This window comes from Cornus florida, unplaced genomic scaffold (genome assembly GCF_030987335.1).
Source record: "Cornus florida cultivar Cherokee Brave unplaced genomic scaffold, ASM3098733v1 CherokeeBrave_3.0.0_Hap2_Chr10, whole genome shotgun sequence".
NCBI lineage: Eukaryota > Viridiplantae > Streptophyta > Magnoliopsida > Cornales > Cornaceae > Cornus > Cornus florida.
Genome location: NW_026775580.1, coordinates 54,358,143 through 54,430,231, shown reverse-complemented (window position 1 = coordinate 54,430,231; position 72,089 = coordinate 54,358,143). Strand labels below are relative to the sequence as shown.

Genomic DNA, 72,089 nt, shown 5'->3' with positions numbered 1-72,089 from the left:
TTAAACGGAGGTTCTATGATTACAAGCATATACTGGATGCATAATAGGATTTTGTCTATATCTGATTTCTATTATGTTTATCTCTGGATGTATTTGATATTTAAATAAGTGTGCATCATTTATAGATCATATGCATTATATGCACCGGTATGGGACGGTGGCATATTAGGGATGGATTAGATCAAAACGCTAAGTCCTACCTATTCCTACATACAGAATGGATGAACTATAACAGTTAAATCCTACATGGATGCATGTCTTGTCAACTAAAACAGTTGAACGACATATCGGATGTTTGTTTTATTTTTCTGTATTAGGAAGGATTTATATATATACTTATGGTACCGTGATATGAGCTTGAGTCTCAGGATCATGGTTAGGGTGCGTATATCGCAAGGGATAAGTAACTAGATATTGCTGATGTTCCCTGGTAGGTCTAGGTGCACATGCACACCATAATGTGTGATTTACATGTTACCTTCTATTCAGATTGAATTACACTATAGGCTAGTGAGTGTCCTATAGTGTGTATTTATATCTATATGGACTATTTTAGTTATTGCCGAGCTATCTAGGATGTATCTGCGTATCGGGTTTCTGTATGAATTGTAGTATGATAGAACTTACATGTGGGTCTGACCCACTCTTATTTTTTCAGGAGTTCGTCAGTTTTAGGCTTAAAGCTTGATTGTGCTGAGCAGATACAGTCACTCACTCCTCCAACTATGTAGGACTTCCGTTCTTATTATAGTTTTGGATTTTAGTTCTATACTTTATTTTTCATTTGGGATTATTAGGAATCCACTAGATGGATTCCCGAGTTGTACAAATTGGGAAGTTCAATTATATTAATTTATAATTCTTATTAAGGATTTTCATATTTAGAATTATTTTCAGCCTTTAAATGTATTTCTTAATTCTTTTGTATTCTTGCTTGTTTACATATTAACTGTTTGGTATCCCTCATATCTGTACTCGGACTTGATCACCCGTGGCTCTAGAATCGAGGGGTATCACACCAAATAATCAATTAAATAATTAAAAATACGATTAAAAGAAATAAATAAATACCGAGACTATCCTTTTAAAATTAGGGGTATTACAATTACATTCACAATTTTTGTCTCAACAAAATACCTGTTTAAAGGACAATCGAAGTTTCTTTAACTGTGTAGTTTATTATTGTTCATGTCACTGCATGTAAGTGACCTTGCAAAGTTGACATTCATGTTGCTGTCTAATGTAATATACATAGACACGTTGCAGACAAGTTTCATTAACGTATTCCAACAATTCCCCATATAAATGGAAATTATTTGTTTAAATGCAAAAGATGATTATGTAGACACTAGAGAGAGTATAGTCGGAAAGTGACTGCATCATGATAGGTAGCTTTTGGCCTTAAACCTTCCCTAGTGTATTACTATCTTATTTAGTAGTTAACCAGTGAACGTGATGTCTTGAACTGTTCAGCCGTTGATGTAAACCAAGACAATGCCAAACACACAGTACCCTTCCTCACAGAGTTAGTTCTCATTGTTGTGTTCATTTTGGCCCTGAACAACTCCTAGTGTTCATGAGTGCTCAAAAAAACTTAGACTTTATAGTTCTCATAGAAGCAGCCCACTTCACACTTATATATGTGACTTTTTATTAAGTGTTTCCTACCATACCCCACTTGAATTTTCAAGGTAGAAGAGTGATTAAAATCGTAACTAATCCTAATCTTCGCTGTAGGTAGTACCGTCTCATCATAGAAATGGGTAAAAGATTTATATCTTCCCAGTGCTTTTGGTGAGTCATTCAGAATTTTTGTTATCCTTTTGAACCTAGATCTTGGGATATACAATCAGTTAGGTGGGGTTTCCATTAAGATGACTCGTTAGCTTTCAGCTTTAACCTCATTCCCCTCGATGAACTGTACAATTGCTCTCTAGTACGACTCTCTATTTTATATGTGGCCACACGGTTGTATATAGAAATATTATAATCTGCAGAGATTTTCCTAATTGAGAGCAAATGTATACTTTATGCCCCAAAATTGCTTATTAGCGATATTTTTTTCTTTAGTGGCACAGGTGTAGACTTACTTTGAAATGTCCTACAGGTGAAGTCTATTGACTTTCATATTTGATTTATTTAAAGTTTCTAATTTTGAGTTACATTAAGAACATACAATTACACCTTTAATATTAAAGACATATCCACTCTTGGATTTGAAGTCTTTAATATCCCACATCTAGATTGCATCACTGTTACACATCTAATTTAGTTAGATACCCTGATCTATTCAATATTTGACTTAGGGTGTATATCAACTATTCAATTTATTGTTTTTCAGTTATCCTACCCTATATTGAAAGTGTGCAATTAATCACAGTTATTAAGATGCCTTGCAATTTCAACAAGTGATACACTTTGACTAGTATTTATATTTGAGATTTACATCTATAAAAGTTAGCTAGGTTTTTGTTATCATAACTAGTATTATCTCAATCTCACTCTATTGATAATATACTATGTTATCAGATGTTAAATCTTTCATATAACTAATTAGTATATTATTAATTTTTTAAGGCATATAATGACTTATACATCACATAATTCACATTTATGTCATTGTCTCGGTACTAGCTTTAATCAACTTAAGGACTTATAAGCTTGCACACTTAACTCTTAAGCTGGAACAATGAATTTGTCCCATTAAATATTTTCCTCACCGGAAGCAAGATGCACTACTGTTATAACCAATATTATAAATGATTTTTGGTCCTATCCAAAATCTCTTAGGATTAAGAACCCCCATATTTATAAGTATTTCTTATCTGATGAGGCAATTCATAGCAAATTTCATCAGACAATTCATAGCAAATTTCATATACGTACAATATCCCCCCCCCCCCCCCCCCAAACATTGGGATAATCCTAAAATTTTATTTATGATATATTTCTCATGATTTTTTAACTCTTGAAATACTATATACTAAATACTTCACCTCATCTACCTTTCCAATGTTCGATATATTTGTTTCTCAACAAACATATATAACAGTCTGTAATGCATATGTACTCACTTTATCGCTAGCTTGTTCTTATAACATGTCACAGACGTTACTGTAAATTAATGTTAGAGATATTAATTATAATGTGCTCTAATTAATATTTACCTCTACATCTCTCGTATTTATGAATTAAGTTATTCATATTTAGGTTCATATTAAGTCAGTCATATTAACATGTCATAACATTTCATATGTCACACATCACATAGCTCAATCATTTAAGTAAGTAATTTACTTAGTATTTAAGCTTTGGATACATCACCACATAGTGAACACTCACTTTTCAGTTATCATGACTAGTTAAAAGTGAGTTCTTAGCTACCATTATTAGTTTAGATTAAATGCACTCTTCTCGTTAATCACTTCTAGCATATAGTGAACACTCATTTCTTAGCTATTACCACTAGCTTGAAGTTAAGTTTGCTCAGCTATCATTTCTAGTAGCTCTTAGTTTAGTACACACTTATCTAAGTAGTCTACCTTGGTAACAGAGGAATTTGTTTTGAAGAATATTCTTTGCAAAAAAAAAAAGAAAACTATGATTTTACATGTAGTATTATTCCCTCCTACAAAAACAGATATGATATATAACTTAAATTACTTATAACTAAAATGACTACACACATACTCTTGTTTTTCTACAAAGTTGACAATGGAACTAGCTAACAGATTTTAATCTGCCTCTTCGATGCTGTGTATCTCAATAATCGTTTAACTTATAGCTAGATAACTTTTGCTATATTGCTAACTAGCTTGCATCTCTGTAACATTTTAGCTTTTAGCTAAATTGTACTTTATAGCTGCTAGCTTTAATTAGTTTGTCACTTTTAACTCTGTGTACTAGCTTAGTGTATCGATAACATTTTTCATTAAGCTCTTTTGACTTATCAAAGTTTCATCTCTTATGCAGCCTATTCACTGCTATATGCGTCTCAAACACTAGTATATATCTTTTTTCCTATGACTATTGAGAGTATTGACATAGCTGGATTAGTCAATTTTTGTCTGTTATATTAAATATACAAACCAATCATGAACTCATACAAAATTAATAATATCATACATTAAATAAACTATATTGTAAAATTAAATTACTATGCACACTAAGTAATTTAACTACATAGTTCAATATTATATCACATGATTAATTATATCACATAATTAAAGGAAATAATACTCCCTCCGTCCCACTTTAATTGTCCTCGTTTTGGTGAGTCACGGTTCCCAAAACGAGAACAATTAAAATGGGACGGAGGTAGTAATATTTAGGAGAAGACTTTGCTTCCTTAAAGCTTTGTTGAGCATTCTCCAATAAACATGTTACAAAATCAGTACCAAAAGATTTAAATGTTCTAGCCCTCCTGCTAATTCTAAGCGCATCCTTATTTTTATTGTATAATTTATGTACAAGAAAACGATATGTAATACTGTTATGAGCATAACCTATTAAAGGTTTTATATGACGATCAACTCCACTACATGGTATGATATTGTCCGTTTTGGGGCGAGCCCCCATAGTTTTGTTCCTGGGTTTTATTCCAAAAGGTCTCATACCAATTAAAAATGACACAACTCCATAAAAGTACTTCACTTTTTCCTTACCTAGGCGATGTGGGACTGTGTACTTGTAACTCGCCTAGTGTAATAGTTTGTTAATGCCTCTTGCACTAGCCCATAACACACCCACCCACAAGGTCACCACATTTTAGGTCCCATTTTAACTTTCTTAGGAGTAGGAACTGCAACCTTAGTTAGACACCCCCATACTTTTAAGAATTTATGGGAAGATTTTCGACCTTTGCATAATTTATATGGTGTCACACTAGTTTTCTTTTGAGGTATTTTATTGAAAACATAATTTGCAAAAAGCAAAGCTTTCCCACCACAAATTTTGAGTTAAACCAAACCTTATTAACATAGCATTCGTCATTTCTTTTAAAGTACGGTTTTTGCGTTTAACAACACCATTCTGTTGAGGTGTATATGGAGCGGTAGTTTTATGAATGATACCGTGTTCTGAACAAATATCAGCACATGGTGTTTTGTATTCACCACCTCTATCATTTCTTAACACCTTGATCTTTTTACCAAATTGATTCTCAACCTCATTTTTGTAATGTTTAAACATTAATAAGGTTTCATCGTTCTTTCGTAGCAAATATACATAACAGTATTATGTGTAATCATTGAATGAAGTACATTTTTCCACCTCTAGTTGGCACATGTTTAAGGTAATATAATATGCTACATAATATCATATTAAAAAATTAAAATAATTCAATCAATATTGAATTAATAATCTACTTATATAACATACTTCAATTTCACATAATATTTAACAGATAAATATTTAGCATATTATCATGTAATAATGCTTATAACATTATTTTATTATATCTCAGTTATTAGTATAATATCTACTTGTTTATAGCTTAAATAGAAGCATATAATAAAATTTACACAATGAATAAATTGTCTTAAAATTGTTGAAAAATATATACTTCTTATGATATTTAAGATATAGCTAACCTTATATTAATATGCCATCAGATAATTAATAATATGATAAAAATAATTAATTAAATATGTAACTCGATATTTAATTAAATATTCAAATTAAAGTAATAAAATAATAATTACTAAATAAAGAACCTGGACCGAGACTAGTATTGGATACTATGTCTTTAAGACAATTTACGTCCCACATGGTGCCGACGGACTTTATTACGTTTGTTTCCCGAGATACAACGGTTTACATCTACCAGTAGCAGCCCTTCAAACTCGTGGATACGACGAACCTCCTCTGTGTAATACTCTTTCTAACTCAAAAATGCATCTATACTATATAAATAATGAATTGGGTGAAATCCGAAACAAATGGCTCAAAACAATTTTAATATGGCTCATTCATATTGTTCCTGGGTCTAAGTAGCTTGAACCACTTAACCTATGGCTTGAACCTACACACACTTGGGTTGGGTTCATGTTATAAGAGAGAGAAGAATGGAAAGTGAACCAATTGAAATGACAGCCAAAAGTGGGTATTTATAGAGTAACTGGTGCCTCTTCGTAGTTTGACGTGTCCCTTTATTGGCATCCCACACTTATTCATTTGGGTTGCAATGGTTCAAACATAAGTTTGGGTTGCATCTCTTCCTTTCACAACCCTTTATAGCACCTTTTAAGTGCAATGCATCTCTTAACAATACGGTTAAATATCAATTACATTCACAATTTTTGTCTCAACAAAATACATGTTTAAAGGACAATCGAAGTTTCCTTAAATGTGTAGTTTATTATTGTTCATGTCACTACATGTAAGTGACCTTCAGACCTTGCAGAGTTGACATTCACGTTGCTGTCTAACATAATATACATAGACGCGTTGCAGACAAGTTTCATTCACATATTCCAACAATTTGTCGTGTCTAAATAGAGATTATAGCAGCATAATAGATACAATGTTGCACTAATTATAGAGAATCATGCCACTAATTACCATCAACTCATTGTATCAACTCATACATAGAAAAAAATCTCGTTTATTTGGCAGCAAGGTTCAATTGCAAAAACCTTAGTTATTTTCAAAAGAAACAACTAAAAATGTCATTATTATTATTATTATTATTATTACTCCATCCGTTCCAAATTAAACGTCTTTTTTGGGAATCTAACTTTTTAAGAGGATGGGGTTTTAGTATTTTTTTATTATAGTGGTAATGAATGAATTACCAAAATATTCATAGTGGGTCCATAAGAATATGATTGTTATGCAAGAAGGTTAAATGTTAAAAAATAAAAAATAATAAAAATAATAAAAGAAAAAAATAATAGTATTTTGACTTTTCAAATGAGACATTTATTTTGAAATAGCAAAAAAAGAAGAAGATAGATTTCTTTTTTTTTTAGGACAGGTGGAGTATTATTATTATATTATTATTAGGATAAAGTGCAAAAACCCCATATTATATACAAAAAATTCAAATACTCTCCCTTACATTTTTCAGATTGAGCATATAAAGACAATTCTTCAATTTGGAGACCTAAAGACAAAATAAATAAAATTAAAATAATAAAATAAGGGCATCTTTTTAAAAAAATTATAAAAACCCCAAAAAAGTTATTTTTAAAATTTTAAGATTAGTTTTTTATATATTAAAAAAATGAAATTCTTAAAATTACAACAATAAAAAAAATCAAGACTTTTCTAGACATTCTATCAAATCCAATCACATTCGATCCTCCCAATCGTACTTTTGTTAGGTTGCTCGTCTTCATTTCTTTCAGCCTTTCAATCCTCCCAAGCATTCCCATCAAATCACAGGGTTGCAAGAGATTATTGTATAAAATCAACATTTGAAGATATGAAAAGTCATTTAATACATAATATAGTACATACCTCATGTACTACACAGTACATACCTCATTAATTAACAGGGCCCCTATATATAACCAAAATATTAGGGTTGTTACTTCTTTCTTACATGCCACAAAAATTATTTACTACGTAGAATTCTTGTATGTAAGCCTCTTCTTTTTAGTGATAACAGCATTAGAAACAGAAGAGGTTTTTATACACATTTCGGTTTCTTAATTAATTCTCTCTCTGTCTACTTCCTGCATTCTTTTACAACAAGAAGACACATCCCCCTGTAAAAAAAAATGAATTTTGAAAAAACAAATCAGAGCATGATTAGATACGAGAATTTTGACTTTTTAAAAAGGTAATTAAAAAAATTTTAAGAGTAAAAGAGAAAAAAGAAAAAAAAGTTTAAAAAAAATTTGAAAATTAATAATTTTAGGAGAACATAATATACTAATTTTTATATATACATGTAAAAAAATAAAATAAAAATCATATATACACCTAGGGCGGGCCAGGGGGCATCTGCCCCCTCTGGGCTCACACGGCTTTGCCCCTAGTTCAGCGCTGGTGTATTCACTAGGAGAGCGTCCTCATAGTTAAATTTTTGAAAAAAAATGCATGATTTTAAAGTCTAGCTAGGGTTTGTAGAGAATTTCACAACCTATCGTCAATCAAGAAATTCTGTCCAACTTGTCCGCCTGGGTAGCACTTTCCATCTTTAAAAAGCACATCTCAGCATTTTTCAAATCAAATCCTAAACTCTCCCACGTGAAAGAAAAGAAAGCAAATTCTAGCGATATTTGTGGGATGTCACGTTCAATGGAAGTTTTCGTTGTGTACGATTGCAGAAGATGTTTTGGTACACAACGGAAACTTGGACCGTGTAAGGTCCTCTCAATTATGGATGGAGACTTTAAATTTGAAGTGGACCCCATTACAATGCATCTAAACTGTTCTGTTTCTGATGATTGGTTAAGCTTTCCCTCCTTTGGTTTTGGAAGAATGATATATATATATATATATATATATATATATATATATATATATATATATAAGTAAGCAATTGTTATTGTGATGTGTGTGCAAACATTTGGTTGTATGTAGAAATTCTACATAAATTTACAAAGAACTCACAATTTCAAGGAGTCCATTGAAAGACAAGGCATTGATCTTAGACTCCAAAGTCTGTCTTGTTAATTTTTGATCCAATGCAACTAATGCCGCAGCCACGGCAATGACAGACGGTCGATAGTCCTTGAAATTCACATCTGAATATAAGATCAATATATGTAATTAAATTACAACAAATTATGTTTGTGTTCGGCTGCATGAAATTTGAATTTTAAAATTATGGAATTGGAAAAAATTTTACTCCGTAGTTTAAATTTAATTATTTTTTCTTGATTTCAATTCCAATTCCATATAGCTAACATGGTTGATTATATGAAATTGAAACTTTGAATTAAAGTTGGTGGAATTAAAAAAAATCTTATGCACAAAATTGAATTAGAATTTTTTTCAATTTCAAAACTTCAATTACATGCAACGAAACGTGACCAAAGTGAAATTTGATGGCATCAACCACAAATTACCTCTCATTATAGCCAAAATGAGTTCCACAGTTCTGGACACAATGTTCCTTGGTGGACGGTCCTTGCACAACTTAGTGATGGATGTGATGAAATAATGTACATAAGCATATGGAGTCACTGAACCCATCTTCCATTCCAATGTATTCAACACCAAAAGCTCCATTCTCTGAATCACTTTGCTCTCAAACCGGTTATCTTCTCCCGGAAACTCCGATAGCGCGGGAACTGTACATTCTTCCTCCATCTTTGCCGCCAACGACAGACACGCCACCGACAGCAATCGAATCGCCCAATGTTTCTCGTTCTATATATATATATATATAATGTTACATATTTCAAGTGAAAACTAATATTGTGTATATATAATGTTACATATTTAAAGTGAAAACTAATATTGTGAGTGTGTACGCGTTTACTAAGCATTTCCAAAAAAGTAAAAATAAATAAATAAATGAAAACTTACTTCAATCACACGCTTGGAAAGGAAGCGATCGAAGTAATTAACGGATAAAAAAGCTGTCTGGAAGCGAAAACCAAACAATGCCCGTGTCTGCATATGAATATGAATATACAGATGATTACAAACAGAGTACTTCAAAAGTTACTAAAAAGGGTTAAAAAAAAAAAAAAGTTAGAAAAAATGAAGTGAATTCGAAATTGACTGACTTTGAGAATCCATGTGATTGCATCTAAGCGAGCACATTTAATCCAGTCACCAATCATGTATGAAGATTTGTAGTCTGCACTGATCTCTCTTTCAAGCAACATTTGCACATATTGGTGTTCTTCCTCTGTATTTGATGAAATGTTGTAATTAGTTAAGTTGATGAAGGTGTCTTCATCTACCACTTCTTGACAGGTGAGGCTAGAGAGAGAAGATGTAGAGTGAGAAGAATGCTCCAGTACCATCGTGTAGTGTTTCTCTCTCTAGATCTCAAGATTGAACGGTACGTAGTGAATCAAGGATGTATATTAAGTGCTAAATCCAAGAGTTGGAGAGAGAAAATATGTAAGGTAGGTTGACTGCCATGACTAAACACTGAGGTGTGATGAGTTTAGCGGTTTTGGTGCTGCCACCAGCCACATTTAGCGAGGACTGTCTGAGATGTGTGTGTATGTGTGTGTTTTGCAGTGTGCGTATCTGTGTGTATTCAAGCTAACGTTTATGTAAAGAAATTAGGAATTCCTAAATCCATGGTTTAGTCCTACCACGTCTGTGACGGCTTAGCTTTGACTAAAGAGTACCACAATTTAGTAAACGATGGGTCAATGACTGATTTATTAGCTCTGTTTGGTTGTACAATTGAAAATCTGAAAGGGACAAAAAATAGGGGAGACAGAAGAAGAAGAATTATTACTATTATTATTGAAAGGAATCAGACAGTGTGTTGGAAAATGGTGTTACGTAATTTTTTATTATTATACTATTACATGATATTATTACTGACGAACCTAATTTTTTATTATTCGTAGGGAATAAATTTTCAAATATATTCTTGAATGTGGTGTGATAACCTAGTTATATAGCATGTGATGTTTTAATTTACAAAAAAAATAAATAAAAAATAAAAAAATAACCTTCAAGCAAGGAGAGTAAAATGGAAATATTAAAAAAAAATACATTCAATTTTAAATTACGATAATTATTTTGAGACAAACAAAAATAGAAAAATAGAAAGGTGGATACTTTTTATAGGACGGATGACAAATATAAATAACTTTATGTGTTTTTCTGTGTTTGATTGTTGAAAAATATTTACAAAGAAAAAAAATATAAAAATTTAACAAAAATAACTTATTTTCGACAAGCTATATTTTATACGTCTCACCCAATGGACTTGTCATAGACCTTTGCCAAACACTAAAGAAATATATATATTTTACTTGAAAAAATAAAATTTTTTTGAAGAAAATATTTTACGTTTAAACAAGCGAAACCTAAAACTTTCATTTTTGCTTCAAGCAAAAACACAAACAATTTTGTTTAAAGTGCAACCGGTTGTACCTTTACAAAGAGTCAAAATATACATGTCTTTTGTATGTGTCCTCGCTTTCTAATCTGTCTAAGCGTATTCTTGTTCATCACAGAATAAGGTAATACTTGTTGATTCGCTTCCAACCTTAAGGCCCAAAAGTAAACCAAAAATTATAATTAGAACGAACATGTTTTGACACCAAGATATGTCAATTACATTTTCTGCTTAACATAATTTACCCAAAATTTAAATGTCAAACAAAGTGGTAGAAATTAAATGTTACATTAAGATTTGGTCCAATAATTAAGATATAAAGAAAGAGGAGTGGAGTGGTTGAAAGTTCTTAAAATTTTGATACATCCCAACATAAATTTGGCGATGAATTGTCATACATACTCAATCGTAATAGATTTTGATTCAAAGCACTTTGTTATTCAATAGCAACACCAATTGCCAATATTTCCAATGGACTTTCAAAAAATTATTTTTGTAATAATGCACTCAATATTTGGTGAGAGAGAGATCCAATTGCCTAGTGGAAAGCAAGGTCCAAACGCGACGCTTTTGGAAAGCCTTGGGAATTAACAAATTACGGATTGTAAGGAGTCCCAAAATTTGAAGAGTCCAAAATGATTAATATGGTTTTGGAAAATGATAATGTGACTTTACAAAATGATAATCGCGGCAAATTTAGAAAGAACATTAGAAATGCTCTTATAACAAATCCCAAACTCTAAAATTACACCAAATTACAAGCAACATTTCAGTCGCACGATTGTTACCATGGTGTATTGTTTCTCTCTCTAGATCTCTAGACTGAACGGTAGTAAATAAATGATGTATATTAAGTGCTAAATCCACGACTTGGAGAGAAAAAATATACAAGGTAGGTTGTTTCATGACTAGACACTGAGGTGGTGAGGTGATGAGTTTAGCGGTTTTGGTGCTGCCACCAGCCACAGCGGGGACTCTATGAGATGTGTGTGTTTTGCAGTGTGTAGAAATGTGTATAACGTTTATGTAAAGAAATTAGGCGTTCCTAAATCCCTGGTTTAGCACACCATATACGTCATGTGTGTGACGACTTAGCTTTGACTAAAGAGTACCATGGTTTAGTAAACGATGGGTCAATAACTGATTTATAAACTCTGTTTGGTTGTACAATTGAAAATCTTAAAGGGATAAAAAATAGGGGAGATAGAAGAAGAATTATTGAAAAGAATCAGACTGTGTGTTGGAAAATGGTGTTATGTAATTTTTTATTACTATCCTATTACATTATATTATTGCTCCTTTTGAATAACCTAATTTTTTAAGAGTGTAATTTTTAATATATATATTTTTATTGTATTAATAGGAATGAATTTTCAAATATATCCTTTTACCGCGATTCCATATGACTTTAATTACCTTCATAACTTCAAGCAAGGAGAGTAAAATGGAAATATTCAAAAAATAATATATCTAATTTTGAAGGCAAAGTACAAAAAACTCTCCTCAACTTATAATATTTTCCAGTAAACCCTCTTTATCTATTTTTTTTTACCAAAGAACCCCCTTCGACTTGTAATATTTTTTCAATAAATCTCCCTTGTCTAATTTTTTTCCAAAGAACCCCTCTCAACTATCTGAAGGGGTAAAAGAGTTGATATTTGGACCAAAATGTCATTTTATTTAGATCTTAAATTTCTCAAACTTCAAAAATTTATATCTCACAAATCGTACATTTAAAAATTATAAATAATATATGCATAAAAAACTTATGAAATAAAGATTCCAGAAATATAATATTTGTACGATATACCTTCATAACTTTACATTCAAAAATTCATATCTCACAAACTGTACATTTAAAAATTGTAAATAATATAAGCACGGAAAGCTTATATTAATGATTCAAGAAATATAAAATTTGTACAATAAACCTTCATAAACACAGAGAAATAGGCAATCTAAAAATCTACTCCAACAATCTTAAAAATAAAATACTTGAGATATTTGCAAAAAAATTTCAGAATTATTCATTTACATATGGAGCCGAATATATAAAAGATTTAGTCCCAACAGAGATCGATTTCATGAGATATCATATTTTGCGTCAAAGTATTTTCATTCTTTATAGAGTCATCATTTAAAAATAATAATTAAAAATGAATATTCGGTCTCTATTGGGGCTAATTTTTTGATATGTTATGTTCCATATGAAAATGAATAATTTTAAGAAAAATTCTTGCAAATAACCCGAGTATTTTATATAAAATAAAATAAAATAAGATTGTTATAGTAATTTTTTAGATTATTTATTTCTCTCTGGTTATGAAATTTTATTAAACAAATCTTATATTTCTGGAATCCTTATTTTATAAGCTTTCCGTGCATATATTATTTGTAATATTTGGATGTACGGTTTGTGAGATATGAATTTTTGAAGTTTGGAAAAATTAAGATTTAAATAAAAGAATATTTTGGTCCAAATATCAACTCTTTTATTCCCTTAGATAGTTGAGGGGATTTCTTTGGTAAAAAAATTAGACAAAGGAGATTTATTGGAAAAGATTACAAGTCGAGGGAGTTCTTTGGTAAAAAATTAGACGATTGGGTTTCCTGAAAAATATTACAAGTCAAGATTTTTTTTTTATACTTTGCCTAATTTTGAATTGGGACAATTATTTTGAGACAACTAAAAATAGAAAGGTGGACACTTTTTATAGGACAGATGACAAATATAAATAACTTTGTGTTTTTCTGGTGTTTGGTTGTCGTAAAAAATTTACGAAGAAAAAAAATATTAAAATCTAACAAAAATAACTTATTCATTAATTTTCGGCAAGCTAGTTTACACGTCCAACCCGATGGACTCTACCTAGACCTTTGCCAAACACCGAATAATAAAAATAAAAGAAAATATTTTACTTGAAAAAGAAAAATATTTTCTGAAGAAAATATTTTAGGTCGAAACAAACTGAGCTTAAAAAAACTTTCATTTTTGTTTCAAGCAAACACAAGCAATTCTGTTTAAAGTGCAACCGGTTGTACCTTTAGAGAGAGAGAGAGAGTCAAAATATACATGTCTATAGTATGTGTCCTCGCTCTCTAACCTGTCTGAGTGTATTCTCATTCACCACATAATAAGGTAGTACTTGTTCCGCTTCCTACCTTAAGACTTGAAAGTAAACTAAAAATTACAATTCGATCGTACATGTTTTGACACCAAAATATATCAATTACATTTTCGCTTAACATAATTTACCCAAAATTTAAATATCAAAAAAAGTGGTAGCAATTAAATGTTACATTAAGATTTGGTCCAATAATTAAGATATAAAGAAAGAGAAGACTGGAGTGCTTGAAAGTTCTTAAAATTTGATACGTCCCTCCATAAATATGGAGATGAATTGTTATACATAATCGTAATAGCTATTTAAAAGTTCCAAGCACAGATAAAGTTGAATTCCAAATTCAAAGCACTTTGTTATTCAATAGCAACACCAAACATGCACTTATATCTCAAACTCTTTTCCGTGCACTTTCAGAGAATTGCATCTAGACTCACCCCCAAATTTGATAGATCTTTCACAATTCTTACAAAGTATGTTATACGATTATACCCTAAGTATTGCACCAAATTACAATCAACATTTCAGTCGCACCATTGTTAATAGTGATACGATAGAAATATTTATATATTTCATCATTATAAAATTTAAAATTGAAGAGATGGCAAGCAAATAGTTATAACTCACGCTCATCTAGCTATAGAGGCTTGTTTGGAAGGAATTTCTCTTTAAATCTTTCTTTGAGTGACCTGAGTTTGTTGTTCTAGTATGCTAGTTGCTTTGATTTTTTCTTTTGGTCAAGGGTATGCCCCTAACTGGTTTGTTGATTCTATGGGTCGAGTGATCTGCCAAAGAAATTGTTTTCTTTTCTTTAATAGTTACAATATACCAACAATAATAATAATAATAATAATAAATGTAATGCTATCACCAAAATGAAAGATTTATTAAATGACTTATTTGACATTTCACAAATGATTAAATAAGGAGAGTTCATACATCTTGTCATAATAATGCTCTTATAATAGTATTACTTTTCTTGAAAAACGTTAAAGAGGTTTAACTTTGTGTATTTTTAAGCCCAACGGGTTGGCTCCAGTGGTAAAGCCCTTAGACTTAACGTTTCATAAAATGGGCGTTTGGGATTGCTTCTCTACTACTGAAAAATACTTCCATTCTAAAAAATTGCTGCAATGTGTTTGGTGAAGAAAAAAAGGCTCTTATAGGTGGTAGAGCTTAGGTCTAAAAAGCGCGTTTAAGTGATGTTAGGAATAGTAACTTTTAAAATTATGTTACGGGTAGAGGTCCATATTTTTTTGTAACTAATTTTATTTTAGACAATTTAATCCCTTTATATTTTTTATAAATACAATTTTATCCCTTCTACAAACAAATAGCAAACAATATTTAGGACTCTGTAACACACGAAGATCTTAGTTTATTTTGGGACTTTCTAGCCACCTTCCAATCTCAGTTTATTTTGGACTCTGAATTATATAATTGTTAAATGTTTAATTTTTAATAAATTATGACTTGTAATTTGTTTTTAACGTAACTATAATACATTTATAATATTATCTTAAATAACAAGTAATAAGATTATTAATTGTGGTTAAAGTGTTTAGTTTATTTTATGAAATGTTATCTATATTGCAAAACGTCATATTATTAAACTTCACTATTAGATAACGTATGAGCAAATTTGCTTATTTTATTACTGGAATAAATCAAATATAAATTAATCATCATTAAAATATGTTAATTCATTTATATTTTAGTACTCAATACAAATTCGATATCATAAACAAAATATGTGATATTTAAAAAAAAAAAAAAAAAAAAGAAGCAACAATACAAATTGATCTTTATAAATTATTGAACTTAACGAAATTTTATAATATTTAATATTAGGAAATTAGTATATGTTTAGTGTAAGGGTAATATAATAAAATTAGTAATAAAAGTGTTTTAAGTAATATTATAACCAAATAAATTTAAAAGTGCTTCAAGAATAAAAAGTACTTTATACAATGTGTCACCAAATACTTAATTGCGTTTTACTAACAACACTTTTATAACAACTCTACTATTAAAAACACTTTTAACATTTAAACAGCAATCCCAAACGGACTTGAAATATTAAGTCTTACGTTCGAATTTTCTCGAGCATGATTAATTCCTTAAGGGTTACGATCGCGGATATAGTCTGAACTTTATCCTATTCGTGTGGATGGATTTGCTTTGTAAAAAAAAAAAAAGGAAAAAGAAAGAGGGGAACAAGATTTTAATAAATCATTGATGATAATAACATCTTTGGAAAAAGAAAAACTCCACTAACCAAAAAAAAAAATGATTTTAATATTCAAAAGTCGTGTTATTATCATAGGATCCTTGCAATCTTACCTCCACCTTTTTCTTTTTCTTTTTTTTTTTTTTGGTGGGCCGGGGAGGGGGGCGGGGTTTTCTTCGATTAATTGTACCATATATAGTATTTTAAATAAATCCACGTGACTTTTTATGTTCTCAACCTTGGCAGTTGGGACAATATGCTTGATTCAATTAAAAAGGTCTACTATTTTAATATGCTTGATTCAATTAAAAAGGTCTACTATTTTAATATGCTTTTTATTGCTTTAGTTGATAGAAAACATTGCATTTGATAATGTTATTTTATCAATTAAAAGTCTTTGTAGAATTTTAGTTTAATGCCATCTGATTGGGCACGTTTAAGATTGCAATATCACATTCAGAGAAGTACTTTGATTACAAGCCTAACAAATAAACACATTACACGCAATCGAGGTCAACCAAATAACGTCGAAATATATCAAGCGTGTATAAGTATAACAACTAAAAATCATATATTTATCTTCATAAATATATACTAATAAAGATAAACGAACTGATATTGCAGCATGAAATCTATAAGTAACAATAACTATCTTCCTTCATGTACATGCAATTCCTCTCTCTTGTTCTATATTTTCTTGGCAAGTAGATTTGATTTGTTATTGATTGCTCTCAAATTTGTTTATGGTTACTTCTAGATTTAGATTTGTTTGGTGATTTGTGTTATTGAGATTTGGATGATTAGTTGGTTTATGGCTAGGAAATTTCATTGTTATATTTTAGGGGTGTTTATACCTTTTTGGGACATTTTCGAAAGAATAAAAAGGTAAAACGGGTATTACAATACTAATTTTAAATCAAATTAAAACTTTATGGGTGTCTATACTATGAGATTAGTAGCAGATATATCCCTTGGACATTTTTGAAAGAGTAAAAGGGCGAAACGGGTATTACAACACTAATTTATGTCAAATTTTTGATTGAGAAGTAGTTTTGCACCATATGAAAAGATTAGAGGTATTTTTTATACATATTTTTAAATAGGAGGTAAAAATATTACGTAGACTAAATTTTAAAGGTGTTTTCTATACTTGTCCTATACATATATATATACACACGAAAATGATTTTTTTTGTTCAATAGTGTGTAAAAAATTCATCCACAACGTGCATGGATGAAACTTTGATATAATTGTTATGCTTTTCTGGTGACTAACTCTTTAAAGTCAATGATCATCAAATATGGTATTATTAAATTTCTTGTTCACCGATAAATAAGTGATTAATAATGTTGAACGACTGCGCTTCAACTTCTCATCTCCCCCTTCAAAAGAGAAGAAAAATATTGTTGAGTTGAGTAGGCTTTTTGATATGTAAAAGTCTTGATGGGCCAAACCAACATTTGGGCTGTGTGTATCTTTGGACCTTCTATAGGCTCCGATTTCTTCGTTCATGGAGGCTGATTTGCAAGGCAAATTTGTGCATTGACTTATGCAAAACTAGCATGTCCATCTTATAAAGTAAAACATTAAAGCCATAGTTACCAAAATGAATACAAAAATCACATAATGTCCTTAATAATATGATTTTTTTTTCTCATCCAAAATAATAATGATAATTTGTCATTAGAGAGGATTGTTTTAATGTAGATACCTCGATAATCTAGTGTGTTAGTGCTTTCAGTGCATCTACTAATCTACGGACCAAGACAAACAATCGTATCAAACAAGATCAACTTTGGTTTAAAATTATGCCACATATGTGATGAGAATGGTGTAGATCTCACTTGACCTTAAGTAATGTTTGGTGGTATGAAATTGGAGTTTTGGAATTGAAATTGGTGAAATTTGTGGTATCAACTTTGGTTTAAAATTATGCCACATATGTGATGAGAATGGTGTAGATCTCACTTGACCTTAAGTAATGTTTGGTGGTATGAAATTGGAGTTTTGAAATTGAAATTGGTGGAATTAGAGAAAAAGTAACTAAGAAAATTGAACCAAAATTTTTTCCAATTCCATAACGCCAAACATAGCCTAAGTATTATTCTATTTATATATTTTAAGAATGAAAAATTGACAATTAATTAAGGTACAGTTTCCAATTGTGTTGGGGATTAATTATGGTTACAGTTTCCAATTGTGTATTAGGTCCACTGTGAGATGATGTATTAGGGTTGATATAATTAATTAATTATTTATTTTTAGTATAGAAATAAAATTACTCTCAAATGGTCATTAAAAGCAATTTAATTTTATGCTATGTTTTGTTGAAGGGGAGGGTTGGATGAAGAGGAATAAAAGCGTTTTTCGTATTTAAATGGAGGGAATAAAAAAGAGGGAGGAAGTAGGGGGGCTTCATCCCTTTTGCTTTGTATTTTTTTATCCATCCAAAATTGAAGTAAGAGGAGAGTGAGAAATAAGGAATAATTAATAATTTTTATTCCATTTTAGAAAGGTTAAGGTCACAATAAAACTATTAATTTTTAATTTGGATCACTAAAATTTATTTATTTTTTATTTTAAAAAAAAATCAATAACTTGAGACTCAAGAGAACTTATTAAAGAGTAAACGAAGAGTCCGTTTGGGGTTGCTGTTGAAATAATAATAACAAAAAAACACTTTTATCAATAGAGCCATCAAATAAGCATGTTTAGTATTTAGTGACATAATATAATAAGTACTTTTCATAATTAAATTATTTTATAAAGTTATTTAGTAACATTTTTTTTAAAACATTTAATATGATATTACCATATTTGATAATAACAATTTTATTAAGAAAGAGGTGTAATTGTTTTTATAAAAAATAAAAAAAGACAAATTGTTTATTAAAAAATAGTTACTTAAAATATTTAACTTCTACCCAAAACGCAATTTTATAAGTTCTAAATTCACTCAAATTTAATAATAATTAAAAAATACTTATAATTGTTACTAAATACATCGAACAGTAATTTTTCAAAATAAAACCGTACAAAAGCAAATGGCTCCAAGTTCGTTAGTTTTCACCTCCTCACAAGTCACGGCTTACATCACAACTCCACTGCTACTAGCGTCCGGAAGCTACGCGGAGGAATCCACGTGCTTATATTACCCGCGTATATCTTGCAACAAGTGCCACCAACAGCCACGTGTCGTCCTCTAAATTCTCAAATCTCTTCACAAAGAAACAATCTTCACCGATCCCTTCCCCAACGGTTCGGATCAACGCCACGTATCAGACCTCACGATTCACCCCCTGCGCTCTCTCACACGTTCACCACCGCGTAATTCCACATGTCAATGCTACTACTACATCACGCAGCAAGCAAACCCTCAACTCTACCCCTCCCGTCTCTCTCTCTCTCGCTTCACCATTAGTTTCTCTCTCTATATCTATATATCCCCAAATCTAGAGAAGCCCCTTTCTCTCTTTCTATATATATATATATATATATATATACCTTCAATTCTTTAATGGATAAATCCTCCTTCGATTCGAATATTCAGTTTCGTTCATTCATATCGATTCAATCTCAGCCCACCCATCTCTTGTCAAAATCTTTCAATTGTAAGCTTCCTACTCAATCTTGTACCTCCTTCTGACAATACAAACCACGAGGAGGACCTCTTCCCTTAGAAATGGGGAAAAAACGTAAGCTATATAAATTAGTGCTTCAGTTTCTATTGATTCTAGGGTTTCTTTTTTTCATTAATTAGGGTTTTGATGTTTTTTTTGTTTGATTAATTTTTAATCTTTAGGTTCGGATTTTCTAATGTTCTAACAAATGGAAGTCTGAATTTTGTTTGCTTTGGCCTTATCTTATTTTGATTGGGAATGGAATTTTTGAATCTTGTAGGTAATTCTAAATCTAAGAATGCTGCTGCCATGTTCGACAGTGAAGATGATGATAGTATAAGTTCGTCATCGACTGCCCGCTCCGACCTTATGCTGGTCTCCGGTGCTGAAGAAGTGCAGCTCGATAAAGAGACTTTGCTTGATCAATGCATAGATGCTTTATATGAGAAAAGGTAGTTAAAATCACTTATATATATATATATATATATATATATATATATATATATATATATATTGTTGTGCTCCTATGAGTAACAAAACCTGAATTATTTCAAAGTTGCAATCTTTTTCTTAGAAAATAGCAGCAATGAATTAACAAGTGTTGTTGGATCCTAATGTTGGCTTATTTGTTCTCTTTCTTTGTATATTTTTGGATAAAGGGGCTCCACAAGAGAGAAGGCTCTTTCAACAATTTTAGAGGCTTTTAATTCTGACATACAGCATGAGTTTGTTGAAAAGAAGTGAGCACTTTTCTGGCTTTTCTATTATATATGTGTGTGTATATATATATATATACTCCTTATATTATATTCTGTATCTAAGTTTTGCTTGGTAATTTTGGGTCTCTTAGAATCCTAAAATTTCAAGTTAAGTTGCTTAAAAGATTCAAGACGGTTGTCAATTCATCTATTTGTAATTTTGAAGAGTGCTGTATTCCTTCTCACTTTTATATGATTTAATGAAGGATTATTTCATTCAAGCTTGTTGAAAGAACTTCAGTCAAAGTTTCATCATGTTTCAACTTTCACTACAATTGATTCCATGACCAATTTGATTATGGTCTTTAACTTGTTTCGCAAAATTCTGCATTATGATTATTTATTAAGCTTCTGAAATTGAAAATGCAACAAGAAAAAGAAAAAGAAAAGATGGGGAAATTTTTTTTGTTAACAATTGATTCATCCAACTACCTACGTGTCTATCAACTACTAGAACTATAATGTCCCCATGTTGGCTTGAAAATTTCCAGTCATGAGTGTTTATCTATGAGATCCTCACAGTTATGGGCGCTTTTTTCATTTAGGTTTGCTACATTACTGCATCAATGTCTGAATTCCATTAAACGGGGTTCTGCGAAAGAGATATCTTTAGCAGCTCATGCAATTGGTTAGTCTCTATTCTTATTTGTTGACATACTTTTATTGTCTGATTTTGAGCATTTTCTAATTCTGTGTTTTTCTGGGTAGGATTGTTGGCTCTAACCACTGGTCCTGGGGACAAAGCCCAAGAGATATTGGAAGAATCAGTTTCTCCTATATCACAGGCTCTCAAGTCTCGGTCTGAATCATCGAAGATATCATCGGTACATATGATGATGATGCATCAGTTAAACTTAGTTTTTTGTTTGCAAGTTATTTCAATGCACAATCCATTGTTTTATGGACAATTCGTATTCATGATTGTAGTTATTGGAGTGTTTGGCTATTATCACATTCATTGGTGGAAATGACCCAGAGGAAACAGAGAAATCAATGCAATTGATGTGGCAAGTGGTTCATCCAAAACTTGGTTCGAATGTATGTATGCTTTTATCTTAATTCACTTTGTTTGAATGATATCTAGTTGTGCCTGGTGTACATATTTATGTTTGTGTCTTGGTACACGAATTGACCTATTAAGCATCTGATGATGCAGTGTTACACTTACTTGCTTTTGTGTTTATGTCCTGTTTTCAAATTGACTTTTCTTGCTACGAATACTATTTTTTCATTTTTTGTTCTTGATTGAAATATATGGCCCATTCTCTTCATCTCAACTAGGGATGCTTTGATATATCATTTTGTTTGCTGTGATTCATGTTGATCTACTACTTTGATATATGATTTTTTTGTTGTGATTCACAAGTTTTATTTAAAGTAAACGTGCACACCCACAACATACCCCTAGCAAGGCTTGAACTCTCAATCTCTCCTTTGGGGAGAGATCATGCCAACTGGGCCAGTGGCATTGTGGTTGTGATTCACAAGTTGATATGCTGATTGATGATTTTTTTTTTTTTTACACTGAAATATGTAACAAAAAACTAATACTAGTATGCTTCTCAGGTTGTTGCCACGAAGCCTTCCCCAGCATTGATAACAGCAGTGGTGTCGGCTTGGTCATTTCTTCTTACAACAATGGATGGATGGAGCCTTAATCCTAAAAATTGGCAAGAGTAAGCAGTGTTCTGTTTGTGTGCGCGCGCGCGCGTGCGTATTATATCTATACTGGACACCAATGCACATGTAAATCTGGTTCATGCCTTAAAGGACTGTCTACACCTCCAGTGGTATCTCCAACTCTCAATGTAGAAGGTTACGTTTTTATTGGGACAAAGTGGGTGTGTAAGTTATGTGCTAGGATAAAAAGGAAAAACAAAAAAAAATGAAAGAAAGTGACTGTCTACTAAAATGGTTATAGGAATCTTTAGGATCTTAACCTTGTAATTTCATGAGGCACAGCGCACTGTTAAAATGAATGGTCTTATTGGTTCTAGGAAACTTTATTGATAAACAAATTTACCTTGCTGAGCAAATGTTGCAGGTCAATTTCTTATTTTTCCAGTCTGCTGGAAAAGGATGACAGATCTGTACGCATTGCAGCTGGCGAAGCACTTGCTTTAATTTTTGAGATCGGAAACCTGGAGAAGTTCTCTGGTGAAGCTAATGCTTCTGGTGAACTGAATAATTCTAAGGGGTTTGCACATATACAGGGACTAAGGGGAAAAATTCTAAATCAAGTGAGAAATCTTTCCGTGGAGGCAGGTGGTAAGGGTTCTGCTAAAAAAGATCTCAACAGTCAGCGGAACTTGTTTCGAGATATCTTGGAATTTCTTGAGGTACTCTTTCATTAATTTCCAAAGATGTACTTTTGATGTGTTTTTTGGCTGTAACAATGATCTCCTAAATTTCAGGGTGGTTATAGTCCGGAAACTTCAATGAAGATTGGTGGAGAATCTCTAAGCACGACAACATGGTGTCAACTGATACAGGTTCCTCCTTTGCTTCTTCTTTCCAATTTTTTGGGTGTGAATGGCATCTAATCTTAGGTCTTTTTTTTTTTAACAGTTGAACTTTACAAAGCATTTTCTTGGGGGAGGATTTGTGAAGCACATGCAGGTTTTATTCCCTTGCCCTTCTTTTCTTTAAGATGAAGTTGTAAAAAATCTGTCACAGCATGTTCTTAGTTCTCAATTACTCTCTTTCTTTTATTGTTAAAACAGGAAAATGAATTTCTTCATGATGTTTTTGGGTTCACACCAAAGAAAAAACAATTTTCCGGAATTGAGCATCGTGTAACTGCCAGTGAAAAGGTCAGCTTACACCACTTCTACTGTAATATTTGTGACTAAATTTTCATTTGGAATGCACATTATGTATGTGGCAATGAATTTCTATCAAGTGATAGTTGACCAATTAGTATAGCCATTCCTCACATGACATGATGTGTCGATGAGTATAAATTATAATATTCGATTTTGGTACAATATTCCTTGGGCATTTCTCAAGATGGATTATTGGTAGAAGCATAGATCTCAAGCACATGCTCAACATTTGGGGTCCTTTTAAAATGGTTTAAACTATTTGCATATGCATTATTTGCGCTTGCAGTTGCATATTCCATTAGTAGATTCATGAGAATTGTGTTTGCTCACTGACCCAAATTACTTTGTGACTTTGAGTTGTTTTTTTCCCCCAAATGGCTTTAAGGTGCATTTATTGACATGGTTTATAAATATTAGAACAAGTTGTTACTAATAATGCTTTGCCAATTGCCATGCAAATTTAGAACTAAAGCCTATTATTTTCTATCTTCTAATTGGAGTTTATTCTTTTGGCAGAGATTGTACAAGTCACAAAACTCGATCCTTAATAAGGCAAGGACACAATCATTGAACAAGCAACGAATGTTGTCCCAGGTAGTTTCTCCACAATAGTGGAATTCGTGTGTTTGCCAATTCAATTTGTTGCTGAGCTGTTTCAATTATATTAATGTGTTTTATTTATATACACTTTTCTGTTTATAGAAGTGTTTTACAATGGTATAAAGGATTACTTGATGTTTCTGGTTGCCTAATGCTTCTTTACACTCTTGACCCAAGTGTCCACTGTGAAGGAGGGTGTGTTGTAGGTAGGTTCAATACTATTACCAATCAGAAATTAAGAAATGGCCCGCCTTCATGTTTTATGGGTTTCAATCAACTGAATATAGTTTGGTTTTGGTGTGTGTGTGTGTGTGTTTGTTTTAAAAAAAGAATATAGTTTGGATTTGGAATTTCAGAGCCACCTTACATTTGGATGTGCAACCTTTTTACCAATTCAGTGTGGGCGAATTTGATTTAGCGACTAAGCTCAAGTTTCATGCTGTTTGTTTTAGGGAGAGCTTGCCAGTTTGTTTTAGGGAGAGCATGCCACATTTTTGTATATGCACAGTGGTGATTAAAACTACTTCCCCATCAGGCGGGTTAACCTGAATTTAACCCCATTTTTTACCTGTATGGACAACCTTTTCAGTTGGGGTTGGAGTTTGGGAAGAACTCAACCCAAAGATGGTTTGTTGTGTCAGCAACCCAGCCCAACCCAAACATATTTTTAACTAGACCTTTTTTTTTTTTTTTTGGTAATATATTTTTTTATATTAAATATGGTATATTGTGATTACCTTTTTTCTTTCTTTCTTTCACTTTCTGTCTTTAGCTCTTCATTTATTGGATTAATAAATGAATATCTTAGATAATTCTTTAGCTCTTCATTTATTGGACTTATGGTGTTGGTTTTACTATGTGCAGGACAGGAATACAGGGCACTATGCTGTTGGTTTGCCCAACGAGGAAGCTTGAAGTGGACTCGGCAAGAATCAAATGACTACGGTCGGTCTACCTGAATATTAGCTTCATTTAATACCACCCCAATCGGTGTTCTTTTGGGAATGGAAATCATTTGTTGTCCTTTCTAATGGGACTCTCTCATGAAAATGCCAATGGTACTTTGATAACAGATTCATCATGTTGTAACTCTGTGCAACCTTTCCCTTCAAAGTATAAATAATGGAAAATTGATGTTTGTCAAGTGAAAGTTACATTATGGCTCCATTGTGAATGTCATCTTTGTGCAACGTTTCCCTTCAAAGTATAAATGATGGAAAATTGATGTTTGTCAAGTGAAAGTTACATTATGGCTCCATTGTGAATGTCATGCTAAAAAATAGGAACAAATTTATTGTATGGCTACACGTATAAGAATCTGGATGGACGATAGGTCTTTGAATATGCTCTAGTTTTCCCCTTGACCTCTCGGACATGGAATGGTTAAGCAGTGAGTTGAATTAGAATGAAATATTAGCTTTTACAGGATTTAACAAGCGCATTCATCAGAAATTTTGTGGTTCATAGGTCATTTTTGATGGTTAAGAGGTCATTGGTAATGAGTCACGTTTGGAAACTAGGCGCTCTATCAATTAGGCTCTATTTCTAAGCGCTCTATCGGGAAGCTGTGCACACCTCACCTTTCCTATAGCCTCCAAATATAGTCGAGTCTTCCTATGCATATGCATACATGTAACCCATCATGGTCCAAAACCAGTGCTCAAGATGACACTACAGTTGAGGGTCAAACGCTTTGCAACCAAACCTCACCCGAAACAACCATGCAATCCAAATGGGCAAAAAATATTAGCAATTTTTAAGAATGCAAATGAAAAAAATATTACAACTATTTGCAAATGAAAAATGCTAAACGTGTAATATTAGTCTCTTGTAAAACTAGAACGAATGGGTATGCAAGCGAAAAAGAAGATATTGCACCGGAAGCATTTACAGATTCCTCCCTCCACAGCTGAGCTGTGTCCAACATATAAATTTGTAGCTAAAGGAAATTTCACATTCCTTCTATATCTAAAAGCCAAGAACCAGTCCTAAAGTTCAACATATGTACAAAACTGTGACATCGTTTTATTAGAAATGCGACCCCTCTTGTAGAATGACAAAGCCATTCAAATTAAAAAGAGAGTAGGTATCATCTTCTCCGGTGTAAACAGCATTCAGATGCTGAAGTCTGATGAGCCTTTTTCACAATTTCAAGGCACCTGAAACTTATGTAGCATAACCGGCACTCTGATCCTGTGCTCTATTCCTCTCAATCATCAACTACAAAGATCATACCCATTCAAAGTTCGTCTCTTTCGGCAAAACCAAAGCAATCAGGCAATCTGATGGGCTGGGTGAAATAGAAAGCATGGAACATGCATCAACCGAGTGGGGAAGAATGAAAAGAAGTCTCGCCCACATGGACTTCACAGCTGGGATCTTAATTACTCCTGCACACTCCCTCTGCTTCAAGTAAGACACGAAATCCTGAAACTGCATCAACAAACTTGAAACATTAGGAAGGAACCAAATTCAACTTCTTTCTATATTACTTGTACTAAGTGCATGGACGGACACTCTTAAGACTTTGTGCGCGCCTGACAAAGCTGTTTCCATGTTTGTTATTATCAGCAATGCAGTATAACTGGGAGGCACATCATGGGATTATAGATTGTCATCATCGTCATTGCCTTGATCCCATATGAATGGGGTCGGCCACATGATTTCTCTCGCCAAACTTTTCTATCATATGTCAATTCACCTACTATATTTAACTATTTAAAATCATATTTAATAACCTCATCCCATATTATTTTTGGCCGTCCTCTCCATCTCTTACCTTCTATTACAACTAGTCCTTCCCGTTTGACCGACGCATCACTAGGTCTCTGACGTATATGTCAAAACCATCTAAGTCTACTCTCTCGAATTTTCTCACCAATGGGTGTTGCACCTAATTTTCCTCACTTTTATTAGTGACCCTATCCCTTCTAATCACTCTACTCATTTATCTAAACATTCTCATTTCTGCTACATGAAGGCGTCGTTCTTGTTTCTATTTTAGGGCCCAACACTCCACTCCATAGAACATAGTTGGTCTAATAACAGTCCTATAAAAATTTTCTTTTAGTCTATGTGTTATTTTTTTTATCACATAATATCCCATTAGCTTGTCTCCATTTTGTCCAACCCACTCCAATTCTACTAGTTACATCATTATCCATTTCTCTATCCTTTTGAATTATCAATCCAAGATACTTAAAGTAGTGGTTTTAAATAATCCTTTGGTTTTGAAGTGCCATCATTATATTACCAATGTTTGAATCTTTAATAAATTTGCACTCCGTATATTCAATTGTAGTTCTACTAATATTCTCAATCTTTCTGATTCTAAAGTATTTCTCCACATTTCTAGTTTTATTGCAAGTTCTCTTTAGAGATATCCAAAAGCACGATATCATCAGCAAACACTATTCACTATGAAATCTCGTTTTGGAATTCTTTTTTTACTTCATCTAAGATTATTGCAAATAGATATAGGCACCAATCCTTGGTGCAATCCTACGTTTATGGAAAACTCACTAGCGTCACCGCGGATGGTATGAACTTTAATTTTTGTATTCATATGCATATCTTGGATAGTTTTTATGATTTGTAAGGGATTTGTTTTCTTTGTAGGGCCCACCAAATTATATCTATTTGGGACCCTATTATATTTTTCTAAATCTATAAAAATCATATGTAGGTCTTGTTGCTTACCCCTACATTCTTCAACTAATTGTCTAAGCATATAGCTTCCATTGTTGATCTCCCCTGCGTGAATCCAAATTGGTTAACGGATACGGGATTATAGATTGTATTTTGTTAATAAACAGCCGACTAGGAAGTATAATTATTGCCATTATTATTTTTCACATAAAGAACCCTATAACAGTTGCATAATAAAATTTCAAGTCCATACAATTAATAACAAATCCTTAAGGGTAAATTACATTGACCTCCACTTTAGTTGAGAAAAATTATAGAGATCTCTCTATATAAAAAAAATTACACCGATCTTCCCCATCAGACCTTGTTGTTGGTGATTAACGGAAATTATAATTTTACTAATTTACCCTCATATTGAAAAGAAGCTTTTTATTCTTTACAACATTTTAAGGACAGAACTGGCATTTTAAATATATATTTTGCTAACATTTCAAACTTTTGAAGTTGACCAATTTTGACCTTTAACAAAAGGGTAGCGTGTACTTCCTGAATGCATAGAGGTTTTTGTACTTTCACTTAACTAGAACGGAGGTTAGTGTAATTTATCATTTCTTAATGAATCATATTTACAAAAGGGTAGCGAATGTAGGCTTTTGTAATTTCACTTAACTAAAAGGAAGGTTAGTGTAATTTATCCATTTCTTAATGAATCATATTTAATGAAGGCCTTTGCAGACTACAGTAATGCATATTTGCTTTTTAGGTGATCAAATAAATGAAGAAATTACTTTTCTGTAGAAGATTAAAAGACAACTTACGCCTTTTTGGTCGCTTGCAGATGAGGGAAGGAGCCAGCATACCTCTCTCTGCATCACATATTAAAAAAATAAGATATCATATCCAAGGGTAACATTATTTTCAACCCAAACAAACTCAAATGGTAAAGAAAATATTCTACCCGTTTTATGTGGTATAAAATGGGCCATATTTTTGGCGGTCAAACCAGCAAAAAAGAGTACCAGGTCTAATGGTATCTCCTCTCCTTTCAAGTGAAAGGTAGAGGGTTCGAGTCACTCCAAGAGCATTGTGGGATTTCTTTGCCAAGACAAAATAATAATAATAATAAATAAATAATAATAAAAAAAGAGTGCAATCTGCAGTTTCCGCAGCCCAACAGTAGATGTAATCCTCTTTTTTTGCCAATCCCATTTAATTTAAGTTATAATTGGTTATTTTGGAAGAACAATAGTACCACATGTTACTATCATCAGCATAATCATGTATCAATGTTTAAGACGTGTCAATGCATCCGTAAACTTTTGGATACACTTCAAACCGAGTCCATGCATACTAAGATTTTGGATGAAGGGAGCTTTGACAATTAGACACAATAGAAGCTAACCACACTCCAAATAAAGGATCTATCGAGCGCAAACAAAAAAAAAAAAACACTCCAAATAAAAGTTGCACGCTAAAGGTTACAGTGTTTTTTTCTTTTTCCAAAAACATACACGAAAATTGATGCAATAATTTTAAATGGGCAGTGCAGAGAGAGAGAGAGAGAGAGAGAGTATTTGCCTATTTGGTAACTCACTTTATGTGGTGGGGTACTAGAAAATGTTGATTTCACATGCCGAAAATCTGTGCGTTTTGTCATATCTAATTTAGCAGGCCATCTGCATGTGTGAGCCAGGAAAAAAGAAAACTATAATCAGAGACGACCTTCATCTCAGTAAATTAAAAAAGGGACCAAATGAAGATAAAGTCATTACTCTGCAGGTTCAGAAATGGCATTTGAATACTTGCAAATATCTGAGTCCACTCTATGAGCATAAATTGTGCAGTAATGAACCCCACTTTTACACAAAGTGCCTTGCCACTGATGCTGCAGACACTGTCCAGAACTTCCTGAGTGGGAAAATTCCACAGGAGGAGGTGGAGGAGGAGAACTAGGTGGTGGGGGAACCAGAGGTGGCTGATTCTCAGGCAAAGGAGGTGGGGATGAAGGTAGTGGAGGTGGCATGTCAGACTGAGGTGGTAGGGATGCTAAAGGTGGTGGCACAACAGGCAGAGGAAGCATCTGGTCAAAATGCTGCATAGAGCCTCCCTGTAGCTGTGAGAGTGGAGTGACTGAAGCAGGTAGAAAAGGAGGTGTAACAGAACTGCCATGAAAATTGTTGCGCATTACACCTGGTGAGATTGGGTTGAAAGGAAACTGATGATTTGAACCACGGACATCCCAGGAACTGTTTGGGGGAATATAGACAGGTCGAATGAATGGAGAAGGATGAAAAGGATGTGGTGGTGGAATAGTGGGTCCTGGTGTCGGTGTGGGTATGCATGGGACAGTCCCTGGTGCAGGATGCAGCTCGGTTTCCGGTTTCTTATACATCCACATTTGTTCAGTCACACCAGAAACAACAGGACCACCTGAGAAGTCAGCAGAAAAACTAAAAACCATGAGCATGCAACTAATTTGGCATAAAGAATGAACTATTACATCTTTGTTGATAGAATATCACCTCCATGTGAAGGATTGATTGCTATATTGTTGTCGTAACCATCGACTTTCCTTGCACCAACTTCAGGCATCTCCATACGACCAAAAAAGTTCCATTTTGATTGAAATGAATGTTCATTTTGCATTGTGTTTCCATGAGTTTCTGGATTTGATCCAGGTGATACAAGCTCCAGAGAACTGCCCTCAGGTTTCACTGTGACAGGAGTGGCAGTGTGCTTCCCGGGTTGACTGTGCAAAGAATGGAGGAAAATTGTTAATGAGATAAGAAGAAAAAAGAATTTGTTTTTGAATCCAGTAATGGCTACAGTTGTCAGAGGTGAACTATTGCTCTCGAATAGCACATGAACATGTTCAAACAATTAAAATGTTAAGGTATCCAATACCAACAATTCAGAACATAGTGGATTTGTGCTGAGCAATGAGTTAGCAAGAGGTACTATTATGCAATATACACGCAATAGTCAAAATTGCTTAGAAAATTTAACTACTTCAACACACATTTCAACTATCCGTCCTGATTATCTAAGACGTAGCTGTAGAAGTGGGAAAGACAGAAAAGGGGAAAAAGAAATAGAAAAATAAATAAATAAACAAACAAGAAAATAGAGGCAGGAAATGTCACTCCAGACTTACCAAATAACACCTACCAAAGAAGACTCAACAAAATCAAGTGAAGCTGCAACTTAAACTAGAGCAAAGCAAATATAGTAACACCTAAATTCATTTAAAACTGAAGGTTCTAGCTAACTTAGATGGTAAATTCTCTACGTAGTCATACGATTTGTACCTGAAGGTTCTAGCTAACTTAGATGGTAAATTCTCTACGTAGTCATACGATTTGTACCTGATACCTACAATCGAATCTGTCTTCATTCAAGTTGGCCCAAACTATTGGATAAAAAACCATTTCAAATATAAAACTAAAGTATATACAAAACATGTATAGACAATTTTATTTAGTCTTCATTCAAGTTGGCCCAAACTATTGGATAAAAAACCATTTCAAATATAAAACTAAAGTATATACAAAACATGTATAGACAATTTTATATATTAGTTATTTGCTTTGATTAGTAAAAATCATTAGACTCATCACTAAAAGGTGCCCAAGTGAGATGCAAACGAAGTACATGTTGAGTATACAAAGCAGACAACAAAATAATTACTGTCATGTAAATTCAGGGCATCCAAAATCAATCTTACCAAAAAAGGAAAAAATACTATGCATTTAAAAACTACTCTGAAAAAACCAGAAACCTTCCTTGAAGCCTCAATAGAAAGACAGACAGGTTCACATGCATTACTACCTGAAGCTTATTAAATGCTCCACCTCAAAGGGGCCAATTCTCCAAACAGGCCTGATACTTTTGCTGCCACATCTCCAACTAGGAGCCCACTACATCAAGAATCGACAACAACATTACCCACTGAACCCTCAATCAGGTTAACTTATCCCATGTCCTTTGTGCATGCAGCATCAATAAGGTTAACTTACCCCACGTCAGATAATTGTCGATAATAGCAAAAATTCTCTAAAGCCCCAGTCCCCAAAACACACACACACACACGCACAAATAAAAAATAAAATAATTAATTAATTAAAAGAATCTTAGATAGTACGTCAAAGAAACTTTATCAGCCCAGATCAGACAATCTAATCTTTATGCCTTTTATATAACCTCACTGAGTTCAGGCACACTGAGCTCAGGGGAGGTCCAATCCCTGCATGCACTATCATATATATATATATATATATATATATATATATATTCACACCACTCCACTCCACAAACACCCTTTACCTATACCACATCCTCACAGCAAGTTACCTAACAATATAACCTATTTTTTTGTACACAAAACTCTTCCCCTCATAGGAATGATAATAACATCCATTAAACTCCTCCAAGTAATCCCATAGAGAACCGCTGTGGAGCTTTTCCAATGACTCAACCACGGAAGAGAAAAAGAACATTAAATATGCCTGAAGGATGGCAAGCGGACTTCTGAAAGCTTTGGCCTTTCCCAGGATAAATGCTACCTTTTCTGAGCCTCCCATTACCCTCAAATCTCTCCACCGCTAGATATAGACCACTTTTAGCACTAACCAGGAAAAAAAATTAAAACTCAACATACCATACCGCTAATCTAGTCACTATCCTATTGAACGCCTCAATTCAAACCAGGACTTTAGCAGCCTTACATTGTATCAGCCATTATGACCAGATTCTCACCAATATATCGTGCAGTTCTTCACAAGAGCCTCAGCTGAAACGGCATCATAGATATAGCACCATAACGGCAATGCGGCACCATGGATTTTAAACCTAATTTTTTATCCCTATTTTCCCCTTTTTGCAGCTGACACACACTCCTCCAAACACAGTCTAAAGGTTAGATCAAGCTTTTAGAGCTCAAGATTCACGAGAATTGAACTTAGGTCTTGAATCAAAACCTTCCAGTATCTTATAATAATCAGTCAAATTTTCAATTTTCTTTTGAAATATTTTATACGTTTTCACTTAAAATCTTACATAAAGATGGTGTTTGACATGTATGACAAGCCTTACTTTGGTTTATATATATGTGGATCGTTTCTCTAGTTTACGGCAATGATATGCTATAATATTGTTTTAACAAGGTTTATTAGGTAACATGTCAATTATGCTTTCTTTTTTTATTTTTTTTTTCTTTCAATTATTTCATCTTTAAGTACATTTGTGGCAATAAAGAAGTAATACAGATTAGTAAATTTCTTGAAGACAGACTTCAAATTCAATGTGTAGACCGTTATTCATATTATTTACCTTCAAAAAAAAAAAAAAATCCACTAAAAGTCATTATAAGTAACCCAAATTTATTGCATTATGTAGTTAAAAGTTGCGTATAGATGCATACTGTGCCAAGGGGTGAGAGGTCCAAATAATTCACAACCTCAACAATGATGTCTACTACGTAACCCTGTTATACCCTGCAGCAGTTACCCTTTACCGTGTCCACATTGGCGGCCACATCTGTGACTGAGAACCTTGCCTCCACTTTTAAACCCCGTGTCTAGCCTCTAATCCGAAAATCGAACTGTTATCTCCACTCCCCAGCTCACAACTCCATCAATAATAGCCTTGCCGATGCTATCCATCATCCTGCAGTTCTATGAAAAAACTTACTAATTTATCCCCTCGACCGGATTTTATCTCCAACTCACCTCTCTGAACTCTACTTTTCCCCAATTCCCTCTTCCTCTCTGCCACAAGCCTTCTCCTCCTCCACAAAAATCCCTAGCTTTTTCTTTCATATTCAACAACTTAATTTTAGCTGCCACCCTACTCTTTAAACACTTCCAGAACACTCCTTCTTCCTGTTTCTTTAAATCTTCAAAAATTTAAGCTTCTGAGACACACAAATGCCAGGGAGCCCTCCACCTTATAGCCCTCCAGCCAACCCTGCAGAGCCCTAAACAGTCCCTTACTACTATGTAACAACTGTGAGCACATAATACACATGCCACTGCAGAGATGTCTAAACAACAGGTGCTACTCCCTATCCTAGGAAATCAAGAACCAATCCAACCTCGATGCTGACAAAGGATTCTTAGTTGTATAACCATGTTAGGCATCCACCTTCAAGTGGGAAATCAATCAATCAAATTATAAGAACCACTTAAGTCGGATAACAATTCCATGGCCGTAGAGATCCTCCCACAAATGAATCAAACTAAAGTTGCCTCCTATACCTCATGGCAACTGTCATCTAACCCCCATCCTCTTAAGTTCCACCTTTAACTCTCACCATTTGAAACCCATATAGCCTATACACCTCCAAGAGTACCCACTGAGAGCGGTCCTCTATATTGCAAAACAAACAAGGAACATACCTCTCATCCACTTTATCCACAACCCTCTTTTTCCCAAATCAAAAGCACCCCAACCACAACCCCTAAAAGAGTATTGATAAACAATTTGACCTATATACAAATTTCTTAGGATCACATTAGTAATCACTTCCATCATCTTCTTCAGCATGCAAACTGCATTCATCCTACAATTCTTGAATCCCATAACTATTACTCAAGCAGAAAGTTTTACTTTGCTAAAGCCACTACTTACCCAGAAAACTATTCAGCATTTTACTTTACTTCTCTCCAGACCCCTAGCATTAAAACACCATGTAAAATCAACACAAATAACTAGTTATCAAAAAAAAAAAAAAAAATCAACACAAATAACAAACCATGTCTAAAGCCATCATAGATTGCAAAGACAAAGTCTAAGGTCATAAAACGATATCTAGAGGTGAACAATATACAAAATAGAAAACAAGGAAAGAAAAGGAATGGCATGTAATCCACAAATTAGTTCAAAACCTAGAATTATGAGATTTTCAGGACAGATACATCTAGCAAAAGGTCATCAAATCAGTGGCTAGATTCATATTACCTCCGTCCCATATTAGTTGTCCACTTCAAAAACTTTGACTTACAATTTTTGTAAGTCAAAGTTACCGAAGTAGACATCTAATATGGGATATAGGTAGTATTTAAGTATATAAAAGGAATATGACTAAAAATGACCTCAAATGACTCAAAAATAAAAAGTGGCAGTGGGTCAAATTTTTCGAAATGGACAACTAATATGGGACGGAGGTAGTAATAATTTAGTCATGGGGAATAGAAAGACCCATCCAAAGTTATTTCTCGATTAATTATGCCGTCGAAGTGATTTATAAACAAGAAAAGAAGATGCAGCTAGGATATCAATTCAAACCTGAATTCTATTTGGAAGAAAATCCCAGGACAACCCTGAAGATTCTTCAAAAGAGTATTTGCAGCATCTAAGCTGCTGCATTCCACAAACCAAGAAGAACTCATCTGCATATTTGTTCGGATTAACCTGACAACAGACCCCACATTACCCATAGCAAGATTGCAAACAGTCATCAGCTCATCATCAGTGAGGCAGGGGTGGCTCACATTCGGTACATTTATCCAGAGAGTGTTTGTTGGCAACCGATCTTCTTCCCTTGAAGAGGCATTATAGTTTCCAGATATATGGTTAATATTATATTTTGTACATAATGACGAAAGCAGTGAGGATAGTCGAGACATCCTTTTCCTACAGCTGTCAGCAGGGCTCTCAAGTGACATTGGACCATGAGGTGATTCAATAATATTAGTTCCAGGGTTGTTGCTTCTGAAGTCAACATGAATAGAGGCAGACCCAGATACTGCAGCATCCATATGCCTCCCGACATCGACTGGAGGATGGTTATGATTCTCCTTACGGCGCTGTCTGAGATGTGCCATTACAGTTACAGCTTCTTCAGGACTCCCAAATTCCATCAGCAATGCACCTTCACTGGTAAGATCAGTAACCATACGAGGACCTTTGTAAACTACTTTCATCAATTCGTGCATGATATCATCTTTGGCCCATCGGCTAGAAACATTTCCAGTATAAACATGGCAACTAGAACCAACTGCAACACCATTTACAACGCCCCTGGTTCCCAATCCTATATCCAAGAATTTTATGCGAAGACAGGCACCCCAAGGGGAATGTCCACGCATAACTTCTCTAGCTTTTATCGCATCCATAATATTTCTGTACTCAATCACGGCAAATCCTTTAAATGGCAAGTATAAAAATTGTTCTATAGGACCAAATTTCTCAAATTGAAACCTCACAAGATTTTCAGATGCTTCAGGGCCTAAAGAACCCAACCAGAGCTGTTTAGAAGCTGAAAAAATTTCCATGGCAGCAGGATCCCCATCAGCATACCAAATAATTTGACTTGTCGAAGAAGAATTAGCTGCTGCCAGATGATGTTTAGGAGATTCATAAGCATTATTTAAGCATCTGCTGGAGGATCTTGATGCAGGTAAACCAAGATCAACATTTGAAACCTGATTCTTGTCAACTTGGCCAAAGTAGTTCCTACTTTCAAACAAATTAGTCCTGAAGTCTAATGGCTTTCTTGTTACAGGTGAGAGCAACTGATTGTTCAACAGTTCCCTGGGAGTGGAAGATCTACCACGGGATAAATCTCCTTGCTCTCCTGTCTCAAAATCCATGGACCTTGAGCCTCCACTATCATGATTTGAACTTGAATTTGAGCGGCGATTGGGTTCAAGAGGAACTACCACACTGTGGGGCTTCAAATATTGACCTGAATATTTGTCTGCCAAATCATCATTACCAGATCCATTATAAACTCTTGAAGTACACTCCATTCCAGAAACTTCAGAAGATGTTTCCTGTTGATTAGAGATCTTAGGCACCAAATATCGTCTATTAATATATTTGGATGGATCATACTCATCCTCATCACTATCTACTTGACTGTCTTCTCCCTTAACCAACTCTGTAGAAGATCCCAATATCCCCTCTAGGACAGACATAAATTCTGATACAACTTCTGAAGATGCCGATCTGTGTAACTTCTTATACTTCAAAAATATCCAACTTCTCAATGAAGGGTTTTTGCCAATGACCTGCATGAACAAAGACCAGAGACAAGACAAAATAAGTGCAAGACCATATATATATATATATTAATAAGTCAGTTCAAGGCCATAATTAATAGCTTGATTCAACTCACACTGGTTCATACCACTAATTTAACAAGAAACCACAAATAGATCCTACTCGTTCTAGGACCATAAGTCCTACATTGTAAATGTATGCAAGGCATACACAAAAATGAGTGCACCATGATCATAAAACTGCATTTATCATATGTTCATCCCATAACAAAGAAAATGCTTCAATTATGAGTATTTCTGTAGTACTACAATACCATCTATATAGCAATTAAAATTCTAGATTCTATATAACATGGAGGTGGGCATCAATGCCGCCTAGCATCTTACCCTTGCAGTTTCAATTTCAAAAGGGCTATTATCCACATAGAATCAAAATCACCTTCGACTCAACCTCAAAGACACTAATACAGGAAACAAATAATTTTGTTTAGAAATCACCATAAAAAGCTAACCAGCCACAAATACACGCCTCCTTGGTCATATCCAACACACAAGTTGAAAATAATAATAATAATAATGAAAACTTCATTCTAAACACACGAGGATACTTTCACCAAAGACTATAAAAGAAGGTAATTTCAATAGATCCAGACATTAAAAACAGGCCTGCCAGAAATTCGTCCGATTAAGAAATTAACAAAGAGATGAGAGGCACACGACTAACTAAAATAGAGATCTTAATCTATTAGCCAAAAAGAATCTCTAATTAAATCAACAATCAGATACCCCTATGACTTCATATAGACAGAATAAAGAACTAAAATACTAGAAGTGATCACTGCAAAGTACATGCATAACATCCATTTAAGATCTGAAGCAACTCTTGAGTATTACCAATCCCAGCAAGCAGTTCTTTAGAACAGCATTCTCTGAAGCATGGTTGTCATCAGAAATTGGTTGCTCACTAATAACCTCATTGCCTTCGCTGCCTGTTTCAATAGATCCCGCGGATGGTTTAGGTTCATTTCTTGTGCTATTCAAATTATAAGCCACATCACCGGCACCAAGCTTGCTGGTCACCTGACAAAGGAAGTAACGTCCTTCTTTATCCGTTGCAGTGGAGTTAAGGAGTTCAAAACACGCAGCAAGTGAATTTTTTGGACAGCAAAAAAAAATCCTGAGAAGGCACAGTGAACGGAACTTGGATAGTTTTAGCACTGCAGAATCATTTTCATCTGATAACTTCTGCTTGAGCTCAGAAAAGATCTCAGCAGAATCTTGAATCACTAAAATTTCTCTATCAACAGTCTGAAAGATATCCTCTCCCTCTAAAGAAGATATGAAGAAGGTAAGAACATTTAAAAAAACAGCAGAACAGATTCCTCGGATAACAGATGATGTTGGTGCCTCCGCTGAAGCAGTGTGACAGATATCAGCTAGACCAAAAATGCAAGCTTTAGCAGTCTCAAATGCAACACCATCAGCATCCTCTCCTCTATTTATCACAGCCAAGCTCCAATTGTGCATATTAATAGTAACTTTAGCAGCAGCTTCAAGGGCAGTTGGACAGAACGATGCATATCGGGGGATGAGATCTGCTACAATCCGTTGTACACTTGTACAACCTACAAAGTCAGCAGCATCTTTAAAATCCAAAAAATGTTAAAATTCTGAACAGTAAGGATATATAGATTTTCTCTATCTTTCGCCAAAAACAAAAGGATGTAAAATCCTTTATGACTTGGTATCCTTTTGACAACACAGCAAGCACTTGCGAGCAATATACAAAACCTGTCAGTATAAGGATACAGGGCACTCTGTGCTTTTCTCGAAAGGAACACCTAGTTGTCATGAAGACAGTTCTTATATTTCATTGCTTCCACCTTATACTTTGCAATTTACTATAAAAATTAATAAGAAAAAAGAAGGCTAGAGCCCAAATGCACACTGATGGTGGTATGGATAAACTAGTAATACAAGGAAAGGTTGTCCAAGAAATATAAAAAAGAAAGACGTATCCTAGTTTCTCTAAAATAATCCTACCTAACATGTTACTTGGACCGAATAAATTTAAATAAACGACTGGGGTCTCTGCTGATAAAATTAATGATACAAAGAACTAGGCATAATGCAAGCCTCGAACCTGATCCAAAAAGGAAGGTGAAATTGCATAGAACATGCTTGTAAATCAGATAATGTAGCAAACACAAAGTAATAAAATGATGCAATCATCTGAATTTAAAAATATGAAACTAAAGGCATCCAAGACTGCAGCCCAAAAATCTAGGGAGTGAAATTGTGGAACAGTTTTTTATTTTTATTTTTATTTTTTTTATAATAAGTAAACCTTCATTAAGAAAGCTCAAAAGGGTGGACGCCCAAGGAAACAAATACAACCAAACAACTCAAAAAACCAAAGAATGCCTATACCATCAAGCTATCCACAAAATCTGCGATATCCTCCAAATATTTACAATCTCTCCCATGAACCCAACAAAAAAGAGTATAAGAAATGGACAATTTCAACACCCAAATGGGAGATTCCACCCCCATCAAAAGATCTCCTATTTATTTCACACCACAAACCCCACCCAATACATATAGGACCACTCTCCAAACATCCCAGGCAATCGGACCGACGATGCACCCATGACAAGCCTCAAATATGCTCCTCGAAGAGCCCAGAAAAACCTAATTAACACCAAAAAGGGACATGAACATATCCACACATCTTGAGCCATCAGACAAGGCAAGAGAAGATGATCGATCGACTCCTCATCCCTCTTGCACATGCAGCACCAATTCACCAAAGTTAGACGCCTCTTCCTCAGATTGTCGACTCTCAAGATCTTCCCCAAAACAGCCGTCCATCCAAAGAATGCAACCTTGGGGGGAGCTTTGGTGCGCCAAACTTCCTTCCAAGGAAAAGAAGCATAATTATCCCTCTAAGGAAAGGAAACAGAACTATCCATCCAAAGAGCAGTCCAGTTCTTCCTGCAGTCTAAACTTCCAAAGGTCATCAATTCTTCCTTCATTTGTCTCATCCCAAAGAAGCACAACTCGAGTAAAAAATTGGCAAATAGGCTAAGTACCTTGCTTAATGATTTGGTGGGTTCAGAACAGGATGCCTTTATAAAAGATAGAAGCATCCATGATAATATCAGTACAATCCATGAATTGATCAGGGGATCTAATTTCAACAAGATTCATCCATCGCTATCAAAATAGACCAAATGAAGGCCTATGACTCAGTCTCGTGGTCTTTCTTGTTTAACTCATTACAATCTTTACATATTTGGGCAGAAATGGATTGGTTGGATTAAAGAATGTGTCACTGCAACTTCATTTTCTATCTTGATTAATGGCTCCTCCGCTGGCTTCTTTCAACCTCAGAAGGGCCTGAGACAAGGGTGCTTCCTTTCTCCTCTATTATTTACCTTGATTACTGAATTCTTCTCTACTATGGTTCAAGAGGAAGTCAATGAAGGCAGATTTAAGCTGTGTCATACTCCTCAGAAGGTGGGGTTTTGAGCTTTTTCATAATTTCTTGGTCAATGACTTAATTGTGATCACCAAGGAAAACATGAGAATAGCTAGGTGTATATCGTCTTTGCTAACTGAATTTCATTCTATTTCTGGGCTGGCTGTTAGTCATGAGAAAGTCAAATATTCTTATCAAAATCTGTGAGGAGGCACAGAAGATTGATTAGGATCTTAAATATAAAAGTGGGATCCTCCCCTATCACATATTTTGGCTTGCCAATGATAGAAAGGAGCCTCAAGCCAGGGGCGGAACCAGAAATTTTCCACTGGGGGGCCAAATTAGTAATGTAAAATTTAAATTTGAAAATAATATAAAATCATTGTAATTTTTTTTTTTTTGGGTGCATTTTAGGATGTTATTATAAGGATTACTATAATAATTAATAATTTTCTTTACTAAATTTGATTGGTTCATTGGATTTGAAGGGCTTACAAGAAATTTCATTTGTAAACCACCTTTAATAACTATAAAAATCACCATTAGTAACTACTGAAGATTTAATGGAGGAATCAGTGGAGAAAAATCCTCCTTGTTTCCTATTTTCTATCTCTTCCCACTCATAGTTTCTTCTCCTATATAAAGGAGCCTCCACCATTGTATTGTGTATGAATTGAGAGAGTATTATAAAAGTGATGTAACCCTTTGGGCTCTTTGTGCCGTGGATGTAGGGCCTAGTGGCTGAACCATGTAATATCTGTGTGTTCTACTTGTTTTATTTATCTCTTCGCTTCCGTTTTATTTATCTCCATTGCTGGTCTTCTGCCAGCCTATGCGTAGCAGGTAGAGTGGAATTGATTAGGTCTTCTCTTTTATACTACTAGTGCTCAACTTTCAAAATTCCAGCATATACCAGCTCAGTTGTAGATAAACTGATGAAATCCTTTGTTTGGGGAAACAAAGAGAATGGGAAGAGAATCCACCTGTTGAAATGGAATTATGAAACTAGACCTAAGGATGAAGGAGGATTTGGTATAAGGAAAATCATAGGAATTAACATGGATGCTAAAGATACTCTGTTCTGGGACTTTGTTCAAGACAAAAACAGATGATGGATTACCTGGTTTAAGGCCATCAAAAGCTGCTAATCCTTCTATATGGTGTTATACTCCTAAGTCGAAGTTCTTTTCGTTCTGGAATCATCTGTTGGAAGTGAGGGAAATTAAAATTGCAAATACATCCACTAGAGTGGGGAATGTTAGAGGTTGAGACTGTTTATGGATCCTTGGTGGAATGGGTCCACTCTTTTGCAAGTTTTTGGTCAAAGAACTAGAAGACAGTTGGATCTTCCTAACTATGCATTTATAAGTACCTCGGTTCACAATGTGCATGGTGCAAACCACTTCACATGGATCCTGGAATAGAAATTTGGAATCAAATCTCCTCAATTCCTGTATCTTCAAGTAATGGCCATTTCTGTGAAAAAATGGAAACTTTAGCTTCAAATATGTCTGGAAGAATGGTAGACATCCCAACTCTAAAAAGGATTGGTTTAGATTATGTTGGACCATAGGAAGACCAGCTGCATATTTCACTTCTTGCCCCATCCTATTGGACAGAATACCCTCATTAACAAACCTTCAGAAGAGAGGTCTGATTGTAATTCCTATTTGTCATAATTGTATGCAAGCTGTAGATATAGACTTATAGTAGATCATCTCTTCTTTGCTTGTAAGTATGCTCAGATGATGTGGATAAAGATCGGTGAAATTTTACAATGGAACAGGATCAATATTCAATCTTTAAATCAAGTGGTATAATAGTTTATTGCTCAGTTCAATCGAAAAACTCAAGAGGCATGAATTCTGTAGACAAAGTTTTACTGCTACTTTGTGGAACATTTGGAGATCCAGAAACCAAAAACTCCATAATTGCTCTGCTCCTAGTCCAGACTAAGTTGTTAGATTGATTGTTTGGGAGGTTTGTGATGCTTTGGGCTTGAGGACTGCTGACATTCATAATGTCTTGTCTAAGCTGATTTAGATTCAAAAGTGAATAGCTGCTGGATTGCTTGGTGGTGGTTTATGCTGGAATTCTGTTTATGGAAACCAAAGTGAGAACTAGGCTTGGAGCTTAGATACTGTTTGCTTCTTCAGTGGATGTGTAGCCATCATCAGCTAAAATGGTCATTCACTTTCCATTTGTTGTATGGGCGTCCTATATTTTGGCATAAGCCTGTTTTCAGTTGGTGGTCTTCCCTTTGGTTGGTAGAGTTTATTCCTTCCAGAATATATTCTTCTAGTTTCGGTGCTTGTTGGTTTTTGCTTTTTTCTATTTGCTGGATTTTCCTTTAGCCTTGTACTGTTTTGTTTTGTTAATAAAAAGTTTGCTTGGGAAAAAAAAGGCAATAAACTTACTAATTAAGTACGATTACTAATGGAAGCTAAATATATCAAATGGAGTGCATATTAGGGTGTATTGACATATACTTTTAATAATGAAAGGAAAATTTTAATATATAACCATCAGATCAGTCATCCTTTGAAATAGAATGAGATAAGCACGACCGAGATGTGGAAGTTGATATGAATGCTCAGTAAGAAAAGACAACATACATTTGTGAGTTGATTGAGGTGGCACTCATTTTTGGAACCGAATTCTTTTGGGATTTAAAATTGGAATTGGAAAAGAAATTGGATTGTAATTAAAATTCCATTCTATTTGCACGTTCAGAATAAACTAGAATTTGTAAAGGAACTTGAAAGGAAATAGATTTTGTACCATTTAAGAATGGCAAACGTGAAAATTGTGAAAAAAAAAAAAAAAAAAACGTGAAAATTGTGAAAAAGATTTGTAGAATGAGAGACGTGAAAGTGATTTGTAGAAGGGTAATTTTTATTTTTATTTTTATTTTTTGATAAGTAAAATGTATTAGAAGGCGTTCAAAAGGGGAACGCGTCCTGAGCTATACAAAAACTGAAACTATGATCTCAAGGAGCCCAAAAAGGCCACAATATCGTCAATGGAGGAAAAATCTCTCCCCCAACCCCAACAAAAAAGAGTACAAATAATAGAGAATTTCAACACCCCAATGGAGGACTCCTTCCCATTAAAAGATCTTCTATTCCGCTCTTTCCAAATGCTCCACCAAACACAAAAGGGGGTTACCCTCCAGAAGACTCTCGCCTGAGCCCCACCCATTGGCCCCTCCAAATATCCAGCAAATCCCGAAATGTCCGAGGCATAACCCAATGAATACCAAACAAATCAAAAATGAGAGATAAGTAGTTATTTTCCAAATCCCCTCAAATTCTCTCAATTGCTTTTAGGATTTCTCAACCTTACAATATTTCCTTTGGAATCCCTTCAAACCCCATTCCTTTTAATACCCCATTCCCTTTTAAAATCCTATCGTTCCAAACAAGTGAAATTCCTTTTGAAATCCAACTCCTATGAAATCATGGGGTTCCAAACATAGTGTAAATAAGAGAAATCAACTTAAATGATTAGGCCATGTGCACAAAAGATCAATACTACACTGTTGAAGAAGAGTTACATAATCCACATTAATAGTAAGACTAAGGGAAGGGAAAATTTAACTTGGTCTTAGATAGTAAGAATATATATGACAGCATGTGATCTAAATGAAGATATGGATTAGAAAGAATGCAATGGCAATACATGATTTGTGTACCAAAATCCAACTAGTTGGATTAAAGCTTGGTTGAGTTGGGCATGTTGTTGCTCCATTGCCTCATTAGGCTCATTCAATTAGATCAATGGTAGTCTTTTAGTTTGCTATCATGATTGCAAATTCTGTAGTTCACTGAATTATTTCTACAACTATAGTCACTATATTGAGTTCTAGGTATTAGACCGATGCTTTATCATGGTTATTCCAGACATTCAAGTATAAGTTACAAAATATATCTAACAAGTATGGATAACAGCTCTCTATCTAAGTAGATGGACACTTTTTCGTGGTCACGTCTTCAGAGGGACTAAGTTGAGAGTACATGCCTAAACATATACTAAATCTTTTACAAAACGTTGATATCACAAATATGGATAACCAAGGTTATGCATGCCACAAAACTTATTAATTTTCCAAGAAATATAGCTGAAAGAAATATAGAATGAAAGCAGAAGCATCAGTAAACTAGGCAGTATCATGGTTTCTTAAGGTTAAGTTGAATGACATTTGTTGAATTTCATTTCTAATTTTGCAATTGTTGGCATAGATATTAGTCTATTAGATAACTCAACTAAAATCATATAGAATTCAATTGCATTTATAAGAATATACATACGTTATCATGTCAAGCCTCCTGGTTTATCAAGAGTTTCCATGTTAGCATACTTTCATGTTGTGTAGATTACAAGTCCTTATACATGCTATATAGGTCTCTATACGATTTTTTTTCTCAGCAAACTTGTGCTACTTTGCACATATGGGTTTGACAATGTTTACTAGTTCATGCATTAAAATCAACAAATGATAGCCAAGGCTGGACATAAAAGCCTTATCGGATTAAGTAGAAGAACTCCCTTAGTTTAATTTAAGTAATTTTCAGAATTCCTAACAGAGGAATAATTTATTGCTGATCTAGAACTCTAAGTTTTATTAGGGTTATTTCTAATTTTTCTCGACAGTAAGAACTCACCATCTAGCTTCCTCAAACACCATTCTGTTTAGAAATATCTTAATAATGATTAGAAGGAATAATCTTTTATTCAATCTATACATTCTCTAAGTTTTAGACAATCCCAATAGAGATCTGTCCCACATTGTATTTGGTGGTGCATCTGGAAGGAGAGAAATAGTAGAATGTTTGAAGGGAAGGAGTCGTCTACAACGACACTGAAACTTTTTATTATTCGTTCTCTCTTTAATTATGTGAACAGGAGTTCTTGTTCCTCTTCTGATGATTTAATTTCTTTTTTGGATTCATTAGGGCCTTAGACCCCGGTTTCTCTAATGTTCATGGGACGCGTTCCCCTATTGAATGCCTTTTTTAATTTATTATTATTTACAAAAAAAAAAAGTTCTAGACAATCCCAAGTATTTCGATTTTCTCTTTCCTGGAAGAGCCATTTCAACTACTGGTCATAAAATAATCTAAAACATCCTTATTTTCAATCTCTAGCTTAATTTAAGTCTTTAAAGCACCAATCTGAACCTCTAAAGCCCTTACTCTACCAGTGCTAATTAATTAGTAAATTACAAGAAATATAATTCCATACAATTACAATCCGACTTTTTCCATTCCCATCCGTTAATCCTAGCCTCATGCCCCTTGCCATCACCTTAACTTGATCACCTACAATCTTGCCCGTTTAAAAATTAATTAACATTTCTATCATCATTTTTTAGGTTGGCCTGCTATCAAAATGATGTCAGAGTTTAGTTTTCCTAGCTTCAAAATTATGCGGTGGAAAACAAAGGCCTGAATTGAAGGAAGTTCACCAACAATAGAAAAGATGATTGATTTCCTCTCAAAATGGGTAAACTTGTGGGTGTTACCAATGTTCATCCAGCTTTCTTTTCCCTTGTTTACCTTCAACTTGTTGGCACCATCACGTGAAAGGTGACAAATTGAACAAGAATTAGTATGAACTCGATGATGATAGTTACATAAAGAAGGAAAAGTGTACAAAGCCAGGATAATAATTCACTAACAAAAGCGGGCAGGTAATAAGGAGTCCAAATCCTAGAACAAATTCACATGTGATGTTAGGGCTTTCGGATTTCAAAAACAACTTCTTGTGATCATCCTTACAAGTGTCTAAGTGCTCTTACAGAAACCAACATGACATAAGCATTATCGTCATCACATCATCTTGAGTTTTATGTAAGGCGCATAACTCACATTCTTCAAAGGACTTCATAAAATGTTAGAAAAAGGGTTTCTTTGATTTCATTACTCTGATTACCATAGAAGATATCTTAATCCCTCTCACTTTGCAATTAATAGTAGACTTTGTTACAGAATTTTGGCACTGGAAGACACAAATAATGTCTATAGATAAAAGGGGGCATTTTATTTTCTCTTAATTCTCTTTTCCTCAATGTTTAGGCAACCAAGCATTATTATTACTATTGTTATTTTGGTGGGTGTTTGTGGGTTGCAAAAACCCCATGAGTCATGAGTATCACTTCCAACACAATGAAGCTAACCAGAAAATAAAAAATCAAAATTTCTAATACAGTAAGATGGAATGAGGAAAGAAAACAAAAAATCCCTTTTCGGGTATTAAAAAGAAAACACGAGATCATACAAGATAAAGGTGGATTCAACCGCAAGAGAGTAAAAATTCTGACCTCTAGAAGCAGTGATGAAAGAAAGGTAGACCTGTTCGAGGTCTGACATGAGACGGGCGTCTTTCCGAGAGACACAGAATTTGATTCGCTTGTAACAGTCGTATAAGCTTCGAATCTCTTCCCTGTTCCTCCGTCTTCTCATAATTTCTTCCTGTGGAAGCGGTGGAGCTACGAAGCTCTGGTGGACGGTTTGGGGTGGTTGTGAGGGTGTAATATGCAGCGGCAGTGGTGGTTCAGGAAGCGGCTCGTAAAGCTTTCGCTTCTTCAGAGGTTGCTCCGCCGAAGCCATGGCGCAGAGGGAGAGAGAGAGAGTCAGAAAAGTGTCACGCAGTCGCCTCCCCCTTTCGGCTAATGGATTTTCACTAACCGAATTTATCTTTTATTCTATTTTCAATTTTTGGGAGAAATTGAGTAAATTAAACCAACCACCCTGAGGTTTGTCATACTCTCACACAAATATATAATTTGATTTTAACGCCAAGAATTAATCTCTTACCGGTCACGTGCAAATTGTAACAACACCAAGAATTACATAAAAAGATTAAAATACCCCTTAAATGACTTATAAATTTACAATCATATCATTTCTTGGATTCCTTGCATTTTGTATATGTTTGATTAAATATTTAATTATTATATACATATTTAATACGGTTAAAATCATAAAACCCCTTATACCATTTCAAAACGTCACATAACTTTTTTATACTAACAAATAATCCACAGAGCTAGTAAATGTAATCATTTTACCCTCATTTCGTAACGTTGTTAACTGACATGTGAAATGACAAAATTGGTCTCCATAATTAAAATTATAAAAACCTCCTATACTATTCAAAATCAGGCATATAACTCTCTTTACTAAGAAAAATATCTAAAAACTTCACTAATATTCAAAAATCCATCATATCACCCCAACTTGTATTATGTAATTAAAGTTTATAAATTTTAAGCATAATGGTAATATAATTTTCTGTATAATGTTAATTTTAGTATGTGCATATATATCTTAAAACAATATAATTTTAAAATAAGAAAGTGCAACCTAAATAAATATATGAAAAACTAATACGAGAAAGAAAATAATTTTTATTATAGCAATTGTTTCAAATTTTTAATAATTTTAATTTTTAAAATTTTTTGAATACTTTGATTCGACTTTGGTAAAGATATATTATTATTACTTTAATGATTTTTTTTTAAAAAAAATTAATTAAACAAATGTCACATACCTTGTGGACTTTGTATGTTGATATTGGGAGATACTCAAGGGTTTTGTTATTTTGAAATGAGGGTTCAGCTCTCGAGGTGAAACTTGGTTGCAACTTCCCTCCATTGCTTGCTCAAACCTATTCCTTTCGCCCAATTCAGTGAGGGCTAAGCCAAGGCTTGTAGATAGGTTTTTGGGGGGTGCTAAGGTAAGTAAGGTGGTAGGATTGGACTTGGCTAGGCTTAGGCTCTCTCTCACAATTTCATCGAATAGTTGCGACGGGTTAGTAGCCCAAGAATGACTATTTATTATTGGTGCATAGCATGGCTATGTGACTGGGAGTATGGGTTTGTTCTGAGTTTTATCGCATTTGTTGATTTCGAATTTAATTTTCAAGTTAGCATTCATGTGTTAAAATTGCAACTTGTGGTTCAACTTCTTTTCATTATAAGTGCACATGCTTGCTTATAGTGAAATGGTTGCATTATCGTTACATGATAGCTTAAGATGCTCCCTTTTTATGTTCCATTAAGATTAGACGTTAGGAAGCATGTCCCTTGCATTGCTTAGCCATATTATGGTTTTAGGATTCGAGGAAACATAGTTTATCTTCATACCACATTCCTTACGGAGTATTATTTGCTCACACCCATTTATATATCTTTTTCAAGAAAGGGTATCACCCTTGAGGATCCCCCTCGATCTTTTCCAGCTTAGTTGGAGCCTTGATGACATTTTTAGACTTATAGTTGTTATTTTTGCCATGCTATGTGTAGCATGTTTTGGCCATGTATGTTTAGCTTGGACATATATCTATTTCAGATGATTGTATTATTTGAAGAGGGAAATGGCTCGGGAACTCACTTGCACCTTTTGGAGTTCCTGAGTGATTTCTACTCCATCCTTCATGTATTGATACTTGGATAAATGATGTAATGAGGCTATAAGGCCAATTTTATTTCAATGTATTGTTTCTTCCTTAATTTGTACTCCTTTCATGTATGCTTGCACACACTCATTGGTTCACAATTACCATACCATGACATAAGTGACTTGAGTTGGTTAGACTCATCATTTTTTACCTCTTAGACATGCCTATGTATATATTAGGATGAGTTTTTGGCTTAGGACCTTGAAAAAGGTCCATTCTAGCTAATCTATAAAGTTTCGGTCGATTGGTTGGAGATAACGGCCGACCGTTATCTCAAAATAATTTAGACAATGAGCATGTATTTATAGGGTTGTTTTGACTAACCGATAAACTACCTTTGACCGACCAGTACAAGGCCATCGGTTGACCCCATCGGCCGACCGGTTTGAGGCATGTTGGCCAATTGATTTTGGACCCTTGTGGGTCCCTTCCTGAGCTATTCCATGGCTAGTATGGGTTTCCTGGAGACCATATTTAATGTCTTATAGGTTTTAATCACCTTAGTTGATGGCATCTCTTTTATAGCTTCTGCATATGGGACTCGGATTTCTGGTTAGGTTTGGTTGTATCGATTCATGCATCGGGTCACTAGGATTCGGGGCATGACAATGTCTCTCTCTTTCTCTCACTCATATTTAAATCTAATTTGTAGATCCTGTAGTCTTTTACCAATTATAGGTTTGACAATTTTTATTTGGTTGGTAGGACAACATAGAGTTCAAAATTCTAAGGTAGTGAGTATCTCTTATGAGTTACAATAGTCTAATCTCATTAGGAACACATCTCATTATATTGGAAAGTACAAAAGACTTGAATTTAAATCACATCTGGTTTCTATAATATTTTTATATTATGCTGCTCCAAATCTATTAAGTGAAATAATTGTATTCTCTTAACACTTGTACATCTGTATAATGTAATAATTTTATTCTTTTAACACTCATTTTTAAACTTGTGCTTTAAATAAAGTATTTTCTCCTTCTCAACAATCTGTCACAAGGGAAAACAAAGTTAAACCGACAGCCATCAAAATCTTAAAGGTCTGAATTTGATGACAAACCACTATAAAATCATGTAAAGGTTCTTACGATACCAACACGTGGAGGTGGAAACCTAATTTGGTGTTGCAATTACTATTAACAAAAAAAGTCTATACGATCATATTCAAAAGTCAAGGGTCATTTATTGAAGATTCTCAATCAAGGGATTGAAACTTGCAAGTATATATGTAATTATCCATTTCAAGTATTAAAGAAGGAATGTGAGTAATCGGAAAGGAATAAGGCTCAAGAAGAATTGCATGTAAGAAAGGAGGAAGATTATTTGTCCTTACCCGAAGGATCAGATTTGCTGCAATGCAAAAAAAGAAAGGCATTAACTCTAAGAGCTCTAGAAAATGCACTTAATGTAGCACAAAGATATATAGTAGGCAAACAAGAAGCTCACTTGTTCTATGTGTCTACCTTATCTTTCGACTTCGCAACGTACCATCACTTTAGAAAACATTCACTCACATTAGCCAACAACAAGTTATCAAGTTATACTCCTCCAACGTTTGACAAATTACTAATAACATTGCTAGCCTAAGAGAAGACATATGAATTAAAAGCTCTAAACGATAAAAGATACTTAGAAAAATAAAGACATGTCCCTTTGTTCAGATGGGTGGTTAGATAGACAAATAAGGCGACTGATAAACTTAATGGCTACATTAGTAGGAGGTGTAATGTTCTTGAAAGCGGTTGATACAAATGCTATCATAAAGGATGTTAAAATGTAGCATATCTATTTATACCCGTGATCAATGAAGCGGGAGAACAAAATGTTATTTAAGTGATTATTAATAATGGGAGTAACTTTAATGCTTCATTTGGTAAGAAGGAAGGAATGACGAGGGGTGGAGGGAAGATAGGATGGAAGAAGCAAACTTCCTTCGTTTAGTTATGAGGAGGCAAGGAAGGAAGAGAAAAGAGGATGAATGAGTCATCCTTCCTCTTTCACAAATTTTCTTCCCTCCAAATATGGGGGGAAGATAGGAAGGAAGAAAGGCAAGCCATTATAAAAGTTTTTAAATTGCAAAATTATCCTTATAATTATTTGATAAACACAAACTATCCTACATAATTATTATGGTCGTAAAATATCATTTCTCACGCCACTCACATAAAACCCTATAATTATTACGTGGGAAAAATTTCATCTCTTGCGCCACTTACACAAAACTTTACAAGCAATTGATTGCTTCTATATAAAACTCTATTTTTTAGAAAAATGTTGCTAAAAACAAAATAATTCATCTTTAGGCAAGTATCTCTCTACTTTATGTTCTTATTCAATTATTATTATTATTATTATTATTATTATTAGGATAAATTACACTCACACCCCCTAAGGTTATGTCATATTTCAGTTAGATGAAGATTTTGGTTTTAATTTTCACTTACACCCCAATTGACTTTTTGCCTACGAATTAACCCTTTTACCCTCAAATTTTTAATATAAAATATATATAATCTTAAATGACAAAAAAGACCGTCTCTCTCTCTCTCTATATATATATACACACATTATTTGTACACTTAGTCCAGAGACCACCAACTCATCTATGTTCCCTAGTAATCCTAACCATCCAAACCATTGTTATACGTACAGCTACAAAAAATAAAAATAAAATAAAAATTTGCTTTTCAGTGGTAATTACAAGCAGGAGGACATCAACCACCACCCAAAACCTCTATTTACTGATTAACACACCAAACCCGTAACCACCACTACCTATTACCCCATTCCAAATCGGCAACTAAGTAACACATCAAACCCATAACAACCACCACCTTCAACCAAAACCGTCACTGCTCCTCCACCCATCAACCACCCAAAACCTCCATAATCACCACTCATCCCTATCATAAAGCCAACCCTAGTTTAAAAAATAAAAAATAAAAAAAATACCCATCAAGTTCTCTGCCAACCCAAACCCAATTTCTCAACACCAACACCACCCTTCCCCGTCTTCTAGACCCATTGCCCATCATCAGCTGAGCAACGCTGCCTTTCAATCCCACCAAGGTAACAGTCTTCCAAGCTCCAACCATCGCTGACATCACCCCGTGAGCCAACCTTGTCACCACCGCCCGCCAGATCCATTAGCGCCAAGTCCCCTCTTGCTCACCCGTTGGAATCCTCTCTGGTCCAACGATCAGACCTTGCTCGCCGTCCCTTAACACTGCCAAAATTGTGACTGCAAACTGCCATCACCGACACTGCAACCATGTTGTGCCTCGCCGTCCCGTGTACGTACATCGCCCCCGAACAATCCCAAATTCCTAACGACATCCACCATCACCATTGTGCACTGCCACCTTCTCTATCTTCGTAGTATTGTATGAGTCCTTTCTGGCTGGTTCAATCTCATCGGAGGTGTCCGTGAATGACTCGCGGTGGTACTCGGAAGGATTAATGGCAGAGAGCTCGGACAGTGAAGAGATGGGGACAACGGGGACAACAAACAGCTCGATAACCATAGCCTTGTAGTTGAGGTCCATTGTGAGGACTTCACGGAAGTAGCATTCGTAATTCGTTTTTTGCTTCAATCGTGAATGTTATGCCGGATGGGTCTATGCAGAGAGAGAGAGAGATTGGAAGAGAGAGAAGATGGCTTATGTGTGAATTATTTTACTGAGGTGGATATTCCTTTCTCTCTCCTGGGCATTGGTTTATGTTGGGGGTAGTTTGGTTACAAAAATAGTCAACACCGGTCAAAGGCTAGTATAGTCATTTAACACCTCAAAAGTATTCTGACCCCACCAAAAATTGACATTTGGGGTGTAAATGAAATGCTAAACTGCTAATTTAAATGTAAGTGAAATTTAAAACCAAAATCTTCATCTACCTAAAATATAACTTAACCTCAGGAGGTGTGAGTGTAATTTACCTTTATTTTTATTCATTTTTTAGTTCTCTATTGCTGTGTTTTTGTACTTTTGCTTTGCAACGAAATCATTTTCTTTATGATGATTCGCAATTATAAATATAGTAAGTTCCAGCTTGTTGTCTTTTTGTCATCATTGTTATTGGTTTGATTAAGTATACGATCTCTAGTTGCTAAATGAATCGCCATCGACACCATCTAAATCATAATATGCTTATTTCTTAATTCGTTTTTTATTTGAATTGCTTCTAGTAATATAGTGATTCTACTCCACTTCAGATCATTCTTTTTTTTTTTTCTACTCCACTTCAGATCATTCTTTTTTTTTTTTCTACTCCATTTTCAGATCTTGTGGTTTTCTATTTAATATTCAGATCACTTATCATCAATATATTATTTGTATATGTTTGAATATACATACATATATACACAGATACAAACAGCCATGTGATAGAATTAGATTTGTCGTGGCTTTACTCTAATTTTTCTTGGCTTGTACATACTACACTAATTAACTAGTTAGTGTAAATTATATATTTAATACACAGAACCTGTAAATACAAATATTGTATGGGTTACATGCACATTCTTAAAAGTCTTACTAAAGTAGATGCATAATTAAAAGAGACAGATTGGATTACTAATTTCCTAACAGTAGAATTAGAAAATTTTGGATGCTCTTTATTTAGTACACACATATTGCACTGTTTTCTCTCTCCTTGAGATTTTGATGCTCCCTATAGAAAGTTTTACTTCACTTTCATCTAGCTTAGTGTAATTTGAGTAACCGTTTCACTAAATACTTATATCTAAATTATATTTAGTAGATGGACAAGGAACATAATTGGCATGATAATTTTGAAGAAAATATACATGATAATTGGGATGAGAATGAAGAGAATTTGCATGACTCTGGTGAAGAACATTGATGGGAAGATATTGTTGTGAATATGAATACTTGGGACAGCAATGACGTTTGACAAAGTGCAAGTAATATGTTACGCCGTTTATACTCTATTTTTTAGGGGAGTAGTATTCCATTCATGTAATATAATTATGTATATAAGCTTATCAGTGACATCAATAGTGAAAGAGAAAGAGAGCAAGAAAACAACAATTAATGAATAAACTTGCTTTAAATAAAAAATGTCATGGCATAATACGTATGGGGCCGTATGCATTAGTCAAGTTATGCAATATACTTCATTGCACTGGCCGCCTTAAGGATAATAAAAATGCTTTGGTCGAGGAGCAAGTGGCCAAGTTTCTATATGTATTATCATATAATGTGAAAAATCGTGTCATTCAATTTTTCTTTTGCCGATTCGGTGAGACTATTAGTCGTTATTTCCATGATGTGTTAAAACTAGTAATCATATTAGAAGAATTTTTCTACAACCACCCCTCTTGAAATACTCAACAATAGTAGATTCGATCCATATTTCAAGGCAACATAATGTTATACCACTAATTTAACTTATTATATCCACTAATTTAACATTAATATGTGTTATGATCTATTCAGAAATTCAAGTGAATTTTCATGGAGTCTAGAAACAAAATTGTTCGAGGCTGAACTAATAGTTTGGAAGGCCCTTTAGAGGTATGACTATACTAATTATTAGAATAAATATTGCTTTGTTTTACAATTATTTGTTTTACATTGTTTTTTTTATTTTTTTTACTATACCTAATATATAAATGTTCTATTTGCAAGCAAAGCTATCAGGATCAAAATGGAGGGATACTAAAATCAATTTTTATAATAAATTGTATGATTTTTTTATAAAAGATAGAGCTAATGGTGAAGGTGTTATAAGTGTAAAGGAAAAAGTTCATCGATGACCAAAAGATGCAAGTGCAACCCAAGTTAATAGTAGCTCAAACAATCATGAGCCAAATTCTCCCATAAATGCACTTTCTCAACCAAATTCACAAGTTGCTACATCCTCAAGGGGCCCTAACTGAGTCATTGATTGCTGTGTTTGAGAAAGAGTGCGAAATTTTCAAATGTGGAATTACCAAAGTTGCTGAGGCAATCGAAAAGGGAAATCTTGTTGCAGAAAGGGGGGTTGCAATTGTAGAAAAAAGAATTGCAATTTCTAAAAGGGCACGACCATGTTATTATTCAAAGGAAGAAGTATTTGCAGAATTCTTGAACATTGAGGTAGCCAATGAGCTTTTGTTAGATGCATTCATGTTCCTTATTAAAAGTCAGACAAACAAAAGTGTATTCTTTGCCGTACCATCAGAGAGGTGCATGAATTTGTTGTACAAGATTATGGATGGAGCAGCCGACCCATTAAGGGTTATTAATTTGGAGTTTTTAACTTAGTTGAGATTCATTTATTTCTTTTTCTCTTCTTTATTTATTTATTTACTTATTTTGTATTTCTCCTCATAAGGATAATAATTTATTTATGTTTATTTGGGATTTTGACCTTGATAAATTATTCATCATTTTAGTTCATTGCATGCAGTAGTTCTTGTTATATAGTTTTTTTATTATTAATTTTTAATTGAAATCCTATTGGAATAATGAATAGAATAGACTGTTCTATTATTAAGATATATGCATTTAGCTAGTAGTATGGGAGAATATGTTGTTCTATTTTGAAAATTTATATGCATCTAGCTAATAGTATGGGAGCATAAACTGTTCTATTTTTAAAATTAATAAAACACTCTTTAGAGTACTCTATGTAAAATAATAGAGTGAGTGTTTTGGAAATTGCATTCCAAACAAGCTAATGCAATCTCCCTCATACGTAGTAGTACTCTTTTCGTTCCTTCACTATATACCCACTCAATAGGTAGGTTACATTTTTTAATCCTCCATGAAGTAACCTTTTTTTTATTTATTATTTTTATGAAAAGATAATTGACAATCAAAGTTAGCACACATGAACTAATTACAGTAAAATAAATGGAATTTAACATAATAAAGGTTAAAGGAGAATTACAGACAATGGGCTACTTTTTTTTTTTTTTTTTTTTTTTTTCTTCATTTTTTTCCCTTCTCCTTGCAGTAACTTTTTCATTTTAATTAATGAATACTGTAAATAGGGATGGGTATAACAGTAAAAATAAATTAACACTCTCTCTTCCCTTTTCTCCTAACAAACAAAATAATGTGTTATTTAATTCTCTTATATTCCATCTAATCAAACAAAAAGAGGGAAACACATAATCTTCTCCCCAGGATGTCTCATTCATCCATCATCTTCTCCCTTTCATCCAATTTTCTTTCTTCCTACCAAATGGAGCATAAGGCTGTTAGGGGTATAATTAAAAGTAGATCTCTTCACATTTTTTGGACCCCATGTGTTGTAAATTGCATGAATTTGGTTCTCAAAAACATTAGTGAACATCTGAAAACTCACCTCAATATGTTTTTTGTAAGTGGATTGCTGATTTGGTGAGTAGTGTGCAAAATATAAAAAACTTCATGTGAGATATAAAATTTGTAATTGGCAAATTTTAGTGTCAAAACGTGATCGATCGAGTTGTAATTTTTTATTTACTTTTGAGTCTCGATGTTAGAAGTAGAACAACAAGTGCACGCATACTTCGATTACATGAGAGCATCACTTAGACGTGTAATGTTCCGCATTTTCGATAATTTTCTTTATTTTCATAATTATTTTGTTTCATGGATTGTTTTGCGTGCCACATGAGTTTTGAGAGTCATTTAGGTCATTTCTTTGAGTTTAGAACTCTTAGAAACTGTTTTATAGTTCATTTCGTCACTTTTGAGTTTTCAGGCTCGGGAGGTCCTGTTTGGGCCCTCACCCAAGCTCAGGAATTCCCCGGTTTTCATTTCCATTTATCATTTTCATATTGGTGTATGTATGTGTATATGTGGTATAATATTTTGTAGCATGTGAGTAAATAGTATGAGCATTGGAAGGCAATTGGAGCTTTTGGTATGTGTGGTGGGGGACCACTAATTGACTAGAGATGACTAGAAGCTTCTTTGGTCATTTGTTTTTTATTTTCTTCTTCCTCTCCCATCTGATTATGTCTCCTTCTCTCTCTACATTCTCATTTTCTCTCTCTACACCCAAAGCCACCATCTTTAACTCTAGATTTGAGTTACTTAAGGAAGGAATTGGAACTTGTGGAAGAAAGGAAAGTTGTTCTACATCACAAGGCCTTTCATTTGACACCAATCTTGCTTGCATTTGGAGATTCCAAATTTTGGAAAAAATTAGGGTTTTGCTCTTCATTTGAGGTAGGGGTGTCTAACTCATACAACCTTTCATTTTTTTAAGCATTTAGTTGATATTTCATGATACTATGTGTTAAATAAGAAGAATTTATGGCTTTTATCCTAACCTGCTACTATAGATACAAGTTTCATGTCAAATGATGATATAGTGGTGAAATTATATGTTTAGATAAATAATTGTGCTTTTACATGCTCATATATGGAAATTGTTAGAATTGGAATCTTACCATGCTATAGTTGTGGTGTATGTGTATCTAAATTTTCATATAAGTTGTTTCTAATGCTATATACATGATAAATTTGACTACTTACATATTGCATGCCAAATACTTGTTAAATTGCTTATAAAAGTTTATGAAATGAAAGCATGGCTATCTTAATATTAAATTGATCCTCCTTGCATATTGAAGTAATGAAATGGCATGTGGAATTCATATCATCAGCATTAAGTGCGTGTGTGGGTTAAAAAGAAAGTGGAGGATTGAATTCTAGAGTTTTTGGAAGAAAGTTTGTAAAAACCGGATAACAAGGAGCCGTCTTGTGTCTGGGGTTAATGCGACCTAGAGAGAGTGGCCTTATATATGGTTGAGCTACCTAGGCCCCAAATGACTCTAAGGAGTCGCCTTAGGTCGGGGATAGCTAGCCAATCTTTTCTCGTGGTGATGGGGAGTTGCCTCGTGCCGGATTGTATTAACAGATTTGGTGTGTGTTGTGTTTGAGTGTGTGGAAAATTGGGTTGGGCATTGAATTGCATTTCATTAATCATGATTATGGTTGTGACTTGTAGCCTATACTTATTTCTCAAGTGATGTACGTGTTTGCCATACTCGTCCCTCTCAAATTGCACGATCCACTTTCTTCCTTCATCTTCTTTAGGTCTAACTCACGAGGTCGTAAAGAGTATGTTTTAGGCATTCTCTATTAAGCCATTGTGCTCACCCTTATATTTATCATTTTCTAGACACGAAAAAGAAATAATGTAGGACGCTCCCCCATAAGCATAAATGATGATGTAGCTTCTATTGGTTTCCTCTTTTGAAACAAGACTCATGTAGGGTGGTTACCACTCCATGAAGGCTATTCATTTTGTGTTTTGATGTAATTTTGATGTTAATGACATTATCATGGTCTCAATCTTGTATTCTTATTCTTTTGATGACCAAGTACACCTTGGTATATACGTAATAACCTTAGACCTTTTTTTTTTTTGTTTGTAAATGGGCATGTAAAGGAGTATTTTGACCACACATACATTTGGGACATGTATATTTTTTATATTACTTCCATCAAAGGATTACTTGTGTGGTATTTGGGATCTTGAGGTATTAGTGGAGATTTGGATCATCTTATTTGCTTCATATATATATATATATATACACACCTTGGTTTCTTGTCCATGGAATGGTTTTTGTGTATAGGGATGGTTAGTACATGTTTGGGGCTGGTTTAGATTCATTTCAAGTTCAAATTTTACTTTCAGCAAAATTCGAACTGAAAGTGCAACCGATTGTATTTTTGAGCACAATTTTGCTCGTAGCAAAAGTCTAACCGGTTGCACTTTCTGACCATTTTCAGGTTTGCGACGCCATTTTTATTTGACCATATCTCCCTTGTTTTAAACCCAAATAGGGTTAAATATGTGCTTAAATTGAAGGGTTTTGAGTCAACTTTCCAATGGTACAAACCTCATCCTCCAATCTTGACATGAAATGACCATTTTACTCTTGCATGTCCTCAAATTCGGCTAAGGACCCGGTTTGTGTTACACCACCTGATATCAATTTAGATTCACCGGGTTTGGGTCGTTATAGACTTTGTATCTAAGCAATGGTTTGAAAACCATTAGGATGACAGGTAAGGGCTTCCCTAGAATGCAAAAGGTGTTGACTTATCTTAATTACGTGTTTATATGATAATGTGTTTAAATGTTTTGAAAAACATGCTTACTTGTCTACTTGCTTATGTGTTTAAAGTTGATGCATGTGCTATTTGTTTAAAGTTGATGTATATATTGCATGGACATGTATCCAAAGTGTTTTGTTATTATCATTTATGTAGAGTGGGTTGTGTAAGGACTCCATTCTCGGGCGGATTATATAGTGTTATTGTTATTGAGTCGTTTTCTTATCATTATAGCATCATGCCACCGCGAAGGGCAAATGATGAGAGTTCTAGCTCCAATCATGAGGAGCTAGAACAAGTTAAAAAGCAAGTTGATGAAGGAGTACTCTTATGAGATTTGGTTCCACCAAGAGGGGTCCAAGGTAGAAGGAGAAATGTTGAACCACCTGATCAAGTGGGTGAAGACCAAGTTAGGCAAACCTTAACCACGGTCGTACAAGATGTCCTTTGGGCCACTGTTGTGGCCATACCACAACCGATCCCTCAACCTATTCCACAACCGGCTCCATAACCGAAGAAGACACAGATGGAAAAGAATATGAGTACATCTCAAGGTTTTGCAAGTTGATGCCAACCATGTTTGAGGGTGGTCCAGATCCGTTAGTTGCGGTTAATTATATTGATAGGGTTGAGAAACACCTTAAGGCAATGCCAGTGCCTACGGACCAATTGAAGATTATCTTGGCTACTTACAACTTTGTCAATGATGCGGAGATTTGGTGAAAGACCGTCTATAATACTTACGATATTGATACCATGGAGTACAAGACTTTTAAAACTCTCTTTTATGAAAAGAACTTCCCGATTTCGAAGAGAATGTAGTTGAAAGTATAGTTTTATGCACTTAAGCAAGGGAATATGACAGTGACGGAGTATGAAAACAAGTTTACATCTCTTTCCCGTTTTGTTTCGGAGATAGTAGACAATAAGGAGGAGAAGACAGAAGCTTGTGGATAGCTTAAATTACTCCATTAGGCCGGGTGTGATTGCCTCAAAAGGAGTATGCAAAGGCCGTGAGGAAGATCCAAATGATTGAAGCAGATGTGAATGATAGACAACCTAATAGGGAGTTATGGAGACAAGGCAAGAACATAGGTACTACTTCTAAGGGCCAGCTTAAGAAGAAGGACATGGGTGATTTATCTGGATTCTGGGGACATCAGCAAGCACGGTCTATACTTACCACTCCTATTTCGACTAGTTCTTCCAAGTCGGGGGTAGTGTGCTATCGATGCCATCAGTCGAGTGATGTGTCTATTTTTCAATTATAAAAGACCACTCGCAATGGAACGAATCCTTTACAGAATAAGGCTACTTTGAGGGTGTCGAACCTCAAGGACTATGGTGGTTTATCAAGTCTAAAATTAATTGCTATTTTAATTTAAAGAAAGATTGTGTTTGTTGTGATGGTATTCAATAACATAAAAATAAAATATGCAAAATAAAATAAACTGAGATCAAAAAGAGAAATACTTAGCGCTTGAATTCACCACGAACCTCATAATATGGTAAACTGACTCAACCTTAGGGATTTCAATATTTATGTATAACCAGGGATTAAAATAATTAACATTCTATTCAATTCAATTTTTAAGAAGATAAATCATGAATGTTTGCTAAGAATAACCTATCTTCGGTTGGCATGAATTATCTACCTACCTACTCTAAAATAATTTATAGAATAATTTGACTTCCCTAAGCATAAACTATCAAAGCATTCATTCATAAAAATGGTTTAAGCACCATTGCATGATCACTATTCTTATTGCCATGAGAAGCCCTTAGCCGCCAATCTCAAACAATAAAAATAGTTCGAATTTGATTAACGAATAATTAATTCTAAGACAAGATATTAATTTATCAAAAACCAAGTTTATTACATTAAAAACCCAATTGCTTAGGAAGGCTAAGTCAATTGCTCATAATCATGCAATCAAAATACATAAATACTGAAAAATTCCCAAAGTTAAGAACAATCAAATCATATTATTTGGGATCGGGTTACATCAATACCCTTAGAGAGGATTAAGCTACTCATAAAGATGGAGAGTATTGTCTTTGTTGGTGTGGAAAGTATCTTCATAGACTGTAACTTCTCTTCTTGGGATTTCCTTCTTCAATCTTCAAAGGGAAACTCTAAAAGCCCTAAAAGACGCCGCTAGATTTGAAAAATTGCAAGAGAGCTTCCTTGTGGCATTTTACTTTCTTTTATAGAAGCAACTGACTTCTATTCCTTCTTGGATAGGCTTTAGAACTTCTGGGGACATCTGGCCTATCTGGGACTTAAAAGGCTAGCTTTTGGATTAATCCCGCATTAATAAAAGCTTCCTGAATTAATAATGCTCAAGCATTTTGGCTAGTGCTCGAGCTCTACAGCTTGTGCTTGAGCATTTTGAGAAATGCTTGAGCATTAATTCTATACTTAGCCAAATTTCCATCAAATATTTTCGAAGTGTCTTTTTCTTTAACACTTAGAATTTCTTTGAACTTTCTTGAATTTGTGCTTAAGCATTTTGAACTTGTGCTAAAGCATTTTGAGAAATGCTCGAGCTCTAGTACCTGGAACTTCCAAAGCGTCTTTCATCTTCCCAGGGGGATTTGTGCTTGAGCTTTTTGAGATATGCTTGAGCTTAAATATTTTGTGCTCGAGCACAAAATCTAGTGTTCTAACATTTTTGCCTTAGTCCTTTTTTTTTTCTCCAGTCCACTTTGTGCTCGAGCACAAATGGTTGTGCTCGAGCATTAACACTTGAATTTCTTCAGAATCTTTTAGTTAACTCCAGATTGACCTTGGATGGTCCAGTACATCTCCATATGCTTCAAAAACATTTATTTGAGCTCTAGAATCATAGTTTTGTCCTGTTATTTAGGAAATCACATACAAAAAGCAAATATACTTAAATAAGTATAAAATCGGATAAAAGTATTACTTAAAGTCTTAACATACATACATTTAAGGGCTCGAATATGCAATATTTAGTGCTTATCATCTAGTCATTACAATTTAGAGTGTCCTCTGGGTATAGCTAGTACTAGAGTTTGTTTTGGATATGGTTAGCAGGGGCATTTAGTGAAGAATTGCCTACGTTTGAGTGGTAGCACAGTTAGCGATAGAGGATTACAGCAGAGGTTAGCACAGTCAACTACAGTTTAGTCGGGATTTAGACCATTGCCATTACCACAACTAGTTACATCGTCACAGGGTTTTCGATCGGCTAGGGGAGGGACCCCTAATGCACCGACTCAGTAGCTAGGCTACCATACAGGTGGATCTCAGGGACATAGAGCTTAATGTCACGAAGTGATTCCTAAGACGCCATGAGCATAGAAGACACGCATGCTGGTTGGCTAAGAACATTCATTGACTGGGAATGGTTCCAGGGAAGGGGCGTACAGGACCATAGGATGGTATCTCTTCAGAGTTCAGGCAGGTCGACTCGGTTCAGTTTGAGGTGCTTGTCGCTAGTCGTGGCCTTGACTATGAAGAAGGGAGTTGGCCATCCCTGCACAAACTGGTCGGGAGTTAGAGCCATTCCCCTGATGAGACTAAGGCAGGTTGAAACCAGTCAACATGTATCCTTGGGAGGGCAGGTCATGGTGGCTGACCAGGGCGCTTGCGCGAGTTGAAGCAACGCCTTGGTATTGCACGGGCCGTGCCGCTGCGCCAAATCTCTAGGCCCGTGATAAATGGTATCAGAGCAGGACTTAGGGTAAAGCACGGTGGGGTGCCCCCTTGTCGGTCCGGGAGGGGTCAGAGAATGAAGACGGTGCACTGAAGTTGCGTCGATGAGGAGGAATCAATGCAGTTGGGGGGAGACCCTCCATCTCCCTAGGAAGAGGTGTCCGTTGAAGTTGCTCACTGGAGGGCCGGAGGGCCGCGGGCACCAAAGTTCGTGCTTAGTCCTTGGGTGATGCAAACCATGGTGAAGGGCGAGCATCAAGTCGGTAGGAGGCCCTTGCTTACTCAGGATGTATCGAGGCGGCATGACAGAGAAGAGTCATGTCCTTGAGGAGTGGACGTCCCCTTGGTCCGAGGCCTATCATTGGGCGAGTGCAGTGCAGGGAGCTACACAACGAAGCGATGGTGGGAAGGCGAGTATACCGCATGGAGGCAGACTTTGGAAGGGAATGGACGCAGTAGTGAAGCGTCGCACTGCGACGAAGGCGTCGCAGGATTTGGGTGGGGGAGAGTGTCACGAAGTGATTCCTAAGACGCCATGAGCATAGAAGACACGCATGCTGGTTGGCTAAGAACATTCATTGACTGGGAATGGTTCCAGGGAAGGGGCGTGCAGGACCACAAGATGGTACCTCTTCAGAGTTCAGGCAGGTCGACTCGGTTTAGGTCGAGGTACTTGTCGCTAGTCGTGGACTTGACTATGAAGAAGGGAGTTGGCCATCCCTGCACAAACTGGTCGGGAGCTGGAGCCGTTTCCCTGATAAGACCAAGGTAGGTCGAAACCAGTCAGCATGTATCCTTGGGAGGGCAGGTCGTGGTGGCTGACCAGGGTGCTTGTGCGAGTTGAAGCAACGCCTTGGTACCGCACAGCCGTGCCGCTGCGCCAAATCTCTAGGCCCGTAACATTAGGCTCGTGTGTATGTAGTCACTCTAACTGTGGCACCAGCCAAGCCACCAGTTGGACCATCAGTGGTTAAAAGTATATTCCTTATGTACCGTTCCTGGGCTAGAGTATTAATTGACTTCGGAACATCGTATTCATTTATTACATCATCATTTGCACAAGAGTGTAATACCCCTAATTTCTGGAGACTTATTTAAGTGTTTTAATTGCATTTTTTTAAATTATAGAACTATTTGATTATTTGATTATTTGCTTTTATTTGTTTTATTTATTTTTATTTTGTTTAATTTAAATTTATTGATGAGGCTAATTGTGTATGTGCATTCTTTTAATTGATTTCATGTGTGATGTGTTTATGTAATTAAATGGCTTTTAAATATTTAATTGTTTAGTTAAATGGTTATGGATTAGGCTTGTAGTTTTTGGACTAACTAGATGGGTCTTGAACTATTTTGAAGGGATCCTAAATGGGTTGGATATTGGCCATGGGGATGAGTATATATATATATATATATATATATATATATATATATATAATGTTGTGTATATATATACATTATTTTTATTATAATAATTATTTATTATTATTATTAGTTTTATTTTAGGTTTTGTTAGATGTGTGTTAGGACTAGGGTTATATGTAGTGTGTGTGTATATATATATATACATATATGTAGTCTGGGAAAAGAAAAGAGAAATAAAAGAAGAGAGAGGCGAGAGAAAGAGAGGGGGGAGAGAGAGAAAGCTAGAGGAAGAAGAAGATATCCGTTTGTGGGTAAATCGGATTAGCGGAGTGGACGTCGGTAACCCGAAGGTTGCCGGCGTTAGAGAAGAAGAACAAGGAAAAATGGGTATAGCTTTCAATCCGAAAACTTAAGGCAAGTCCTTTGTTCTACACTTTTCCCTTAGATCTGTGTTCTATATGTATCTAGTATAACTTTAGGGATTTGTAACAGATTAATAAAATATGTGTTCATGTTTAAATTGATCTAAAACATAGGCTTTGTGAATATATGTTCATTTTAGTATATGTTGAATGTTTTTGGTAAAGTAAATGCTTAGATCTACTTTAAATGGATTTATACATGTTAAATTGATGTTAATTCGTTCATAGATGGTTATGGGACTTAGTAACTTACTTTATGACCCTTAACAATGGAGAATAGGGCTGGAAGTTAGTTTTCTCGAGCACTATTTTACAGGGCTCGAGCGCCCTTTTCTGGGAAATAGCGCTCGAGCCCAGTAAGGGGGCCGCTAGAGTGCTACTATGTATTTTTGGGCAAACGTGTTCCGTTTGGCCCCAAATTGATTATTTAAGGGCCCAAATAATAAATAGGGACTTAAGAACAATGATATGTGAATTAAAAAAAGGCATGATAGTAACAATGTATGTTAATGGGATTAATTCAAATATGAATTTGTAAATTTAATCTTATAAACTGTTTTAACATATGAGGTTAAATGTTTAGCATGAGATAAGATTGTAGATCTCTTCATTTACTGGAAAGATAAAGTATTAGCATGCGTATGTTTCTGATTATGTTGAAATAATTGCTATAGGAGGTTTTAAATAACTTATAAGTTATTCATGTGATGTATTAAATGTTAAATTGTTGTAATAAATGCAATACTTCATATTATAATTATAATCATGTGCGTAGTTGTTTTCTATGATCTTATACATGATCTATATATGTATGGATTGTTTGGGAACTATTGTCAGGATATGGATGACATGCCATTGTTAGGATATGGCTATTTTAATTCATATGTTTCCAACTCATTGTTAGGATATGGGTATTGTCGTTGTTTTTGGTGCACCATTGTCAAGATATGATTAGTAATATCTATATTGATATTATATGTGCCATGATACGAGCTTAAGGTCTCATGATAAGTGGTTAGGAAGGAGGTTTATATTGCCAGTTGAGATAGGTAGCTGGATTTTAAGGATGTGTGTGCCCCGTAGAAGGAGGACTCGTGACCACCTCGTGTGCGTTTTGTTATATTTTTCAGGTCCTCGTCAGTAGCAGGATTACAGGTTGCTCATGCAGATCAGAGACTTGTCTTCATCATTCTTCTGGTGTCGTCGACGTAAGATTTTACTTCATGATTATTTATTTCAGTTTTAGACATTTATATTTATTTCAGTTATGGGATTTTATTAGGGGTCTACATTGAGGATTCCTGAGATGTATTTTTGGAGAATTATTTATCTTTGGGAATTAATGGATTCATTTAGAGGATTTATTATTTAATTGATTATTAATTACTTTTCCCTTCAGCGATATTATTTCTTTATTATTTTTCCTTTTGTATTCTGTGTTCGATTTAAAATATTAATTGTTTTTTATATCCCTCGTTTAGCCATTTAGAGAATCCCATTTGTGTTAACACATTAGTTAGATGTTTGATAGTATTAGATAGAGTTTGTTGTGAGTGTGCCATCGTGATAGCGGGATGGACGCTCGAGTTTGGTGTCATCCTCCTAGAGATAACTAGCTTTGACGTCATTCTCGGGAAGGATTGGTTAGTATCATTCCGGGCTGTCATTGATTACTTTAAAGGAAGAGTGACTATGTGTGGTCCTGAGGGAGATTATTTTTGCTTCGTGGGAGATCGGGGTGATTTCCACACTTCTTATTTCTATAGCGTTAGCGGTTGGGACCGTCATGACTTATTTTTAGATAGTCTTTTAGCCGAAGATGACGAATTTGCGGTGGAATCTTATCCGGTTGTTATGTGTGACTTTCTTGAAATATTTCTGGAAGATTTGACGAAGTTACCACCCAAGAGGGAAGTGAAATTCGCCATTGATGTTATGCGAGATACCGCACCAATTTTTATGGCGCCGTATCGTATGACACCCGTAGAGTTGGAAGAATTGAAGATATAACTTGATGACTTGAAAGAAATCTGACCTAGTGCTTCACTATAGGGAGCATTGTTCCTATTTGCTAAAAAAAATTATGGTTCTTTGAGGTTATGCGTCGATTATCGAAAATTGAATCATGCCACAATAAAAAACAAGTATCCGTTGCCGAGGATTGATGATTTGTTTGATCAATTGAAAGGCGCTTGTTGTTTCACAAGATTGACTTGAGATCCTGTTATTATCAGTTACAAGTCAAGGAGTAATATATTTCTAAGACTATTTTCCGTACATGATATGGTCATTTTAAGGAGGAACAAAAAGTTCCTTATTGTGCCGTTTGGTTTGACTAACGCATCGACAACATTCATGGACTTAATAAATCTTGTCTTCCATGCTTATCTTGATAAGTTTGTTATTGTGTTCAGGGATGACATACTTTTGTACTCACTATCAAGGAGGAGCATGAGCTACATTTAAGGATGGTGCTACAGATTTTGAGAGAGCATTAGTTGTATGCTAAATATGAGAAGTATGAATTTTGGTTGTCGAAAGTAAAGTTCTTAGGGCATGTTGTTTCAAGGGGTGGAGTTTCAGTTGATCCTTCCAAGATTGAAGCAATATTGAATTGAGAATGTAGGAAAAAAATGTTTTTGAGATTTAGAGTTTTCTTGGGTTAGGTATATATTGTCGGTGATTTGTGAAAGATTTGTCTCGCTTAGTGGCTTTAATGACAAGGCTTACTCGCAAGGGAATCCAGTTTGTATGGAATGAAGCATGTGATTTAGCATTTTAAGAGTTAAAGACTAGATTGACTATGGCACCGGTGTTGGTCACACTCGAGTGTGGCTTGGGTTATGTCATCTATTGTAACGTTTCTCATGACGATTTGGGTTATGTCTTGATGCAAGGGCGTATGGTTATTTCTTATGGGTTTAGACACTTGAAAACTCATAAGCACAACTATCCTACACATTACTTGAAGTTAGAGGCAATTGTCTTTGCATTGAAGAGTTGGTGGCATTACTTGTATGGTGAGAGATTTAAGGTTTACTTGGATCACAAGAGTCTCAAATATTTTTTCTATCAGAAGGATTTGAATTAGATAGAGGTGATTGGTTGAATTTTTGGAGGACTACAATTTTGATTTACAATATCATCCCGAAAAGACAAATGTCATGACGGATGTTTTAAGCAGAAAATCTCGTGATGTTTTGGCTAATATAACCATACGGGAATGGAAGATGATAGAAAGACTTCATAGACATGTGATTACATTTTGGTGATGATGCTGAGCTCGCTACTTTGTTTAGTCTCGTGGCTTAACCTACACTTGTCAGTAGGGTGATTGAGGCACAAAGGTAGGATGATGAGTTGGAGGTTAGCTGTTCTTGGATCTCGAGTGATGAGATGGTTTAAGATTGGACCTTTTGTTCGGATGGAGGCTTACAATTCAGAGGCTTGATGATTGTTCTTACGAGTTGTCATGAGGACATTCTACGAGAGTTTCATACTTCTTGTCTTGCGGTACGTCTCGGTGGTTCCAATATGTATCAGAACTTAAAACAACGGTATTGGTGGAACGGAATGAAAAAATATGTAGCTTAGTTTGTGGCTGGATGCCTTATTTGTCAACAAGTGAAGGCTGAGCAACAAAGGCATGTAGGATTGCTCCAACCACTAGAGGTAGCACAGTGGAAGTGGGAGTATATCACTATGGATTTCGTGACGGGACTTACAAGGTCGAAGAAAGGCAACGACACAGTGTGGGTCGTAGTTGATAGATTGACTAAGATAACTCATTTCTTGTCTATAAGTTTGTCCATTGATGCAAAGGTGCTTAACAGATTGTACGTAGAGCAGATTATGAGGTTGCATGGAGCTCCGGTATCCAACGTTTTAGGTAAAGATTCTATGTTCACTTTCAAATTTTGGGAGGCATTTCTGACGGCACTTGACACATAGTTGCATTTCAGTACAACATTTCAACCACAGACGGACGACCAGTCGAAACATACCATTTAGATTTTGAAGGATATGTTTCGGGCCTATATTCTTGATTTCAGGGGAAGTTAGGAGGACCATTTTCCTATAATATTAGCTATCAAGTGAGCATTGGGATGGCTCCATTTGAAACATTGTATGGTAGACCTTGTAGATTCCCCATTTGTTGGATAGAGGTGGGCGAGACATGCATCTTGGGACCAGACATTGTGTAAGAGACTACGTCGAAGGTTGAGCTTATTAGACAAAGACTACTTACAGCACAAAGTCAACAAAAGAGCTATGTGGACAAGCAGAGACAACCAATGTCCTTTGAGGTGGAAGACCATGTTTTTTTTAAGATCACCCTATAGAATGGATTTATAAGATTTAGGAAGAGTAGCAAGTTGTTGTTTCTGTTTATCGGTCCATTTGAGATTTTGGAGTGCGCTGGAAAAGTTGCTTGCCAGTTAGCATTACCACCACACATGGACAAAGTCCATAACATCTTTCACGTATCTACGCTACGAAAACACGAGCCGAACCCTTCACATGTTTTAAGTTGGGTTAATGTTAAGGTTGACGAGGATGTGACTTACGAGGAGAGGCTAATGGAGATCCTCGACACATGATAGAATGTGTTGAGGGGCAAGACGATCTAGTTAGGGAGAGTTCTATAGAGGCACCACGAAGTTGAAGAGGTTACTTAGGAATAAAAGCAGGAAGTTCATTCCAAGTACCCCACCTTATTTTGTTCCCTAGGCATGGCTTGATTTCTAGGATGAAATCTTTTTAAGTTGGTGAGATTGTAATGTTCTGTATTTTTGGTAATTTTATTTATTTTTGTAATTATTATGTTTTGTGCATTGTTTTGTGTGAAACGTGGGTTATGAGGTTCATTTAGGCCATTTCTTTGAGTTTAGAACTCTTAGAAAATGTATTGTAGTTCATTTCGTCACTTTTGTGTTTTCGGGCTTGGGAGGTTCCGTGTGGGCTCTCACCTGAGCTCCCATGCTCGGGAATTTCCTAGTTTTCATTTCCATTTATTATTTTCTTATTGGTATATATATGCTTATGTATGTATATATATGGTATGATATTTTGTGCCATGTAAGTAAATAATTTGAGCATTGTGGGGCAATTTAGAGCTTTTGGTGTTTGTGGTGGGGGCCACTAATTGACTAAAGATGACAAGAAGCTTCCCAGGACTTTTTTTTTTTTTTTTTTTTTTCCTCTCCCATCTGATTATATCTCCTTCTCGCTCTACATTCTCATTTTATCTCTCTACACCAGAAGCCACCGTATTCGACCCTAGATTTGAGCTACTTAAGGAAGGAATTGGAACTTGTGGAAGAAAGAAAAATTGCTCTACATCACAAGGCCTGTCATCTGAAACAAATCTTGCTTGCATTTGGAGATTCTGAATTTTGGAAAAAATAAAGGGGTTTTGCTCTTCATTTGAGGTAAGTGTAATACTCCTAATTATAAAAGGATAGTCTCGGTATTATTTTAAATGTTTTAATTGCATTTTTATTTATTTATTTGATTATTTGATTACGTGTTTAATTGAATTGGTTAATTAAATATTTTATTTACTTAAATATTTTGTTTGACTTAACTGATTAATTGAAAGTATGTACTTAAATGTTATTTGAATTTGTTGATTTTAATTGATGTGTTGTTTATTTATTTTTAATTAATTGTAGATTAAATGTTTATTTTTTTATTTTTTATTTTATGGTTATGGTTAGTAGTAATGGGCCAACTAATTAGGTCCCATGGACTATTTGGATAAGAGGTTGGATGGGTACGGATAATTAGCTATGGATAATTGTATATGTATATATAAATATTTATATAAAAGGAAATTAATTTATTAATTAATGTTATGGTAATATTTATATTTATAAATAATCTGATGCATGTATTTTATATACGTAACATTTTTAGTTACCTTTTTAATATTTTATTTTTATTATTCTCTTTATTTATTTTTTTCTTAATTGGTACTCACACACACTTGTCTCTTCTAAGACTTAAACCCCTGACCTTCCTTTGAGAAGTAAGAGGCTGATACCACTAGGCCACTGTCCCATTAGTTATTATTCTCTTTATTAAGTTGACTTGGTTTGGGAAAATGAGTAGGGTATTATTTAACCTATAAATATATAACTATAGGGGTTGTAAAATGGAGTTAGAAATAAATCACGTAATATATTTTGGAGGAAAAAGGCAAAGAGTTCAGAGAGAGAAAGAATGAAGAAGAAGGAAGAGAAAAAGAAGAAGAAGGCTAGAGTTTTTATCAAATCCCTAAAGGCAAGTTCTTGCTCTACACTTTTCCTTTGATCTGTGATCTATATATCTCTAGTATAATTTTAGGAATATTTAAAAAATAATTAAAATTGGAATCTATAATTTAATTGATCTAGAACATAGGTTTTATAAATTTTTGTTCATAGTTATTTTTGTTATATGAATTGATAAATTTATGAATTTGATGTATTTTCTTTATGAATTTCTACATGTTATATTATGAAATTTAATGCTTGTGTGTTAATGGGACTTAGTAACATGCCTTAGAACCCTTAACAGTGGAGAACGGATTTACAGTAAGATTTCTGGGTTGATTAGTGTAACAGTGCTCAATCCGTTGTTACAATGCTCGTGCCTTGGAAACAAAGCTCAAGCTATAGGTGAAAAGCTCGAGCCATGGGTGCTGTGATACCCCCGGATTTCCGGATGCGGGTTGGCCAGGCCCACGCCCGACTACCCGAGGATATCAAACAAATTAGCAATAATCGAACACAGAATATAATTAAGATAGACATGAGTAAATAAAATTCGCTGGAAAGAAACTAAATGAAAATCCTTTATTGAAAACTTCAGAACAAATCTTATAAATAAGAACTAGTCTGTTACATCCAACTTCTCCAATTATAATACAACTCGGGAATCCATCTGGTGGACCCCTAATCAAAAGCCAATACTGGAAAGCGAACAACTAAAAAGAAGTCCACTGCTAAACCATGAAGAACCCCCTACATCGTCGGTAGAATGAGTAGTCATCTCTGCTCAGCACTAACAAGCTCTAAGACCTGGAACCGTCTGTTACCTGAAAAATAATAGTGGGTTAGGCCCACGAACAAGTTCTATCCTAACTACAATCCAAACAGAGACCCGATACGCAGATACATCCTAGACGTCTCAATCATATCTATATAGTCCGTAATAGATAAATATATATCCACACTACAGGACTCTCACTAACTATGCTGAGGGTCTCAACCTGAATAGAAGGTAACATGCAATACGCACCTGAGTGGGCATGACTACCTAAGCCTAACAGGGTATACCTCAACCAACATAGCTAGCTATGCATCCTACTGCATATACGCACCCTAACCGTCGACTATGAGACTCAAGCTCAAATCGCGGTACTATAATTTATATATATAAATTCCCATCAAAACCAATGTAGTGCCGCTCAACTGATTCGTTGCCATGACACGACATAACATTAGGATTTAAATGTTTTAATTAAATCCCTACTCCAATTATATATATAAGTTCCTTCCAAATACAATGTTGTGCCAGTCAATAGTTCATTGGTCAAGACATAACATATAATCAGGATTTAAACGTTTTAGTTAAAACCCTATCCATCCTAATGCAGAAATATAAACAACCATCCAGTATGTCGTTCAACTGTTTTAGTTGACAGGACATGAAACCATGTATGATTTAACTGTTTTAGTTAATCCATTCCGTATGTATGAATGGGTAGGAATTAGCGTTGTGACCTAATCCATCCCTCCGTATGCCACCGTCCCATACCGGTGCATATATGC

At 34.6% G+C, this 72,089-nt stretch overlaps 3 protein-coding genes across 3 annotated transcripts; 1 reads left to right on the top strand and 2 right to left on the bottom strand.

Annotated features, from left to right (window-relative positions):
- Nucleotides 1–8,547: 8,547 nt before the first annotated feature.
- On the bottom strand, nucleotides 8,548–10,145 carry LOC132277637 (cyclin-D5-2-like). The gene is made up of 4 exons (XM_059779475.1): nucleotides 9,687–10,145; nucleotides 9,484–9,570; nucleotides 9,021–9,324; nucleotides 8,548–8,696 (listed from the first exon to the last, which is right to left on the bottom strand). The coding sequence occupies exons 1-4, from the start codon at nucleotides 9,927–9,929 to the stop codon at nucleotides 8,548–8,550; spliced, it is 783 nt and encodes a 260-aa protein (XP_059635458.1). The 5' UTR covers nucleotides 9,930–10,145.
- Nucleotides 10,146–19,715: 9,570 nt separating this feature from the next.
- LOC132276797 (uncharacterized) lies at nucleotides 19,716–25,289 on the top strand. Its single transcript, XM_059778407.1, has 13 exons — nucleotides 19,716–20,037; nucleotides 20,243–20,414; nucleotides 20,622–20,702; nucleotides 21,266–21,348; nucleotides 21,429–21,544; nucleotides 21,648–21,758; nucleotides 22,287–22,396; nucleotides 22,765–23,059; nucleotides 23,135–23,212; nucleotides 23,289–23,339; nucleotides 23,444–23,533; nucleotides 24,062–24,139; nucleotides 25,010–25,289. The coding sequence occupies exons 1-13, from the start codon at nucleotides 20,025–20,027 to the stop codon at nucleotides 25,058–25,060; spliced, it is 1,329 nt and encodes a 442-aa protein (XP_059634390.1). The 5' UTR covers nucleotides 19,716–20,024; the 3' UTR covers nucleotides 25,061–25,289.
- A 645-nt stretch (nucleotides 25,290–25,934) lies between these two features.
- Nucleotides 25,935–46,965, bottom strand: LOC132280124 (uncharacterized). Its single transcript, XM_059782247.1, has 8 exons — nucleotides 46,599–46,965; nucleotides 37,690–38,420; nucleotides 35,078–36,804; nucleotides 30,316–30,542; nucleotides 29,566–30,223; nucleotides 29,388–29,469; nucleotides 28,612–28,659; nucleotides 25,935–26,578 (listed from the first exon to the last, which is right to left on the bottom strand). Exons 1-8 carry the CDS (start codon nucleotides 46,885–46,887, stop codon nucleotides 26,375–26,377), a joined length of 3,966 nt encoding a protein of 1,321 aa, XP_059638230.1. The 5' UTR covers nucleotides 46,888–46,965; the 3' UTR covers nucleotides 25,935–26,374.
- Nucleotides 46,966–72,089: the final 25,124 nt, after the last annotated feature.

Bases quoted from the DNA above. Each gene is read 5' to 3' on its own strand.
- LOC132277637 (XM_059779475.1), bottom strand. From the start codon at position 9,929: ATGGTACTGGAGCATTCTTCTCACTCTACATCTTCTCTCTCTAGCCTC. The intron at 9,571-9,686 runs GTCAGTCAATTT...ATTCATATGCAG, and splicing joins CAATCACATGGATTCTCAAA to ACACGGGCATTGTTTGGTTT. The intron at 9,325-9,483 runs GTAAGTTTTCAT...ATATATATATAG, and splicing joins TTTCCAAGCGTGTGATTGAA to AACGAGAAACATTGGGCGAT.
- LOC132276797 (XM_059778407.1), top strand. The intron at 22,397-22,764 runs GTAAGCAGTGTT...CAAATGTTGCAG, and splicing joins AATCCTAAAAATTGGCAAGA to GTCAATTTCTTATTTTTCCA. The intron at 23,060-23,134 runs GTACTCTTTCAT...CCTAAATTTCAG, and splicing joins ATATCTTGGAATTTCTTGAG to GGTGGTTATAGTCCGGAAAC.
- LOC132280124 (XM_059782247.1), bottom strand. From the start codon at position 46,887: ATGGCTTCGGCGGAGCAACCTCTGAAGAAGCGAAAGCTTTACGAGCCG. The intron at 36,805-37,689 runs GTAATACTCAAG...TTGTTCATGCAG, and splicing joins AGAACTGCTTGCTGGGATTG to GTCATTGGCAAAAACCCTTC. The intron at 30,543-35,077 runs GTTTGAATTGAT...TTCTTTGCACAG, and splicing joins TTCTTCCAAATAGAATTCAG to TCAACCCGGGAAGCACACTG.